The sequence below is a fragment of the Drosophila montana genome, unplaced genomic scaffold (assembly GCF_035044405.1).
Source record: "Drosophila montana isolate Dmon_TW-CO22-7 unplaced genomic scaffold, ASM3504440v1 contig_3733_1, whole genome shotgun sequence".
Classification (NCBI taxonomy): Eukaryota; Metazoa; Arthropoda; class Insecta; order Diptera; family Drosophilidae; genus Drosophila; species Drosophila montana.
In genome coordinates this window covers 1,429,938-1,487,684 of record NW_026998620.1, presented here as the reverse complement: position 1 = coordinate 1,487,684, position 57,747 = coordinate 1,429,938, and the positions used below count along the sequence as shown (strand labels likewise).

The 57,747-nt window shown below is 40.6% G+C and overlaps 10 protein-coding genes across 10 annotated transcripts; 9 read left to right on the top strand and 1 right to left on the bottom strand.

Annotated features, from left to right (window-relative positions):
• The first annotated feature begins 219 nt into the window (after positions 1-219).
• On the top strand, positions 220-16,701 carry Osi17 (DUF1676 domain-containing protein Osi17). The gene is made up of 8 exons (XM_064694797.1): positions 220-1,726; positions 3,052-3,285; positions 3,441-3,694; positions 7,571-7,758; positions 9,026-9,254; positions 11,528-11,638; positions 11,703-11,881; positions 16,057-16,701. Exons 1-8 carry the CDS (start codon positions 1,090-1,092, stop codon positions 16,196-16,198), a joined length of 1,974 nt encoding a protein of 657 aa, XP_064550867.1. The 5' UTR covers positions 220-1,089; the 3' UTR covers positions 16,199-16,701.
• Positions 16,702-20,468: 3,767 nt separating this feature from the next.
• Positions 20,469-21,457, top strand: Osi18 (DUF1676 domain-containing protein Osi18). Its single transcript, XM_064694678.1, has 2 exons — positions 20,469-20,931; positions 20,994-21,457. The coding sequence occupies exons 1-2, from the start codon at positions 20,469-20,471 to the stop codon at positions 21,455-21,457; spliced, it is 927 nt and encodes a 308-aa protein (XP_064550748.1).
• Positions 21,458-25,942: 4,485 nt separating this feature from the next.
• Positions 25,943-27,293, top strand: Osi19 (DUF1676 domain-containing protein Osi19). Its single transcript, XM_064694670.1, has 4 exons — positions 25,943-26,152; positions 26,222-26,492; positions 26,579-26,760; positions 27,150-27,293. Exons 1-4 carry the CDS (start codon positions 25,943-25,945, stop codon positions 27,285-27,287), a joined length of 801 nt encoding a protein of 266 aa, XP_064550740.1. The 3' UTR covers positions 27,288-27,293.
• Positions 27,294-31,613: 4,320 nt separating this feature from the next.
• Osi20 (DUF1676 domain-containing protein Osi20) lies at positions 31,614-32,818 on the top strand. The gene is made up of 2 exons (XM_064694401.1): positions 31,614-32,013; positions 32,084-32,818. Exons 1-2 carry the CDS (start codon positions 31,614-31,616, stop codon positions 32,524-32,526), a joined length of 843 nt encoding a protein of 280 aa, XP_064550471.1. The 3' UTR covers positions 32,527-32,818.
• Positions 32,819-36,481: 3,663 nt separating this feature from the next.
• On the top strand, positions 36,482-37,385 carry LOC135436501 (protein D3). The gene is made up of 2 exons (XM_064694118.1): positions 36,482-36,685; positions 36,746-37,385. Exons 1-2 carry the CDS (start codon positions 36,509-36,511, stop codon positions 37,241-37,243), a joined length of 675 nt encoding a protein of 224 aa, XP_064550188.1. The 5' UTR covers positions 36,482-36,508; the 3' UTR covers positions 37,244-37,385.
• LOC135436503 (protein D2) lies at positions 37,343-38,127 on the top strand. The gene is made up of 2 exons (XM_064694120.1): positions 37,343-37,499; positions 37,558-38,127. The coding sequence occupies exons 1-2, from the start codon at positions 37,419-37,421 to the stop codon at positions 38,035-38,037; spliced, it is 561 nt and encodes a 186-aa protein (XP_064550190.1). The 5' UTR covers positions 37,343-37,418; the 3' UTR covers positions 38,038-38,127.
• Positions 38,128-38,188: 61 nt separating this feature from the next.
• LOC135436502 (protein D2) lies at positions 38,189-39,550 on the top strand. Its single transcript, XM_064694119.1, has 3 exons — positions 38,189-38,270; positions 38,694-38,827; positions 38,894-39,550. The coding sequence occupies exons 2-3, from the start codon at positions 38,702-38,704 to the stop codon at positions 39,371-39,373; spliced, it is 606 nt and encodes a 201-aa protein (XP_064550189.1). The 5' UTR covers positions 38,189-38,270; positions 38,694-38,701; the 3' UTR covers positions 39,374-39,550.
• On the bottom strand, positions 39,391-40,113 carry SmD2 (small ribonucleoprotein particle protein SmD2). Its single transcript, XM_064694121.1, has 2 exons — positions 39,954-40,113; positions 39,391-39,842 (listed from the first exon to the last, which is right to left on the bottom strand). Coding segments are annotated over exons 1-2 (360 nt in total). The 5' UTR covers positions 39,956-40,113; the 3' UTR covers positions 39,391-39,484.
• A 230-nt stretch (positions 40,114-40,343) lies between these two features.
• On the top strand, positions 40,344-41,769 carry LOC135436183 (tRNA:m(4)X modification enzyme TRM13 homolog). Its single transcript, XM_064693687.1, has one exon. It carries the CDS (start codon positions 40,421-40,423, stop codon positions 41,729-41,731), a length of 1,311 nt encoding a protein of 436 aa, XP_064549757.1. The 5' UTR covers positions 40,344-40,420; the 3' UTR covers positions 41,732-41,769.
• Positions 41,770-42,068: 299 nt separating this feature from the next.
• Positions 42,069-44,802, top strand: LOC135436374 (vesicle-fusing ATPase 2). Its single transcript, XM_064693952.1, has 2 exons — positions 42,069-42,264; positions 42,409-44,802. Exons 1-2 carry the CDS (start codon positions 42,155-42,157, stop codon positions 44,549-44,551), a joined length of 2,253 nt encoding a protein of 750 aa, XP_064550022.1. The 5' UTR covers positions 42,069-42,154; the 3' UTR covers positions 44,552-44,802.
• The last annotated feature ends 12,945 nt before the right edge of the window (positions 44,803-57,747 follow it).

Sequence of the window (57,747 nt, the reverse complement as noted above, 5' to 3'; positions counted from 1 at the left end):
TGTTAAGTTAGTTCGAACACCCCCGTGACATACTGGCCTATTATATAGATGTATGTAATTTCCGAAAACCACTCACAAATTGTTTGGCTTTGTAGGAAAAACACGTTCCAGGCGAATCTGAAAAGGCCGTGAAAAGCGCGCTTGGACGTCAGCAACAGCGTCTAATAGGCGGACAAACTGAAACAATCACAACTAACTGGAAAATGTAAACAAAGCTGAAACAACTTTCAGACAACAACAGCAACAACAACGCACAACGAAGCAGGCAACAACAAAGAGCAGTGACTACAGTTAGCGCTGCGGAAGAATTTAAAGTAAGTAATTCCGCGTGCAAACGAAGAAGAAGCAGAAGCTGAAGAAGCAGCAACCGCTAGGAGCAGACGCAGTCAATGCAATGCAAAAACTGAACGAAGCTCGCAGCTGAACGAAAGTTGAGCACGAGAGAGAGAGTGCGAGAGAGAGAGAGAGTGAGTGCCAGCCGGCAGCTTAGCCGCGCCATGAACTTGACTGGCATTGCGAGCGACTGAGTCAGTTGTCGGTCAGACGCGCACGCATGCGCACGCGTTTAAAGTGAATTTTGAGGCATTGTTCGAATATTTGTGAGCCGTTAAATACGCGGCAACCGTTAGGCCGTAGGCGTGTCTAGCGCACAAATGAGGTAATTGCAGCTGGCCACTGTTGAAATTGAATTTGGCTTTCAATTTGGTAAAACAAATAGAAAATGTGCTAAATGCAGCAGCGAAATTGCAAACAACGCGACGAAAAACAACAACAACAGCAACTATAATACAGCAATACATAAGAAAAAAAGAAAGCAAGCCAAGTTGCGCGTGCCACGCACTGGCCAAAAGTATTTGTGAAAATCAATTCTACAATTTACCAATAATAATTGTGTTTGCGTGCTAATCGTGTTTTGTGCGGAACAACAAAATTGTCTGGCGGCAACAGTTGCTGATTGTTTGCCCCTTTTGGCCCAGTTAATTGGCCACAGTCAGCCGAGCGCAACCAACTATACAAATAGTTAAGTTCAGCGCCAATTGGCCCCGAATTAACCCCAAGCAAAGGTGTCAAATTGTTTGCAAATTGAAAATGCGCAACCCTGCAACAGACAGCAAAAACTGCGCCAGCCTTAATTGGCCAAGAAGTGAGAGCCAGTGCACATCCTCAACGCAGCGGCGGCGGCGGCGCAATAGAAATCGCCCCAACATGGCCAATATAAAGTCGAACAAATGCCGTCTGCATTGGCTGCTGCAGCTGGCCGCGCTCCTCCTCTGCCTAATCCAGTGCGCCAGCCTAGTCAATGCGGATGAAAGCCAGCTCTCCACAACACCTTTAACACCTGAAACGACCACAGAGACAGCAGCAGCAGCAGCAGAGACGACGACGACGACGACGACGACGACAGCTGCTGCGGAGGATTGGCGGCCCATTGTGAATGCGACAAGGTCGCCGTTGGGCGGGAAACAGCGGCTGGACGGAAGCGATTCGCTGCTGTTGCGCTTGGCGCGACGCTTCTCCAGCGGCAACGAGCTCTGGGATGGCCTCATACGCGACTGCTACCTGAAGCCGGACATGTCCTGCTTCCAGAAGAACGTCTACAGCTACCTGGATGGCGCCCTGGATACGCAGGATGTGAACATCACGCAGCGCGTGAAGTTCTACAGGAATCAAGTGCAATACGAGCCGGAACAGCAGCCGGAGGAGACGGCCAATGAGGCGCGTTCTGGTAAGTCTTGCATTAGCTTTGCATACACTTAGCGAAAAAATCAAGTAAATTCTACTCGAAGCAAGTAAAAGTTTTAACATTGAAGTTAAAAACTCTTAAATTAAGCAAAAAATGGTTTTATTAAAAAATGTTTAGTAACAAGCATACTTGACACAAGACTTAGAGGCAATGTTAGAACTTTCATAAGAATGCTTTTAAACTTATTTGAAGTGTAAAAATTCTTAAAGCATTGGCTTTAAACATGATTGAAACCTCGTTTGAGACGCTTGAAGACGTTATGATATTGAATGTTTTTTTAATACAAAATTCCTCAATCAAAGACGTGAAAAATCATTTCAAGCTATGCTTTAGAGTTTCAAAACTCTGCTAATAAGCTTTTTATGCATAATTCAAGCGGTTTTTTCTTCAACTTTAAATGTATGCCTTGGAAATTAAAGAAGTTAGATAAGTAATTCTTGAATATTTAATTATATTTTTGTGTATCCCAATGTGAGAGTATTCCAGCCCAGAAACTTCAAACGCGAGTATATATTTTGAGTATGAAAACTCTGCCAATAAGCATATTATGCTTAAGTTAAGCGTTTTTTTTTTTACTTTGGAAATTAAGTCTGCTTGATAATTAGTTCTTGAATATTCAAAGAGCAACACGTTATGAATTTAATATTTTTGCCTATCCCAAAGTAAGTGTATTCAAGCCCAGAAACTTTTAACGCTTATTTTGAGTAGGAAAACTCTTAAAATAAAACTTTTTTTTTTTAATTTTTATATTTTAATTGATATTCTTCAGTCAAGAAGCAAAGTAACTTATTTGAAATTCGAAGAGGAAGACACTTTGAAATTGATTTGATTTTCACCCGATTTTTCGCTGAGTGTGCCCCATTCTAAATTAATTGAATGCTCTATCTTATTTAAATATACGTGTGGATCTTATGTAAGAGCCCTTGGTTCATTTCGCTTTCGTTTGGCTGGTTTACTTTTTTCTCGGCTTTTCGGTTTTTTTGTGGAAACTTTTTCACATCTCGTTCGGCATTCGATTCTTTGCATGCGTTTTGTTTACCATTTTGCTTGGCACGTTCACACTCCCAACTTTCACTTGCCGCATTTTGATTTGATTTCAACGTATTTTGAGTGGAGAGATATATATAAAATGCGACGTGAGTCACAATGCCGAGCAGCTGATTTCTTTTGGCCAAGAAAACAGTTGATAGTCAATTGGTATTATGCAAGCATCAAGTATTTTCGATCTTAAGACAACTTTCATTAGCATAGAACTGTCAGTTAAGTTTTCGCACTCTGGCTTTTCTCTTTTCTCGGCACACCTGCAGCTAGTCCGGAAAGCCCCATCGAGGAAGTGTCCAATGCGCTGTACGGCAAAACAATCAAATTTGCCATGACACATGATGTGGAAGTCGATCTGCCCGAGATCGTTTTCAACGGAGCCACATTTCGCATCTCCCCGCGCTCCATCGAAGGCAACGGGGTCATTGCCAAGCTGGAGCTGATACCCAAGCAGCTGGTCCAGGCGCGTCTCGCCGGTGCCATGATCAAGAAGAAGATACGTAAGTAATGTGCTTATTTTATTTATTCCGACCAGCACGACATCAAGAAACTTGCCATACTGGACCAGAAATGGCAGAAAGTGCGCTTTCGGAAGGAAAAATACGAAAAAAAAAAACCATATTTTTTTAAACGATTGCAACTTTCGTTTCCTTAGACAAATTTCTACGCAACAAATTGCTGCTGTCATTTATTGCATTGGTGCTCATTATTAAGATCATCAAGATCAAGTTATTCTGGTTGCTGCCCATTGTGATTGGCGTTGGGGCCGCCAAGAAGCTGCTGCTCAAGTTCCTGCTCTTCCTCTTCCCGGCGTTAACGCATCTCTTCAAGCTGTGCTCCTACTACCAGCAATCCTATCACGGCACCAAATACCATCATCATCATCATCTGATCAATCATCATCACACGGTAGGTACTTAATGGAGAGAAATTCTCTTTCTCTCTCTCTCTCTCTATATATCTGATTGACTCTCCTTGTCTCACTTTCTTTTATCACTTGATTTTCTTATTAATCTTGCCGCCCACGATTTTTATTTTGTTTTGTTTTCGGTTTCCAACGTCTGGAATTTTATTATATTCTCAAAAAATGAAAATTGTAAAGAGATAAAAGGGGTATAATGCTTATATGCAATTGTGTGTAGTGGGCAGAGGGAGGTCTTAAGTTCGGGAACATCCGTCTGTCTGTCCGTTTCTGTAAACTCATTAATCTCAGAGACTTAAAGAGCTGGAGACTTGAAATGCTGAGTGTAGCTTCTGTTGCCAACGCAGAATAGGCTTGTTGAAAATTATCGATAACTTGCATGTTATCATGAAATCGATAAGAATCGTTATCGAAATCTTGTTATTGAGCAAATCTGCCTTTCTTTATATGATGAACCCATTGAAGAGTGATAAAAGGGGTTAAATGCGATTGTGTGTAGTAGGCATAAGAAGGTATTAAGTTGAGCTACAGCCTCTCCGTCTAAGAAATATGTGGGAAAACATCGATCTCAGAGAATATAAGAGCTGAGGACTTGCTTGATACACATTATCGATAACATGCATGTTTTTCAATGAAAGCTATAATCGTTATCGAATTCTTGTTAATGAGCATATCCACATTGCTTATACCAAAGTGGATATATAGACTTTCGTATACACATATCGAATACATTTCACGTCTTGGAAAAGACGTGAAAAAAATTAACAAAAGAATTGTTATAGGTAGAAGCTTGGTCTTTGGTATTTACACACAATCGGATGACATATTTATGCTCTCAAAATTTTAAACAGATCGAACAGTAAACAGCGAAGTTATTCGGGAGCACACTTCTTATAGAGTTGGTTCGAAGAAAGAAGAAGAACAGCAGCGGCATGAGTATCTTATTCTTGGATGTGCTTATGTACAGAGAAGACAGCTAAAATGATTGTAGCTGCAGCTCCTCTCTGTTGACAGGGTAGCTCCTAATCGCATATGCCCGCCTTAAGCATTATTGTTTTTTCTGTTTTGTTTTTCTGTCACTTATTTTATTTATGCCAGACGCGCCCATTTTGATTACTGTACACACCCGCCCCCGCTGAGCTCTTCAAAGGCAATTAAACAAGTACACGACATATGTCTAATGCATGGAAACCGAATTTTGGCTAATTGAATTTAGCAACCAAAAATGTCAAGGAACTCGAAACAGGCGCCGGGCTCAACTTAAAGATGTGCCACACACTCACACACTCACACCCTCACACACACACACGCACACACACTCGCAGAGCAAATTCCATAGAGATAGCTGCTTGACATTTCATCAAATGAAATCCTGTTATTCATTCATAGCTCAAATTAAATTCTGTCGCTGGCAAGGATTAGAGACCCACTCACGAACAGACACTCGAACGCACTCAAACGCAGTTCACATATCCGTCATATACGAATGCGGGGTACAAATTTGTCGCGCTGTAAATATGACAATAAGCCTAGATAATTGGAAGCTCTTCGCAAAGCACATTTCGCTTGAACTTTCAAGATAAACATGGCTCTGCGCCCGTTTGTTCACCCGTCTGCATTGAATTTAAGTCGACAATTGCTTTAGACTTTATTAACTGCCCATTTCTGTTGAGATCTGGCGGCTAACGAGTCTGTGTCTCATTCACAAACGATCCATAGCTTTAGGTGAAAGAGCTTAGACAGTCCGCATATCTGGTTTTTACAGGCAAAACTGGTCGTAATCATTCTAGGACTATTAAATGTTTATTGGAGTGCCATAATTTGAAAGGAAACTCGCACTTTCAGTGCTGCTGTCGGGAAAACTCTATCAGCCAAATGCTGCCTAACCTCAATCTGCAACATAGTCTCGATATTTCCCAGAATATGCAACTATTAAAACGCTTCTTAAGGCATTTTGTCTTAGCTTTAATATACTTAACTTTTATTTGCATAGTTAATGGGACTTTTTCAAGAGTTTTCATTCTGCAGCTTTAATACTTTTGCGAGCTTTAAGCTCATAGCCACATAAGTTCATACTCTCTTAAAACTCCTTTTATAATCTGTTATATAAACTCACATTTGCATGCATACAAAAACAATTTTCAGCAGCCTTCATGTCGCAGCTTCAATACTTTTGCGAGATTTAAGCTCATAGCCTCATTAGTTAATTCCACATAACCTACAAATTCCATTGAAGCATCGTCCCTTAAGACACTTCTTAATCTTAGCCTTTTATAATCTGTTATATAAAATCACATTTGCATTGTTAATTTAATTAAAAAACTTTTTAGAATAAAGCTCTTTTGTCGCAGCTTTAATACCTCTTCGAGCTTTAAGCCCATAGTCACATCAGCTTATTCTACATAACCTACAAGTTGCATAGAATAATCGTCCCTTAAAGCATTTCTTAAGTCATTTTCGTCAAACCTTTTATAATCTCTTATATAAACTCGCTTTTGCATTGTTCATTTAATTAAAAAAACAATTTTCATCAGCTTTCTTGGCGCTGCTTTAATATTTCGCTTTCGATTTAAGCTCATAGCCACGTGATTTGGGCTGCGTACGGAGAAAACTCTGGTATTCATAAATTAAATTATGCTATGACGCCTTCGCCATATTACAGTGCTCATATATAACTCAGCTTTTGCGCCCAAACTTTGCCTGTCGTAATTCGAGGCGCCTGTCATCTGTTAGTGATGTGCCAAAAATTGTCACCATTTTTCTTTTTTTTCTCTTTGGCTTCTGCCAAGAGTTGGCAAAAATCCTGTGTGTGTGTGTGTGTCCTTCGCACACACGTGAAGCAACTAAAAACTGAAATATATGACACAAATTATGGAGAAAACGAGCTGCGCATGTAAACAAGCGTGTGGGTAGACGAGGCTGCTCGACTACCAGATGCCCTTGACGCAGCTGTCTGTCTGACTGACTGACTGATTGGTGATTAACACGCAGGTCAAATAGTAAGAGCTACGAAAATGTAGAATACTTAAAAGAAGCTGCCTTTTGAGTGAATGAAAGCGGGAACTAAGTTTCGAGCTCCAAGTGGGGTAAAATATTGGTCAAAGTTTTTATAAGAAGGATGAATATCAAAAACGTAGCCATATCGATGTGCTTTGCAACGTGTTTGCGCGTCGGACCAGCACATGTAAAGTCGCCGGTTCAAACCTAGCAGCAAGTATTAATTTTTACACATATCAAATGTTTTCACAAAGAAAAAAAATATAAGAATAGATATTGTTATTATATCTCTGTCAGACCACAAAGAGTTGCTTGCTTAGGCTATAATGACCCCTATATAACCCCTCCGCGCCGCCTGTAAATTAAAGTTACAATTCGAATTCTTTCACTCCTATTCTTAAGAGCTTGACATGTCATTCCACAGCTGTCCGAACAGCCTTTGGAGCCATTTGTTTTGGGTGCAGGGTAAAAATCAGCCGAAACAGAGTTCAACAGGGCCAAAACAGAATGTATATTCAACTGTGTCTGGCAATGGTTGCTTTTGGTCACATATCTCGGCAACCGAGCGCGCGTATTTATTATTTACGACAATTTAAAAGTCATTGAACTGAACCGAAATCAAACTCGAGCACTCGTCGAACCAAAATAATGCGCATCTGTTGGAGTGCGAAGCTATAAATAGGTGGCAAGAACACAAAGGGCAGCCAAAAAAAAAAAGCCCCAATAAATATGTCCAAAAAAAAAGCGAGTAATGTACCTTAATGCTACTTAAGAAGGCAGCTCGTGCAATTTAAGTGCCGACTTTAATGCCATCTCTCTCCCCCTCTCTCCCTCCCTCTCTCTCCTCTCTCCACTCTCTCGAGCAGGTGGTGCCGCCTTGGCATAGCGGTGAGCAGCATCATTCGGTGCCGGAAATCATCTACACGCATCCGCCGAAGGGACATCCCTCGGCCTATCTGCATGGCGCGCCCGTCCACGAGAGCTACGGCCCCGGGCCAGGATTCGAGCACTTTGAGGGCGCCTGGGAGAACAGCGGTCCCGGTCTGGGCTCCGAGTAAGTTGCAGCATTTAAATCATATTCTGTGTAAAACTCTGTTAAATGTCTGTCTCTAAACACACACACGCACACACATCTACACGCACGCACACACACACACTCACATTACATTTGCAACCACAAATTCATCACGCTCAGATACATTGGCGATATAAATCGCGTTGCACAAGTCGGAGATAATGCGAATTACTTTAAGCCGCACACAACAAACGATGCAAATGAGCTGCATGCCTGGGGCTTGGCCACCACACAGACACACACCAAGCCGCCCACACAACAACAGCAACAACAACAACAGCAACGTTGGCCGCACAACCAGCAGCAGAGGCCGCCCACGCAACAGCAACAACTGCAGCTGCAACAACAACAACAACAACAACAACAACAACAGATCATTCATCAAAAAGCACAAGCCTCTAGTCAGAGTTTAAATAAATATCAAAACCTGGACAAACAAAGGTATCAACTGCCCGCACACACTCACGCACACACACACTCACACACACACACCCACGCTCACACAAATAATCCTCACTATAAACTGAATAAACACTGTAATTACCTAAAATTCGTAGCTAACACACTGCAAATGTAAATCGAAATTCAAATTTGTAAACACAACAACAACAAACAACAAATGAGGCTGCTCTGGACGGTTGTGCACGACTAGCAGATGCCCTTTACTCAGCTCCAAGCTGCTGTTAAACACATTCTTCCTTCTCTCTACACATACATACACAGAAACACACATAGCACACAAGCACGCACGCAGCAGAAACTATGCTTCTTCTCTCCTTAGCCTCGCACTGAGCCAAATACTATCCCAAGTAACTTGGGTATTCATTGCCCGATCTTTACGAAATTTTCAGTGCATGAATATGGCATCGAAATGGGCGTGCATACTAAGGCCCAAAAGTATAGCTTGAAAAATCTGTCTTTACTCTGCTATACTTAGTAAATTTGTCTCAAAACAGGAGATATCGAAAGAATATAGTAACTTGTTGTGCATCTGGTATAAGGGAATATATATTTATCTGCAGCTTTTGTAGTTTTCGAGACGGACGGACCTGGCTATAAATTTAACAGATATACATATATGTATGTATTTACTCTTTGGGCTTGGAGCTGCCTCATTTACACGCAATCCGTTTACCCCTTTTAACCATTTTCAATGTGGTCAGGGTAGCAAAAGCAAACAACAAACAATTAGAAATTTGTTAACTTGAATTAACATACGCATTTCCATATTGAATGCCATTTGCAGCTCAAGGCCGGCATTTGGACAGCACAGTCCGGTATATGTCGCAGCGCCAGGGCCAGGACAAGCAGCCGGACCTGGACCGGGACCAGGACCAGGACACGGACCAGGACATGGACCAGGACCAGGCCTAACAGCCGCTGCGAAATTTGCGGCGCAATACGAACCAGCGCGAAACAACAACCAGCAACAGATACAACAACTACAGCAACAACAACTGGAACAACAACTTTCGGTGCGTATAGCTGCCACAGCATGTGGCAACATAGTTAATTAATTCTTAAGCCGACTCTGATGGATATGCGCGAGAGAATGTTGCATAAAGTTTGGCACATGCCAATTGCACAGGAGCCGCATAATCAAGCCTTAAAACTCAAAACCGAACATTAAATATCCTTAAAAGAATAAAGTTGAGTTGCCTAATCGAAATAAATAGGAAATATTGAAATGCAGCTGAGAAAAGGCAATAATTCCCTTAACCCCAGACTATATGATAAATACAGTCTAGAATAACTTCGGTGCTTATAGTCCGATCGTTGTAAAATTTTCTAGGAATAATTATGGCATAAATAATTTTACTCATACCAAAGCGCAAAGTGCAAACTTTAAGAAAGGAATTCTTTACAATTTTAGTGGTAATATAAAATAGTAATATAAAATATGTTTATATTTACTAAGAACTTATATACCTATATACTGGGCTTAGCTCTTATAGTCTTCGGCTTAGGCCTAAAAACAAAAATCTCAAAATCGACTTAAAATACGACTGCTTTATCAATAAAGATAAAGACGTTTAATTAATGCCAATTTGAATTGGGATGTCCTCGAAACGAACACACAAGCTTGTATATATAAGAACGGCGCTAATTAGTCGCCAAATATGTGATGTACTTAAGCGCTTAAGTACCTTCATTTCGTAACCACCTGTAAGGGCATAATAATGACAGGTTTTAAATGCATAATTACTCTGGCAGGCATTGAGGATGATTGAGAGATGGCTTTTCTCCACAAGTCTGAAAGGCAGCGGAGGTGTGGCAGGTGGCAGGTGGCAGGTGGCAGCTGTGGGACAACATAATCAATCAGTCAATCAGTCAGTCAGCAGTTTCACTTCCAGACAAGTGCAACGTCTGGGCCTCAAGTGTTTATTGACACTTTTCTGAATGTGTAAACAGTTTTTCCTAGTTACAAACGTTTATTTTGTGCCCAGCTCGACCCTGTTTAGTGTCTCGTTGCAAATTGCATTGTCGTCTCTGGCTCTGTTAAGTGCTATGCACATATTTTGCTTAGCTGCACTGGGTCACTCTGGCAGTTTTCACTTTCGAGTGAGTCTTGGCAGACATGTGGGCCATGTGCGGCGCGAGAAACCTGGCCACGTTAACTAAGCCATAATTAAAATGCACTTTGACAGGGCCAACTGAATTGCAAAATCCGTTGCTGTTGGGCTTAATTAAATGAGTGCACATTTCACAAATATCCCACAATTTTGCCCGCTGGGCGACCCGGCCTGACAATCTTGCCGTTGTTAATGGATCTTTGGCGACAGTGCGTTGAGAAAGTATGCCAACAACTCTTGCCGACACCTGGCCGCCCATTTCGTGGGTCGCCAATGCAGTTAAGCATTTGCACATGCTATTAGCTGATATTTAAAGTGCATTTAGCGCAAAGATGAGCCTCAAAACATTTAAACAGTTGACGTCGCTTTAGATAAGTTAAGCATAAAACTCGAAATGTATATAATTAAGATATATTTATGTTCTGTTCAGGTCTGGGGCGACATACCTAGTACTGAACTCTATGAGCTGGTAGATAAGAATTTATATGTTTATATGAGCTGGAAATAATAGCTGCAATTAGTCTTCTTCAGCTTCTCTCTGATATTATCTTTCCTTCTCGTTTTCTCTTTTTATATAAAATAAGCAGTCTTTAGACAATTTATAGAACTTATTTTTACTGCTTTAAATTATAGAATAACGTACTTATTGGTCATATATACTTAACAGTATATATTGGTTATTTACGTGATAAGCTAAAGGGAATAGCAGAATAAGCTTCTCCCTTCTTTTATATGCAAATGAGTATAATAAGACGTGTTGGCTGCGGCGTAGTTTATATTTGAAAAGTATCGATCAGTTCTTAATTACTTTTCTACATTATTTATCAGAGACTGAATATAACAATTATTGCATTAACCTTTAACTAAAAAAAGGCTCTTTTGGTATGTCTATAACAAAGATCTGATCTGATCTTTACAAAAGTTTAATTTAGTAACACATTTTGTTCTATAACCAGCACAATCTATAAACTAGACTGGACTTCAAGCCGTGCTTATAGTTACATATGAAAGATATTATAAAATTATATCACAAGATCTAGATCTCAATACCACTTTTAATAATACCTGCTCCTAATATCCAGTTAATTGTTGAGTAACCCATGCTGTGGCTAAAAGCTGTAGTAATTTCTATGCTCATCAATTTGTCATGCCTTTTAACACTCTTTCCTTTACAGCCAGAGATGGCTGCTCAGCTGAAGGAGGCCATACGCATACAGGCGGAGCAGCGACTGATTCAACAGCAGCAGCAAATTCTGGAGCATCAGCCTTTCGTGCAGGATGGACAGGTTTGAAAGTGGACACGCGCAGCAGTCGAATGACTCTTAATTTTATAATAATTTTTATTTACAGCCGCTTTATCCGCTCAACTACGATCCGTTCTACAGTCCCATATTGCTGAAGATCGACAAAATCATCGAACAGCTGGGCGTTAAGAATGATCTGTGCAAGGAGCGCATCGTGTGCAGCATGTACAAGGATCCGGCCGCATACAGTCCGCACAGCAACTTCATCTCCGCCGAGCTCAGTCGGTATGTACCACGCAAAATCGGTTCACGACATGGCTTAGTTGCCCAAACCTGTCAGCTCCATTTGGGCGTCGAGTGTTATAGATGCACTTGGGCTCTTTTGGGCACACTTTGTGCTCTAATAGTTGCCAGACAAATTTGAAAGGCAGCCAGTCAAAGTGTCACGCCGTGTCACATTCTGGCGTTTGCCAAGTTTCGTGATGCCATTTTCCCTTGAGGTGAAAACTTTAAAACTCGAACCATAATGAACCGTCGCATAGCGAACGGGACGAGCAGTTGACAAGACTTTTCAATCAATGGGCATCAGCGTGAAGGCAAAGAAAGTGCGCCTACTCACATAAATCTGTGCAACATTTGTCACTGTTGTTTCAGCTTCAGCTTCTTCTTCTTCTTCTTCGTGCTGCACGTTGCACAGCACTGCACTCGGCCAGCCAAGCGGAAAGCTGCCAGCTTGCCGCGGCGTCAAAGAGCGCGTCAACTGACGCCACCCACACGCAACGTATTCTCATAATTGACTAACGACGGTCAACTGCCAACGGCGATGCACTCATGCGTGCCACAGGCCAGATATATTCATAACAGGTATACCCTGTAAACGTTATGGCAAAGGGTATGTGCACTTGGCGTTTATCTGAACACACTGATCAGCATATTTCAAAACTGAGTTGATATATATTCTGGCATCAACAGGCTCGACATTTTGGTCTCCTTACTATCCAGCTATCTTTTTATACCCTGTAAACGTTATGGCAAAGGGTATGTGCACCTGGCGTTTAGCTGTGCAGCAACAACTGATCAACATATGTCAAAGCTGAACTTATGTATATTCTATGCAACAACAGCCTCATCATTTCAGAGTCCTACCTATCCTGCTATCTTTTTCTAACCTCAGAAAACTCAAGAACTTTGCGAACTAGAGCATCAAAATTTTGTATGTAAGCCAGAAATGTCATAAAGAACAAGCTTTTCAATTTACCTCAAAATCAGCACAAGATTTTTCTAAATATGCGTATGCTGTAGCTGCCTCTACAAATTATCCTAATATATTCATTATCAAGGAGACAAATGAGAAAAGAGAACACCTGAATATATAAATAGCTTGGGTTTGACAAAAATAAAACACAATTTTTTGTTTATACTCCATAAGAATTTCTGCTACAATCCCGGACACTGTCAATCATCATATTCTGAGCTATTATCTTTCTGCATTTTATACCCCGCACACATATAAATGGAATATATTATATTTGCACAACTCTGCAAATGATACTCAAAGATCAGAGTATGTAAAATCTAGGGATAGCAAAATTGAAACGTGGCTACTCGGCGATAGACTTTCATTAAATTATCGATAACTTTCATCGAACTTTCCAAGATCGATCAATGAGGAATACCAGACCTAGTTTATCTAGGTCTTTATAGTAGATGCAATCTTAATGAAAAAGTCGACTGTTTCTAAATTGTGAAGCAGATAAAGTAAACTTACGAACACTCGATACGGATTACAGGGTATCTTTAAGTTGTACTCGCTTGACTTGCTATTATTGTGGCTTTTGTAGCTGGCCTTGTTTTGTTTAAATTTATGTCTAGGCGCAGACAATGAATGTGAATTGTCATCGTAAAATTTGTTGATACATTTGTTGACATTTAACAACAAATAAGAAATTGTGACAGTGACAGCGGCAAGATTGTTGCATACCTCCAGGGGCAGCTGCAAAATGGCAGGGGGAAAACGGGAAACGGGACGCATTGTGTGATTTATGAGTATTTATGTTAATGACACATCATTAATTAAATGCCCCAAGTGCGTTCAATAATCTTATCAGACGTACTGGAGGACTCAAACAACAGAAATAAAACAGACAACAAGAAACAACAGAAATTGAGCTAAAGACAAAAGCTAACCGCGAGCGGGGCCAGGACAGGCGAGGCTGAGGCCATTGCAGGCCAAGACAATGGCTTCGGAGGCTAGGAAATTAATTAAAATAGCTGCCAAAGACGAGAGAGACAGAGAGAAAAAGTTTTAAAGTGGCAATAGCTTTTACAAGCAACTCCAGAAATTGATTATCTATTACGAACAAAGCCCAAGCTTTAAGGCTTCAACTTGAGCGATTACCACAACTCAAATTGGCCAAGACAATGTTTTTGCTAATTTAATTTAATATCTCGCTAAGCTATTAGAAATATTCCAAGGCGAAAGACCTAAAGCAAGGCAACAGATTAATTGACTTTTTGCCGAGTCAACTTTAAATATATCTTTCTTTATGTAAATACTTTTATTTCAATTTGGGCATCCCTCATTTTTTTTTTCTCATTTCTTTTGTCCCTTATAAGTTTCCAAGAAAACCCTTTGAAAAGTATGCGAGCAGCGAGTCATGCAATTTTAACAAAATTGTGTTTTAGGCAAATTTCCATGTAATTAAATATATGTTAGTTAGTTTGTTAAAGTCGACCAAAGAAATCTTTGAAAACCTAATTATTAATTAACTTTATAAGTATATTCAAGCACTGAAAACAAGAAAAAATACACATTTGTGTCCTGTCGGAAATTGAATACCCTCTTCAAATGAATTCATTTAATTTCTTGATTGTCTTTAAAATCTATCGAGTAGCTAATGCGAAATATGCTCAAGTTTGTGTTAACTTAATGGCCAATAACTGTCGAATATAACAAATCTGATTATGTTGTCTCATTCCCACAAAAAGTTTGTTAAATATTTAATTTCTACATTTAAAATGAATCCCCGATGGGAGCCCAACCTATTTTTCCCATCTGAGAACTCAGATTCGGATTCGAGCCTTGGTTTTTCACTATTTAATTCGTATAAAATTAAATTAATTAAATATTTATATTAATCGAATTATTATTTAGGTTAAAAAAAGATATACTTTAAATTATATATTATTTTAATTTAATATAAATTGAATAGTTTAATATAATTGGAATATAATTAAATTGAATTTTTATACCCTGGACTCATTGAAAATGGGTAAAAAGGGTATAATGTATTTGTGCAAATGTATGCAACAGGCAGAAGGAAGCATCTCCGACACCATTAAGTATATATATTCTTGGTCAGCATCAATAGCGAAGTCGATCCAGCAATGTTGGTAGAAGTTACAGGGTATCTCCTAGTCGGGCACTGCCGACTAAAGCACTTTTACTTCTTTTTTTTTCAATTTAGTTGGTTTCTTGTTAATCTTCGGCTCTTCTTTATTCAACTAATTCGGTTTAAGGTTTGGTTCGTGGAAAATACAAATTATAATTTCGGCTACAAACCGTTTGAATTAATTTATATGCAATCAAACACATATTTACTAGCAAAAAAAGCTCGTCCAACTGTACAACTGTAGAGATTACAATCCATAAAAAAGAAAAGCGCGCAGGCAATACAGAAATCTTCCTTCAGCCATGGTCAAAAGAGGGACATGCCTCTTGTCAAATTGTTGCCAAAATTAGAATACGTTCCGCAATTGCTGGCAACTAAATAAAATGCTGCTTCACTTTGACATTGAAATGTGAGAATCTTCAGAATTGTTTTTAATGAAATTCAAAGTGAATTCCATGGAAAACATGAACTGACATTCATTTTATGGCAATGTCTGTAACAATTTGCCAAGCAGTGTGTGTGTGTGTGTGTGTCTGTCTGTCTGAGCACGTCTGCCGACTGAGCTCGTAATTTGGCCACAACTGGAAACATTTCAGTTACTTTTTCGGGCAGCATATGAACTCGAAGTTCGTTTCAATCATTAGCAGCAAAATCCATTAGCCAAAGCGGCAAAGCGTTGTCGACGCTTGCCGAGGATTCGAGCCAAGCTAAAAAGCCAAAACTACAATGCCCGATGGCATTTGGCGAGACCAAAAACCAACTTGAGTGTTGTGGAAACTGTGCTGGGTGGGAGGGGGTGGGGCTGGGGTGTGAAAATTGAGGCTGTTTAAGTTTGGTTAAGTTTGGCACGAGGACACGTGCCTGGGCCGGAGCCGAAAAGTAGGCGAAGGTTTCTTTCATCAGAATCGCCAGAGAAAGTTTACTTTCGATGCGGCAAAGTTAATTAGTCGAGTTCCTGACTGCTCTACCAAAATTAATTGAATTAACGCAATTTTCCATTTTCCTTTCATTCATATTGTGTTTTTTTTTTCCCCCGTTTCGGTTTCTATTTTCATTTGTGTGCCGCAGAGAGACGAGCGAATTGGAACCCGTGACGCATGCGAATGAGGCAGTGCGTCGCTTCTATCGACTCATACAGGCGGCCCGGGATGGGCAGGATCAAAAGGATTGCCACAGCCTCTATCCGCAGTGCAATATGCCGGCGAAGTGATAAATTGCTGGCAGCGGCAGCTGCATTGAGTACAATCAAATCTGTTGAGTCAACAATTCCTTGTTAAATCGAACTGTGAATATGCGAATTATTTAAACCTATTTAAGTCTAATTTAATTGTTAATCTCTTATTTATTTATTTATTGATTTATTTATTAATTGCGTATTGAATGTCATGTGCGCCCCTCGAATGCCGTCTCAATGTCTAATTAATATTCATTCTGATTTTGTTGCAACTATTTTTTTTACAATTTATACAATTTACACATTTTTTTACACCATTTTGGCCTTCAACTATTTGAGCTCTTGTTGCAATAACAATAAAAAAGAGCGTGCATAAATAACAATTGAAACATAAAATGAAATCAGGATTTGCATTAATTACAGACTGGCAATCGAGGCTGTAAATCAACGAAAAACATCCCATTCTGTAGTCCATAGAAATATTGTTGCTTACATTTTTTAAAACGAAAACAAAAATTATATTTAAATAAAACAAAACTACAATTCGAGGCGGAATTTTAATTTAAATGGTCGCTAGCAAAATTGTGTATAAATAAGAAATTTAAATAAAAACAATTAAAAATGTATTATTACTATTATTAACACGGATTTTCATGCAAAAACGAAGGTAAAATTTTCTATTTTAAACCCATTTTCTGTTTCGGAAAATTGCTTTACACTAAAAAAATGTTGTGAAGCACAATTTGTTGTGGCACGGGATAACCGCCTTGGGATTATTGAAAAAAAAATGTTTTTCTCCTCTTAAGTTAAGTTCTTGGCACAGAGCACTGGAGGCTACAGGTTCTCAGAATTGCTTTGGCTTATTTTAGGTCTTGATAAATTAAATTGCCTGCATTCGCAGCTCAAACTACCTTATTTCAACACCATGTTTGCAAATTCAGATGCGTGCTCACGCTGTGTCTAATACCCTGCACACAAATGTGGACGAAGGGTATAAAAAGCCCAAAAGCTTTTCATATAACTAAGAAAAGCAAAAGGCCTCTTAGGCATGTTTGTATTATCCAGCTCACAGTTGGTAGGTTCGTAGCTGATTTACAGGGTATTTGCGCGTCGTGCATTTACAAGCCATGCATTGTCTCATGTTTTTCACATATGAATTGAGTTAAGCTAATGCGCCTTAAGCGTGGCTGGTTCCATAGAATTAGGCATGCTGTGAAATCACTCATACGCAGCGTTGACGTTGCGTATACGTAATAAAAATAATTCCTTTTGCATAAATCAAGACGTCAAGGGCAGCCAGAACAGCGTGCTGCCAATTGTTGCAACAGCAACAGTCGAAATTAAAGGGAATTCATTTGCATAAATATATTTATTAGCCCAAGCTATTGAAATTTCTGGCCTGGCCTTTGATCTGCGAAAACAACTCAAGCGGAATGCGGCGAATATATGAGTTCTTGTCGCAATTAACACGCAAATGTCAACGCTTTTTCACTTTTTCACAACATAATTCTCGAATCCCAAAAAAGGAAACAAATTCAAAAAACAAACCGGAAACAAAGGCACAAGACAAATATTTTCATGCGACTGCATTGACATGAAAACACCAATTGCCAAACAGCTGGCTAATTAAATGCCGCAGCAGTAAAAGTATTTGGACACATTCCAGCTTAAAGCCAAAACCAGCCCCCTCCCCCCTCCCCCTCATTGGACCCAGCCCAACATAGGCTTGGCTTAATTTTTTGGGGCTACGATTATATTTCCGTTATACGAAACGCACATAACAAATTCATAGAAGAATGAAACAAGCAAAAGAAATCGTGCAGTCAACATATATGTTGGGGTAGCCTCGACCTGCTGATACCCTCGCGCCTGCACCTGAGACGATATTAGAAAAATAGTTAAGAGCTGCGGCTAAATGTGGCCATCGACCTGTTTGATTACATTTTATTAGTTCATGTGCGGCTGCTCTTCAAAGCACGAAAAGCACTCACTTTGGGCACTTATCCGGCAGTTTGCAGAATTTAATTTGAAATGTTCTTAAAGTCATTTTTACGGCTCAGCATTTAATATATATGTATGTACTAAATGTATTGCTCGTGTGGGTGTGCCTTACCTGGAAGCACATCAGAAATTCGATTCTTATTGAGTCTATAAATAGCAGATACATTTAAACGCTTTGCCTTAGCTCAGAGTTTAAGGAGAAATTGGCAGTGGTGACTGGCTTTGGTTTCCTTTGTGAAGGACAAACAAGGAATTGGCTTTAAGGTTCTATTAAAGCGCATCCATGCATATAAAACTGTTTGTCCTGACTGACTGACTGACTGACTGACTGATGATCAAGGCCAATTGTAAGAGCAGGAAAGCGTATCTTTTTACTAAAGCTACGGTTGGATCAAAAACGAGCACTAAGATGGGGCTAATAAATCTGGAAGGCAAGTAGAAATCTGTATGTAAACCATCAACAACAATGCAAATATTTATGTGCTTTGCTAATCCGAACTCATGAGCCTGTGTGACTTAACAAGTCCTAAAGTCGGACTAACAATCCGCAGGGCGCTGGTTCAAACTCATTAGCAATTTTTTTAATTTTTTGCTTTTATGTTTGCTTGAATAATTTGTTATTAAAAAACCTAATAATAATAATAATAATTATAATAATAATGATAATAATACAATTAATAATAATAATGACAATTAATAATAATAATAATGACAATTAATAATAAAAATAATGACAAAAAGGGTTTTTTGGGGTAGAGTCGAAACAATATATATGAAATCCGAAATTATATAAAAATGCAGTGCTAACAAGTTTCTTAGCCAAGCAATCACTTTGCTGTTAATTGTGTAAGGATATTTCATTTAAATAATATAAAGTTTTTCATACAAGAATCTGCTTTTCGAGCGATCGTTCCTATGGCAGCTATATGATATAGTCGTCCGATTCAGTGACATATTTACTGCGTGCGACAGACTGCAAAAAACTGAGAGACTAGTTTGCACAGAAACAGAAAGACGGCAACGCCAACACGTCTGTTGATACTGATCAAGAATATATATACTTTATGGGGTCGGAGATGTCTCCTTTAATGCGTTGCACATTTTAAGACAAAATTATAATACCCTCTGTAAGGGTATAACATTCTTATTAACACATGCACTTGAAGGCGCGGATTTTAAAACACCTTATTTATGGCTAAATTATTGAGCTTATAAAAGGCAGCCAAATCTGTCATAAAAACAGATTTGGCTAAAAATTTAATTTTAAAACAATTATATACTAAATATTTTGAGAAAAAAGAAAAAAACTAGTATTAATTTATAACATATAAATTAACAACAATAAATAATATTAATAAAAAGATTAAAAACTATATAAAAGTTTGTAAATATAATATATTTGTAAAGATTTATAAAATATAAATGAATAAAGATCTATAATATATCAATTTAATTTTTTTTGTAAATAAACCTGTTAATTTTGGACTGTTTTATCAATTTATACAATACATAGTTTTATAACTATTTTATTTATATTTTTTTTTTAAGCCTGCTATAGGTTAGATATGGCCACCTTTTGTAAGCGCAGTCAGTTAGCCATAATAAAGAAGAAGAAGTTTGAAAAGCCGCGCCTTCAAGTGCATTTGGTGGGCTTTACAGGTGGCCTTCTGCTAATGCATTGTGTCGGAGATACACACACACACAATTATTTCGTGGCGTATCGCATTCTAATTGAGTTGCCAGGCACGCGCATTGTGGATTGGGAAGTTGATTTAACGACAAACCCGAAGCGCAGAAGCCATAAAATAACTTTCAATTATGTGCGCCATGAAATGTTGTGTGTATTACGCTTAGAAGTATCCGATTAAGACGAGAGAGCGAGAGATCGGGGGACAGACTGAGTGCGGCATGCCCATAAGGCCCAGGCAGGTGACCCAATAGACCCATAAGGAGTCCGTAGAACCGGTCAAGAGCCCAGCCCCGGCAGTCGGCCGGTGTCGGCGTCACAGGTGAAACTACACAACTTGCGCTTTCCATGACTTTGACAAACGCGCACACACACAAAAGCGCAATGGCCAATAAAGCTGGAAGGCAAAGGCGAAGGCAGAGCTGGCAAAGAGCAGCGCGTCCGCCGCATACGCAATTCAATTAACAAAGTACCGACGTATAAAAACCAAGCGTTGCCCGGGCCACATTTGCATAACCCATTGAGTCGCCAGCGCGCGAGCAGCTAGCTTGGATTTCGCTACTCCACCGACTTCCATTTGGCCAGTAAAAAGGGCATAAACAAAAAAAAAAAAAAAGGATGCAGAGCTATAGTTGGCTAATTGGCGCTTTGACGGCGCTGGCCGCCGCCTCCGCGACTCGGGCCGCGCCCGCCCAGACGCAGCAACTGCAGCCGTCGGCCACGCAGCTGGCGCTGGACATGTACCATGGCTGTCTCAAGGATCTGAGCATCTCGTGTGTGCGTCCCAAGGCGCTGCAGTGGTTCAACGCAGCGCTGCAGCAGCCGGAGGTGAGGCTGACCGAGCGTCTGTCCCTGGTGCGTCTGGCCGAGTCCGAGGCGGAGCCGAGCAGACGCAGCTCAGGTCGCAGCGCCGAGCAGCAGCTGTTCGATGGCATTGACAACTATTTGGCGAGCCATGCGCTGAGAATTCAGGCGCCCGAGTATTTCCGCAGCTCCGAGGCACGCGCCCTGGTGCCCGATTTTCTACTGGAGAATCCGCTGACCCAGGGCGGCCTGGTGCCGCTCGCAGCTGCCAATGAGGGTGAGTAGCGGCATCTGATCTCGCCCAGCTTTAGCTAAATGACCCTTCCTCCTCTCATTCAGGACGCGGCATGATACGCAAGGCTGTGCTGCCCTTCCTGCTGGGCCTGAAGCTGAAGACCACCGTGCTGATGCCGCTGGTTCTGGGCCTGATCGCACTGAAGACCTGGAAGGCGATGACACTGGGCCTGCTCTCGCTGGTGCTGTCCGGCGCTCTGGTTATATTCAAAATAGCCAAGCCCAAGATTGTTAACTACGAGGTGGTGCACTATCCGCACCATGTGGATCATGTGGTGCCGCATCACATTGAGCACATTGTGCCGCATCACATCGATCATCATCATCTGGAGCATCATCTGGATCATCATCTGGACCATCATCTGGATCATCATGTGGATCTGCCGGTGGAGCATATTGAGCACTTGGAGCATCCGGCGCCCGCCTGGGATCCGCACGCCTGGGCACGTTCCTCCCAAGAGCCGCAAGACGCCCAGGACATGGCCTATGCGGGCCAGAAGAGGCGTTGAGATTGGAATCGAAACAAGCTGCGACTTTATTAATTTTGGCTCTATTTTAAGTAGTGCGTCGTATTGTTTTTAATTATTTATTTATTTATTTATTATTTATGAGAATTGTACAAAACAAAAAAAAAAGACAAGCATGTGGAAACCCACAAGAGAGAACCCATAAAAGGAAAGAGGAAGAAACGAAATATGTGTCTTTTGCAGACAGGTCGGGCAACTCGTGCAAATATTTATGCAATAAAAACTATGTAAAAGTCATTTGGCTAATTGAAGGGGATTGGACGCAAAGTTTCTCGGGGCAACACGAGAGCCGTGTAATTAGGAAATGTAACAAGCTCTTAATTAGGGCACTTGGCCCAACTTGCTAATGCAGGCATTAGCCGGGCGGGCTCCTTAACGCACTTAACCTTTGGCTGGTCGAATTGACCAAAAAACGGACGACTTGTTGAGCCAACTCCAGCTGGGGGTCATTAGCAGCCAGCAGCCAGCAGCTGGGACAAGTTGAAACAACCGTGGCATTAAAGTATTTGCAACAAATCTTGAGCGCAACGTGCCACCGAAACGTGAAAGCAGCAGGGTATTCAATTTGTTTGCTTGTTTTCGTTTCTTTTTTTTTTGGCACCAGTTAAACCACGGACATTTTTCTGTATGCTCTTCTCAGTTGTTTCAGCACCCACACGTGGCAGTTGGGAAAGTTGCAGCGTTGACAACGGCGACAACGGCGACAACTGCTGCGTGCAACAATGCAAAATGGCGCCAGCGCCAACAGCAGACGCCGCCGCAACCGCAGCAGAGACAGCAGCAGCAGCAGCAGCAGCGATGACAGCAACAAACAACTTTAAAGTATGACCATGCCGAAACTTAAATACCCTTGCACACATAGAAGTCTTTTTCAGAGCTGCAAGCCCGGCAAAGGAAAGTCGCTGGTTCAAGGTTTAGGTTTGTTTTGTTTCATGAAATTGCTTTTACTCATTTTCGTACACAGGTTTAAACTTTCCATTTGACATTTTTCTTAAAAGCCCCGCTGCAAACCCAGCTAAGGAAAGTCGCTGGTTCAACTGCCTGCTTTTATGTTAGTTTTGGTTCGTTAATTTGCTTCTAGACATTCTTTCACACAGGTTCAGGCTTTACATTTGACAGTTTTCCTAAAAGCCCAGCTGCAAGCCCTGAAAAGAAAGGTCGCCGGTTCAACTACCGTTTTTTTCGCATTTTCGCAGACAGGCTAAAACTTTAGCTTGACATTTTTATCGAACATTTAAACAAAATTAGTTTCAATTATTAGCCTATTCAACTGAAAATATTTCAAGCTATAAATAATTTTTTTTTTATAGGTAGTTGCGGGCTAACTACTCTCTCTTTCTCCCCCTTATATCTCTCTCTCTCTCTCTCTCTCTCTCTTTCTTACTCTCTCAAGGACAAAATTGGCATTTTCTATAAATACATGCAATATTTGGGGCACAATTTATTTTTATTTTCGACCTAAGCCCTTTAACATTTTTAAATTTAGCCTAACCGAACCTTAAATACCGTATATATCTGATAAAAACTGCGAGTTTCGGGTCGACTATTGTTGGGGAAATTTGCTTGGTTTCAAGTTTGGCTTATGAGTAAAAAACTATTGATTAGAGTTCTGTGTTCAAACCGGTTCGGCTTAAGATCAACATGAAATCTAAATAGAAGTCCAATTTAATGGACTTGTCCAGATAAAGAATAAGTAAATATGTAAAATATACATGCAATAATTAATTAATGAATAAGGATGTTCATAATTACTGAGATTAAAAAGCAGAAACACTTTTCACCCAAAAACGAACTTTTTATCTATTCGATATAGATAATTACATGGTAAAACTTTCCATCCAAAAACTATATTTTTTTTATGATATAGTAGTACGATGTGTATAGGATTATGCCCATATATATAAAACATGGAGAAGTTTGTAAATAACAAGTTTGGTCAGGCAAAAAAAACAACTTTTTTATGCCAGAAACTAAATTTCAACAGATTGCGGAACTATGCTCGCCCTTAACTGTTGATACTGATCAAGAATATCTATACTCAATGGGATCCGTCGCACATTTCATCACAAAACTATAATACCCTCTACAAGGGTTAGTTAGCAAATATAGTGTATATGGCTTCGCTGGCTGGCCAACACTTCATTGATATTTAACTTGGCTGCCATCGTATGGCCGTTTCTACGCAACAATTTGAAATGTGACAAACAAAAAAAAACAACAACTTTTCCAATTTCATTGGCAAATGTCGGAGGCTTCTGCGGCTGCCAAAATGCGCTCGGAATTGCAAATCAAGCGCCAAAGCGTGGAGAAACTTTGGCTTCAAACACACACGAAAAAAAAGGGTTTAAAATAAAAAACAAAACAAACAAATATACACGAATTGCTCTGATATCAATTCCATTTTCGTGGCAGCGCAATCAATATACGAAATTCATAATTTACATGTTGCAACGCGAAATATATCGAAATTCAGCGCATGTCTCTTGCAAGTTGGGCCTGTGGTCAGGTGAGGGTGAGGTATGAGGGGGGGGAGGTGCTGTATCTTTGGGGCATCTGCTGTCACTTTCGCTTTCGTTAGGGCAACGAAAAACACTTTCTATATCATTGGCATGGACTCAATGTCGCCGAGCTGTTGCTCAATTTGGGCTCTGAGCTAACTCAGCTTTAATTATTAATTATGATTTTTCAGTGCGTTAATTGCCCAACTGAATTTCTGCTTGCACAATTTGACGTATAAAATATGCGTTGCACTTGTTTTATGAATAGTTTTTTAGCGACCACTGAACGGTTTATGAGCTTGCGAGCAGCTTATCAAAAGTGTTGCCTATATTTCGGCTTGCCACACGATGTGGCATTTGTAAGGCATGTCGCATACCGATTGGTGGCATATGCCTCCAAGCTAAATAGTTCCTGATAAAGGCTTTCTTTGTCATTAATTAATCTTTAATCATTAAAAATATGCTATTCACCCTGGCAACAGTTTCTTTATACAAGTAAAGTCTTTAGAGTAGGCTGTGTGAGGAGCTATAGAATAGCTATAGAAAAACTCTAGTATAGCTAGAGAAGAGCTATAGAAAAGCCTTAAAATAGCTGTAGAAGAGCCTAATATGCTTCTAATCAAACGATCTATTAAACTCTTCCAAAACTCCATTAAAGGCTTTTACTTAACACTTATTAAGCCCTTCGATTTTTGATTATTTTTATCATCAATATTTCTCTATATTTATGTGCACATTATATTGTATGTTTTAAATATAGAGTAGCTATTTTTCTTTCATCAGCTATCAAATACTTTTCATTTTAAATTTATTCCAGCGAATATTGTTCTCTATTGCCCAGAAAGCCATAGAAAAGACTACGCTTTACCCTCAAGACCAACTTTAAGGCTTCTTTCATACTTTAAAATGTTTATCATTGTATTCATAAATATAGCCTTATTTAAATATATATTAGATTTCTAAATATAGACTGTATAAGATATTGCACACTATTTTGTATACCCTAGAAATTAATGCTATAAGATACTATGCCCGAAGTCCCCGAATTCAAAAGTTAACACTAAAAATCAAACAGTGATAGACTTTGATAGACTCTCAAATATAATAATAAATGTAAATAAAATAAACATAAAATGACATATAAAAGGAAATACTATTCCTTTATCAAATCAACTCTCGCCTAGACCTACAAAGCAAAGAGCTGATCAATTATGGACTCTATCAAGGTTAGTTAACTCAAAATGCATTTGCCTGCGCTCTTCTCTCTCTCCCCCTCACCACCTCTCACTCTCTCTCGCACACTTTGCAGACCTTTTTGGAGACATGAAAACGGGCAATTGAAAAACTAATTTAACCATACAAAAGTCAACTTAAATGGCGCCCTTAATAGCATTAGCAGCTCTTTTCGAGTTTTCGACAATTTCCTGCAGCTACAATTGGGCGTCTCGGACCTTATTTGATGAAATGGCAGCAGGAAAATGCATTTAATATCAAAGTAAAGTTAACCAAATGAAACGCAGCGCCCGGGACAGACAGAGCCGGCACGCGTTTAAAATAAAAGCGCATTAAGTATACGACACGTGGTGCCCAGGCACGCACACGCGCTGCCACAAAGCCGCAGCGGAGCCAGAGGCAGAGCCACAGGCAGAGGCAGAGGCAGCAACAACAATGCATTCTTGTTGTTGTTGTTGTTGGCGCTCTGCCTCTTTCGGCGTCTGCTTCATTTATGTCTTCTTCCGCCATGTTTCTTTCTTTTTTTTTCTTTTTTTGCGCACGACCACAGCCAGCCCGAGAGCCGAGCGTCGAGTCGTCGCAGTCGTCGCAGCGCCGCTTCAAAAAAAACATTGGGCAAGTATAAAAATCGTGAACAATAGAAAAACGATTATTAAACTCAATTGTGCCAGCATTGAGGCGAGTTGTGTGTGTGCCCAGCCAGTCGAGACAGCAAATCATTCACAAATACAACAAAATGGCCAAATTGCTCCTGCTGTTGGTTGTTGTGGGCATTATCGCAGCCCTGGCGGCCGATCAGGCGCAGGGCGCCAATGCTGCGCCGCAGCTGCAGCGCCTGATAGCCGAGGAGCAGAGCAAATGCGCCAGCGGCCAAGATTCGATGGCGTGCATCAAAGAGCGCGCCATGCGCTTCGTGGACAATGTGCTCAGCAAAGATAGCTACACGGTGAGTTGACACCTCCCCTCCCCCCCCCCTCTCTCTCACACAGTTTTTAACTGAACATCTCTGTTGCAGCTGGCCAATCTGGAGGTGAGCTCGAATGGCCAAAAAATGGGTGCCGTTAGCGAGGCACGGGCCAGCACCAGCGACGGCTTCCTGGATGCCATTGAGAACTATATGCGTGGACACGATGTGAGCATGAATCTGCCCGTGGCCGATGCCAAGATCACCGTCTCGGCCCGGAATCTGGCCAACGATGAGCTGAGCTTGAACCTGCAGCTGAACAATGTTGATGATGCGTCCGATATCGAAGCCAGGGGTAAGAAGGGCAACATCTTCAAGAAGGGTGGGTTTATTGTGCGCATATATCCAGTATACCAGAGAGCAGCATCTTTAATGCAATCCCCACATAAACATCAACTCTCCAATTAGGCAAGAAGCATCGTCTACGCAAGCTGGCCATGCCCATACTGGTGCTCATTCTGCTGAAGGCCATCACGGTCATACCCATGGCGATTGGCATACTGAAGATCAAGGCATTCAATGCGCTGGCCCTCGGCTTCTTCTCCTTCATTGTCTCGGTTGGTTTGGCCATTTTCCAATTGTGCAAAAAGGTAAGACCAATCAGCTATTAAAACCGCATCTCTATTGTCTTTTAGGCATTCGCGGGCTGTGGTAATTAGTGCGAGTTAGGGAGTTGTGAGTTGAAAGAGGGCGACGGGCGGCGGGTAAAATTCGAATAATTACATTTAAATAATTGCATTCACATAGCACGTATGTATAGTTTCTCCCCCCACCCTTCAAAAAGGGGCGCGTGCGCTGGGTAAGTGTCGAGTCCAAAGTCCAATGTCATCAAACCCGAGTCCAAAACCCACGCCCCATCACAACAACACACTCCAACCCCCTAAAAGCCAAACCCACAAAAATGTGCCAACCATTTAGCTTATTTAGCCAAGGCAGCTGCACTCTATTCATAAGCCATATTTTCTCTACCCCCGCACAGATTGCCCATGATCACCATCATACCGCCCACATTACCGCCCACGGGCCGTGGGATGGTCGCAACTTTGGAGGCGCCGCGCCCGTCATGGAGCAGCCGCAGCATTTGGCCCAGGAGCTGGCCTATCGGGCGTATGCCTAGGCCGGCGAGCGAATTCCCCAAAAACGCTGAAGCCACAAAACGGGCCACGAAAATTTGTTGTTGTTAATTTGTTAAAAATTTTCCCATTTGTTTTTGTGACTTGATTTTGGCGAAAACTGAGCGCGAGGCTGCGCCGCATCCTTAAGACCCTATTTATAATAACTATTTATTTATTTATTGAAAAACACAAATAGTAAGAAAAAAAAAACAAAAACAAAATGAAACCAAAACAAAATAAACCAGCTAAATAAATGCCTTAAAAAATTGAAGCAAATTAATTTTCTTATTTTCAGGAAAAAACTTTCTTAATTTAATAAAGAAAAATAGTTACAAATATTTTCATTTTCTTTCATTCATTTTCGAAATATAAGTAAATAATTTTATTAAATGCAAAACATTTTCTGATATTGAGGAAAATCTTCATTTAATGGCAATTTTCATGAAAATTATTTTTTCAAGTGTACCCACAGCTGGCCCTTAATTAAGTAGGTCGCTCGGTTAGGGCCAAGTGAATTTCCACGGGGCATTAAATTATGTATGGGCCAAACACATTGGGGGCATCCTAATTAGCCAACATTTAAGTGGGCTCAAATTCTTTGGCGCAACGCATCTAATTGAATATTCCAGTCAAATGCGCTGGCTCGATTCATTTGATGAACTGCCTTTCAATTTTAATTTTTAAGTTTCTGCTTTTCACTTGCCGCGATGAAAGTGGCCCGTTGCCCGTTTCTCTCGCCGAAAGTGAAAGTCTTTAAGTATTCTAATCGATAAGGAGCTGCTTAGCTGGCCAACGACGCGAACTGAAGCGAAAACGGAAAAAAGGCCTTAAAAAAAGCCCGCCCGAAATTCTTGAGCCTGGTCAATTTCTACACAATCGGCTGCATTTGAATTTGATTTAGAAAAAAAGAAGACAAAATCCACACGCATGTTGCGCCCATTTCGGGCCCATAAAGCGCAGCTGGGCCATATTGGCCGACCTTTAAGAACTCAAGCGAATATTTTCTTGCAGCTACCCCGCTGTGTATCAGGGGGGAGGGTCTGGGCGAGGGGGTTGGGATGGGTTTGCGGCAGCTGTTGGCCGCTTGCCTCAGTGCCTCGCATCGCTTCGCTTTCATAACAATTTGGCATTCAGGAGGACGTTGCACAGCCGCACGAGCATATGGAAATTGATTGCATGTTTACACTTTTTTGTTTTTTATTTTATTTATCTTGCCTTTGACTGTTTTTCGACAGTATTTTTTTTTAATTTTGGCACGCATCACGCCGACGCTTGAAGACGTTGAAAATTTCTTTTATTGGGTGATAACAGATCGTGTGACGATAACAACGTTGACACCTCTTGCATTATTCACGCTATCAGTTAGGTAATCTACGAGTGTTGTCCACAATTACCTCCCTGGCAGTGAATTGCTAGATGCGTTTCGATACCCTGAACACATTCAAAATGGGTAGAAAGGGTATATTGGTTTTGTGAAAAAGGTTTGAAAAGCAAGCAGGAGTCTTATCCGACCTCATAAAGTATATATACGCATGATCCAAATAAGTAGCTGGATCGATCTGCCCAAGTTCGTCTGTCTCCTCATCTTGGAGACTGCCATTATAATTAACATTATTTTATAGATATATAGAGGAATCTATAAACTATTAAAATCAGTATTTTTCTCAAATATCTTCCATTTTAATATATTTGATAAATACCGATTTTGAGAAGTAGTTATTATGCATAAATCGAATATTGTAAGAGCTAGCTACAGCAAACTTGAAGATAACCGTACGAAGAGCCCAGTCATTAGTCCATTTAAATCTAGAAAACTATCGTTATCATTACTTTTGCGATATCTCCTCCTATTATCCATAAAGTCGATACATATCAATATTGAGACACGTTTTCTTAAACATAACTCCAATATTAGAAGAGCTAGCTGAAACAAACTTGTAGATTCTCAAGGAAAGAGCCGAATCCATTTCATTCTGTGTGTTAATCTAGGAAACGGTCATTCTCATTATTTATGCGATATCTCCTCCTATTTTCAAAAAGTCGATAAATAACGATTTTGAGACGTTATTTTTTTGAGCATTTCTAGAATATTAAAAGAGCTATCTACAAAAAAACTTGCTATGTAGATTCTCATAGAGAACACACAGATTAGGAATATTTCACTTTTTAGACCCCTAAGCCCTTAAAAAAACACTCTTTTAAAGGTAGATCCTTGCTCTTTGGGATATAAATACATAGGCTCCATAGTTGGTCGCAGATTTCCTTGAATTTCAAAAGGATCGGACTGGAAGAACCGATTCTATTTAGTCAATACTGCGTTTCTAATAATGGGGAGCTGGGGTAGAAGAAGCACAGTCGAAAATATGTATATTTGTTTTTGTGTTCTTATGTACAGTAAAAGGTTCGAAAGCTTTTAACACTGGGTTCAAGCAAAGACAATATAAACAAAATTTAAGCACAATATAAAATCTATAATACAGTGTTCGTACTCTCTTTGATGCAGGGTACCTCCTAGTCGTGTACTCCCAACTAGAGCACTCTTATTTGTTTTGTTTTTTCGACAGACGTAAAATCTAATTTCAGAGATACTTAGATTACAATTTATGTTTACACTACAATTTCCAAAAAATGGGAGTTCATGTTGAACATAAGCAAATGTTTAGTGGAAGTTCAAGTCAATTAGTTTGCGGACAACAAATACAAAAAGTCTTTTTAGCTTAAGCCTCGATTCATATTTAATTTCACATTCCAATAGCTTCTCTTTTTATGACACACTTTTGAACACGCCCAATAAAATGTGTATGAAATAATTTATTTATTTATCAGTTATTAACAATATTTATCTATAGGAAACGAACGTGTTTGGCAACTAATTGTTTTAATAAAACAATAAATTATTGCATTACTATTAGGTTAATTTATAACAGACTGTTTATTTTGTATCGTTGTTTGCGCGTTGTTTTTATTTATTTTTTTTTTTTACAGTCGAATGGAAAGTTGTAAAGATAACTTTGCAGAAAACTAAATATCCTTTTCAACATGCCATCATCGTATTTTCTTATATTTATTAAGTTGTTAGTAAATAAAATTTAAATTTAATCTCTAAGCTGACTTTTGAAATGAATACTTTAATAAAAGAAAAACGGGTGTGAATAAGAAAAAGTTTTGTACCAACTAAAGAACTTAGTCCATTGAAAGTAAAAGTTATTTAAAAGAACTTTGCATGATAAGTGAACATTTTTATACGTTTTATTATTTTCTATTATTTTTTTAATTATTTTTATTATAATAGGGACTAGTGATAGGAAAATTCACTGTATCCCAGCACGAAATTATGAAAGGCATGGCAGAAGGGAAATTCAAAGAGTTATCATGTGTAATTATTTCTCAAAATTATGTTTAATTAACTAAGCAATAAAAAAGGTCAAGATTTCTTCACTTTTAGTGGCCCACATTTAAGGCTGGCTGAAAAGCATCGCCCCCAAAAGAAACGTGTCGGAAATATATATATATATATGTCGCAAGTATATTTCGTAATCCCCAGAAACAAGCAAAATAACAATAACTCAATTCGCAGTTCCGCATAGACGAAAAAAAAAAAAAAATGGCCTAATACAAAGCAAATGGTCAAATGGCCAATACCAAAGCGTAGACGAGTTCCGTACTGATTTCTTGTATCGAAATTTGACACAATACGCTGAAAAATGTACGTGCCCTGGACCTGGGCCTGGCTTGGGACTGACTGGCTTTCATGTGTTCGCGTAAGAGTTGAGGGCACGCATACTAATTGGGCGAAACAAAAAGTTATTTTCATCGGCCATCGATAATGCAACTTCGACCGCTGCGCAGCTGAGGGGGAGGGAGGGGGTTGGCTGCCAAAGGGGGGGCAGTGTGGCCGTTATGGAAAGCGAGAAAGCTTGCGAGCAGCCAGAGGAGTCAGCCGGTCAACCCACATATCAAAAAGCCGATCCAACAGTTTGGTGAAAAACTTTGGACACTACGAAGACTTTGGCCAAGGTTCGGCAACGGCTTTCGTCACTCGATACGTAGCTGTCCAAAAAATATTTGTGCGCTCCAAAAACGAACGAAAAAAAAAAAAAGCAACTTTTGAATGCACCAGTTGCGGGTGAAGTACGCGTCTCTTTTAACTAGCGCCCGAGGAGCGGCAGTATAAAATCGTCGGTACTGGCCAATTGTTCAACATTGTCGTCGCAACGGCAACGCAGTGAACACAACGCGCTCCGAAAGTGATTGATATATATAAAGATATAGATACATATATATAGCGCGTGGATATCTGTGACTGTATAGTTGAAAATCTTGAGGCAATGGCACAACGTTTCACATCCTTCGCCGCGTCCGGTTGTTTGCTGCTGCTGGCGGCGGTTTCTGTTCAGGGCGCTGCCATTGATAATGGGGTCACGCCGCGCATCCACAGCTCCGATGAGCTAATCTCGACGATTGTAGATAAGTGCTTCCATGCCAATGCGATGCATTGTCTGAAGGAGAAGGTGCTCACCTATCTGGACACGGTCGCCAATGTTGAGGAGGAGGTCAGCGGTCGTGCCTTCGATGATGATGTCATCGACAAGGTCATTGTGGATCGTGTGGCACGAATTCTGCGCACCAACGAGGTGCGCGTCCAGCTGCCGGAGACCTTCTTTGCCAGCTCCGTGATGACCTATCGTGCGGATCGTGGCTTCGATTTGGAGCTGCCCCAGGCGGAAGGTGCGTCAGCCTGCGACATAACCAGAATTTGCTAATTCTTAACCTAATTGTTTTCGTATTCATTCTCCAGGCCGTGCTGAGAAGAAGAACAAGGACAAGCTGTTCCTGCCTCTGTTGCTGCTCATGAAGTTCAAGTTGAAGGTTGTCATGCCCATTCTGCTGGCTCTGGTCAGTCTGAAGGCCACCAAGGCATTGATCTTGTCCAAGATCGCCATTAAGCTGGTGCTCGGCTTCCTCATCTACAATCTGATCCAGAAATTGGGCGGCATGAAAATGAACATGGTGCCCATGCCAGCTCCAATGCCGGCGGTTGAATACGGCGTGCCCAGCACCACGGCCTCCTCATACGATCCCAGCAGCTGGGAGCCGCAGAGTGGTGGCCCCTATGCGCGTTGGGACTCACAGAATCTGGCCTATAGCTCGTATCATCCCAGCAGCTCCTCCTCGTACGGCTCGGGCTCAACGTCGGGCTCCACGGCGGGCACCTCCTCCAGCTACAGCTCCTCATCTTAGATCTTAGCTCGCACTGCCGCTGTTAATGTACATACCAAGGAACTGAGTGCCACTGAGCCCCTCTGCCGCAGGGGCGTGGCACTTTGAGTAAGCAGACCAAATGGAACCGGAACATGCCTAGGCCATAAAATTAGTTTCTTAAGTTTAAGCGCTCGACTTTTAGCCATTCTATTTATTTCCCTACTCCGCATCGATTTTTCCCTATCGACTTCTCTTTACTGCTTTGCTTTCTCTCTCTATGCATTTTCCCCTTCTCGCTTTTCCCATTTTCCCCAACAGAAATCGACCAAAAATCAAGCAACTTTATTGAAAATATTATTTATTTAATTTATTAAAAATTGCAAAAATTCAAATTAAATTCATTTAAAAACTGTTTCTTTATTTTTTTTTATATTTCCAGCTGAACATTGTCCTCTTAATTAAACTGACTCAAACGGACGTTTTTACAAACTAGATCGGCTAGACTTTTAAAGACCCTGTCTGAAGATAGATAGAGGATTGATATCCTCAGTATGAATATCTTTTCCGAATAATTATTTGACTTCTTTAACTTTTACTAAACTGCTCAGAAATCTGAGTTGGTTTTGAATAGCCAAGTATTAGAAATTATTGTTGTTCCTATAGATCAATTTGGCATCTAAATCTGACAACATTATTCTTGGCCGAAATTCATGTGAAAATTGTACCCTCAAATATCCTATACAGACATATATCCTACTAGCGGGTATAACCCGGCCTTGCCCGTGGCACGTATGTTATAAAATCAAAAAAGCTTTGAAAATGATTTTAAAACTGATCGGACGGGAATCAAACAACTTTTATGCAAATCGGAAAACTCTTAAAATTCACCAAAAAAATCTTTGAAATGCATTTTCCACCGAAGGAGTTTAGATTTTGCAAAAAGTGTGAAACACGTCTCAAATGATTTTTCGTATAGATCTTTGGAAATAAATTTGAACACAAAACGTCATCCACCAAATCTTCGACCCCCATTTGCACCAAGGAGGACCGGATTTTTCGAAAAGTGTGAAACACCCCTTAAATGAATTTGAACAAAGATCTTTGAAAATAAGTTTGGGGCCGATCGGATGGTAAACAAAAAACTTTCATACAACCGTTTTCCGCCAATTTACCACTGTTGCGGGTGGAATTTCCCAAATCGCTGAAATACGTACTTATTAAGTTCTTATGAAGAGCTTTAAAAATAAGTTTGATGCAAATCGGACACAACTTAAAACGCCGCCCAAAAAATCTTTAAATCGCATTCCCCCCGACGAAGTTTGAATTCTGCGAAAAGTGAGAAACACGTCTCAAATGATTTTTCATATAGATCACTGGAAATGAATTTTAGCTCGAAACGTCACCCACCAAATCTTTGACCTCCATTTCCACCAAGGAGGAACGGATTTTTCGAAAAGTGTGAAACACCCCTCAAATGAATTTGAACAAAGATCTTTGAAAATAAGTTTGGGGCCGATGGGATGGTAAACAAAAAAGTTACATACAAACGTTTTTCGCGATTTTTCCACACTTGCGAGTGTAATTTCCCGAAACCCCGTCTTAACGTGCACCTACATCACATAAGGTATCTACAGTGAAAATTTCAGCTTCCTAGCTCTTACGGTTTGGGCTGTGCGTTGATCACCAATCAGTCAGTCAGTCAGTCAGTCAGTCAGTCAGTCAGTCAGTCAGTCAGTCAGTCAGTCAGGACAAACAGTTTTATATATATCCTATATACACATATACACACCCCCATAACTCGGTCAAAACTCAACCGATTTTCATAAGGCTTGGCTTTTTGTTCATGGTTTGACCTCTTTATCAACTTTGCATCAAAATCTGACAACATTATTTTTGGCCAAAATTCATATGAAAATGGTGCCCTTAAATATCCTACATAGACACATATCCTATATAGACATATAGGCCTAAATTTCCCACCCCCATAACTCGATCAAAACTCAACCGATTTTCATAAGGTTTGGCTTTTTGTTCATGGTTTGACCTCTTTATCAATTTGGCATCAAAATCTGACAACATTATTTTTGGCCAAAATTCATATGAAAATTGTACCCTTAAATATCCTACATAGACACATATTCTATATAGACATATACATAGGTCTAAATTTCCCACCCCCATAAATCGGTCAAAACTCAACCGATTTTCATTAGGTTTGGCTTTTTGTTTATGGTTTTGCCTCTTAATAAATTTGGCATCTAAGTCCGGCAACATTATTTTTGATCAAAAGTCATCTAAAAATTGTACCAAGTTGAGAGCCAAAATGACTTAGCCCAAGCGTCGAACTAACAAGCGGCATGTCGCTGGTTCGAATTCAGCTGAAGTTTTGGGTTTATCTATTTTATTACTCAATTTGGTACTATTCACAAACAAAAACATGAATAATTATTAAAAAAAAAAATAGACAATAAACATGTTTTCGTAAATGCCCGAAGTTGTCACCAATGACAAAAAAGAAATTTCGGAACCTCCCTTATATTTTCATTATTATTTATTTGATTATATATAATTAGTATATTTTCAGCAAACAATTCACAACTCAATTGAGCTGTATAATCAGAATAATGCCAACATTCTATTTTGAAAAAATTCATTTGCTCAAAGATAAAATAAGTTATGCGAAATGGAAAAGTGTATGCAACCAAATTATAGGTTAGCTATAGTTAGTTATTACTAGCCATATTTAGTTGGTAACTAACCTATGTTTAGCCCTGGCTAGTTATTCCACATGTTAAATAAAATAACTAGAATCAGTGCAGACGTATTGCCGGATTTGCATGTTCGGAATTTAGCGACAATTTCCTGCACACATATTTAACTAGAATTTAATGAGCTACTAACTGTTTTCGACATTCATAACATTCACGAATTTTTTTTTTTTTTGTTCGTCAGAGTCACGCAAATTCCGGAGCAACAATTGGGCTGAGGCACGTCAAGCTTTACAGGCTGTTAACTAATTGAAAAGAAGCAAGAGTGCGCGAGTCGAGAGTGCCCTATTTGGAGATACCCTGTACGCGCCGAGATGCTGCTCCAACTCTGTTCTTTATGTTTATCAGAAAGTCACACAAACACACAAGCAATCGCACTCACACAAACAACCACGCATGCTTCTTCTTTCCTGAAACCTCACACTATTTGATGAATGCCTTCTTGAATAACTTCGGCGCTTAGAGTCCGATCGTTATGAAATTTTCAACTTTTTAATATTTCATGCAAATGTGTGTAAATACCAAGGCCCAAGATCGTACCTCTATAAATACGTTGTTTTCTTATTCTTTAATTTTTGGGGAAAAAGTATCCAAAAAGTAAAATATTTGAAATATGTGTATGCAACACCTCCAGCTACAGCTATTAGAAAATTGTGTATTCTAGTTAGACTTTTGGTATTTCAATTTCATAATTTGTAGGTATTAATTAATTAGGCAGACACTCGTTTCTGTCGACCATTAATAAACGAATAAAGTTTAAGTGAAGATTTCGTGAAAAATGTTTGAAATATCAGTAAACATAACGATATAAATATACAAATATAAAAAAATGCCCATAAAACTAAAAGAAACTTGTTTAGTTGGATCTACGTGCCGAATTTTAAGTCTCTTATCATTTTATTAATTAATAATCAATGGGATAAGAGACGTCTCATTGCACTTACAAGAACCATAATGCCCACTTTAGGCCATTCTCAATGGGTGTAGGGTACAACGAAATGATGCAATTATACAATGGAAGGGTAACAGCAGTCTTCTTATCCAGTCAGACATATTAACCATGGCTTAAAAGAGCAACAGCTGTTTTAACAAAGCCCAAGTTGAGCGGGCGAGTTGGCAAACTGGCCACCAGACCTAGACCCAGACAGCCGGTTTTTTCAGCACAACAGCAATCTGGCTTGGTGTCTGGGTGTGAGCGCCTACTTAAGTGGCTTTCAAGACCAGAGCAACGCAGTCTTGATGCTGCAAGCGCCATGTGGACCAACTGCAGTCGTTTGCTGTGCCTCTACCTGAGCCTGAGCCTGTGCCTGTGCCCGGGCCAGTGCCTGTCGGTCAGCGGCAGTCCGCAGGAAACGATTGTGAGCAAGTTCCTGAGGCACCTGGACGTTATACCCGATCTTATAGATGTGGGCCCCCAGGATTTTCTCAATGTAAGATTACCCCCAAATTTAAATGAACTCTCACTAATCTCTCGCCCTTTTTGTAAGCAGGTCACCTACGCGGGCAACATACGTGCCGATCGTGGTGTCGAGCTGCAGCCGCTGCAGGTGCGGGATGAGCCGACGGTCCATTGGATCGCTGGCAAGGATGATTACTATACGCTGCTGATGACCGATCCGGATGTGCCAGAGAAAATGTATCCGCAGCTAAAGGAGTATCTGCACTGGCTGGTTGTCAATATACCCGGCGACCACAAGTCGCTGGGCGATGTCCGTGTTGGCTATGTGGGCGCCACGCCCGCCAAAGGCAGCGGCCTACATCGTTACGTGTTTCTGCTCTACAAGCAGCCGGATTATCTAAAGTTCGACTTCGATCATGTGCCCAAGCATAGCGATAGGAGCCGCATCAAATTCAGCACCCGCGAATTTGTCCAAAAATATAATCTAGGCTTTCCCCTGGCTGGCAATTTCTTTACCAGCGAATGGAGCAAAGAGGTGCCGGACTTGCACAAGGCCCTCCATCCTAAGGGGGAGACGTTGTCGTTTTAGGCAATCGACAAGCCGCAGCTGTTGGCCGGTTTTGTCGGATTGCCAAAGAAACGCATAAATTAAGCTAAAGCCAAGCTGCGATATCAGCTTATTGTCAAATCGTACACTGTAAATAAATTGTCACACAAAATATAGCCCGACAGATCTATCAAAATCGAATTTTTGACTTGGAACTATGACCGAGGCCGTCGAGTCCTTTGCCAAGCACAAGATTGTTCCCGATGTGGTACAGGTGGCGCCCATGAAGCTGCTCAAGGTAAGCTGACCCGGTTCGTGGCCACAAAAAATTGACTACCTGCTGCTGCTGCCTGTAGGTCACCTATGCGGGCGGCCTGGACGTCAACAATGGCAACGAGCTGACGCCCACCCAGGTGAAGGGCGCACCGCAGCTGGAGTGGTCGACAGAACCGGATGCACTCTATACGGTGCTGCTCACCGATCCGGATGCGCCCAGCCGCAAGGAGCCCAAGTTTCGGGAATGGCATCATTGGCTGGTAGTCAATGTGCCCGGCACACAGATCGACAAAGGCGATGTGCTCAGCGCCTATGTGGGCTCCGGGCCGCCACAGGGCACCGGGCTGCATCGCTATGTCTTTCTGATCTTCAAGCAGCCGCAGAAGCTGTCCTGCAATGAGCCGCGCATACCCAAGACGAGCGGCGACAAGCGCGGCAAATTTAACACCATCAAATTTGCGTCCAAATACCAGCTGGGCAATCCCATTGCTGGCAACTTCTACCAGGCACAGTGGGACAATTATGTGCCCAAGTTGTACAAACAGCTGTCGGGCAAATGATTTGCAAACATTATACGCACTTCTGTTTTTTTTTTGCTAAATTAGCAAGTGCATTCGTTAATTACCAATACAAATTTGCGTGCATTCAAACACATGTCATTAAATATATTTCCCGGAACGTTCAGCCTCAGCTGTCAGTCGCCAGCGCCAGCGATTTATAAGCCCAGCTTCAAGTCAAACGAGTTTCAGTTGTTCGCAGAGCGCGTCGCCGAGCAGATCATATTTTAGCTAGGGTATATTTTTTATACACGCTTACAAAGTGAAACGGGTATATTCGTTCTGTCCGTCTGTCCGTGAGAATACAACCTTTTGTTGTCGCTATTCAAGTTACAGTCAGACATTGTGTACAAATTATCTGACCACGCCCACTGACGCAATCGTGTGTACAGTTTTAGAGGAAACTGCGTATTAGCTGCTCTAAAGAGCAAGCTATACGTACGGGAAAAGATGTCTTTCAACTCATATGGAGAGATAAATGGCGAAAGTTTGCAGCTTCTACTACGGACTACAGCTGAACTTCCCCAAAGATCGGATATGGCCCGTTTTTAGTTGTTATTGAACATTGCGCAGTCGGTTTTGCTCGACTGCATCGTGCCCAGTTTTTAACTTTAATTAAATTGGTTTTGCATTTTTTGTTACGCTCTATTTTGGTTTAGCGTGAAAAATGTTGCTGCTTGCCGTGATAATTGCCAGCATTCTGGCCGTGCATAGCTCCGCGGTGAATGATGCATTCAATTGGCATCAAGTGGTGCCGGATGTGATCTCGGAACCACCGACCGATTTGCTAAGGGTGCGCCAACCAAACCTAACACATGGAGTAAAAACTTAACCAAACACTAAAACTTACCGTTCGCAGGTCAGCTACGATAATCGTCTGTTGGTTAAGGATGGGGACATTGTTACACCCACACAGGTTAAGAATAAGCCCGTGGTGGAATGGAAAGCCGAACCGGATGCATACTACACGCTGATGATGGTCGATCCGGATGCGCCCAGCCGTGCTGAACCCAAGCTGCGCGAATTCAAGCACTGGCTGGTTATCAATATACCCGGCAACGATGTGGCCAAGGGCGATGCGCTTGCCGATTATGTGGGCTCGGGTCCGCCCAAGGATACGGGACTGCATCGTTATGTATTTCTGCTCTACAGGCAGCCGAAAATGCTGGAGATCAGTGGATCGCGCGTTAGCAATACATCGCGTCGCAGCAGGACCAAATTCCATGCAGCCAAATTTGCGGAGCACCATCGTCTGGGCGAACCCGTGGCCGGGACCTTCTATCGGGCGGAATACGACGAATATGTGCCCATTGTGCACAAACAGCTGAAGAACAATTGAATGCCTTGACAGCAATGTTTGTTTAATATGAATTGAATTCGCATTTTATAGAGAATTCCATTTGGTTTTATTGATTGTTGTTGAATGTTAATTATGAGTTTTTGTTGCCGTCTATTTGCCCGCTGCGGTGGCAAGTGGATTGCGCAGCACCAATATAACAGAATCACCGCGCAGAAACATTTTCGATATGAAGCGATCTTTGTTAACGGGTTTCACCTTCTTTTTGCCCTTGCCCGTGCGCGGCAGCTCCGTCCACATCTCCTTCACATTCTCCAGGACCATGTTGCAATGGCGATCGAAGGCTTTGACGCGGCCGAGCAGCTTTTTGTTGTTGCGGCAATTGATCAGTACCTGTGTGTTGTTTTTAACCGACTGTGTTAGCACCGAGAGTGGTCCGGTGTTGAACTCCTCCTCCTCCTGGCGGGCCAGCTCCTCCGGCGTCAGTTCTGATTTCGGTTTTACGAGGGCCCTGCGAAAATTTTCAGTTCAACTTTTGTTTGGCACAACAACAACAACAACGGGACATGCCGGTCGCACATGTTGCTGCTGCTTTGCAGGCGCTTTGCGCAATGGTACTTACATGTTGGTGGGTTTATGGCAGCTTATTTGTTACAAATGTGTATCGTCTCTAAATAATTTATGCAGTAAATTAATATTATTGAACAAAACGTTTGCGCCTCGCGGCTTTTTTCCCGTGTTTAAGAAATGCTATATTAACTATCGATATTACCACTATCGATAATCTCACTCACGCTCATTAAAGCGTTGCCACCTCGAACAAAATGCAGCCATTTCAAATTCAGTTGTTCGATTAACACACGATGAAAGGTGCAGAAACACTTGTTATAATATACAAAGTCTATTGTAGCCCTACCTACCAATCTACAATGTTCACAAAACAAGTAATTCGCTGCAGTGTTCAATTGTCTTCGCATATATGTTCTGGTATTATAACGCTCATCAAATATGGTCACACTGCACTCACCATTTGTTATTGTCTACTTAAATCGAGGTAAAAGAATTAAGTTCTCCCCTTTGGCAAATGGCATGGCAGAGGCAAGCGCCGCTAAGAAACCCAAGATGACCGCAGATGAAGAGCCAGCCAACAACTGTGCCCACTGGGTGCAGCGCAAGAAACGTTACTGCAAAATGTCACCGAACAAGGGCAGTTTATTTTGTGGAGCACACGAGCCGCCAAGCGAGGCAACCTCGGAGAACGCGGACACGGAGCGCATACCCTGCCCACTAGATCCGAAGCATACAGTCTTCAAGCGGAAGCTAACCAAGCATTTAACCATATGCAATGCCCGCGAGCAAATCAGCACATTGCCCTATATACACAAAAATATCAATGCTGGCGAGGAACTGGAGCCTGGCAGGCAGCAGGAGCTGAGCGACTACGAGAAGCTAAAGCTGCATGAGCTGGAGGATGCAGAGTTCTATGGGGTTATAGAGAAAGTGAAGCAGCTGTACGACACACACATAGCCGGCCACATTGAGCAGCTGCAGCTGCAACATGAAACGCTGGAGGAGCCGCTCAGCCACAGCGAATTTGGTCCGGAGACGCGCAAGCACCTGGTGCAAACATCCGCCTTGCTGGGCATTCTGGAGCATGACAAGCAGCTGAACGACAACACCAGCTATATTGAGTTTGGAGCAGGCAAGGGCCAGCTGGCGTTCTATCTGGCCACGGCGCTCGATACGCAACACTTGGCCAACTCGCAGCTGGTGCTGGTGGATCGGCTCTCGCTGCGCCACAAGAAGGACAACAAGCTGGCCAACAAGCAGCTGGTGCAGCGCATACGCGCAGATATTGCGGACCTCAAGCTGTCGCAGCTGCCGGAACTGCAACGCACCCGGCGCAATGTTGCGCTATCGAAGCATCTGTGCGGCGCCGCAACGGATCTGACCCTGCGCTGCGTGCTGGGCGACGAAGCGTGCACCACGAACTACATACTGATTGCCCTGTGCTGCCATCATCGCTGCTCGTGGCGCTCCTACGTGGGCAAGAAGTGGCTGCAGGCGGCGGGCGTCACACCACGACAGTTTGTCATCATCACCAAGATGGTCAGCTGGGCTGTGTGTGGCAGCGGCATGAGTCGCGAGCGTCGCAAGGCCCTGGCGGAGGCCACTCGAGCAGAGCAGCCGCCGCAGGAGCCCACGCAAAGATTGGACCGCGAACAGCGCGAGCTGATTGGTTATCAGTGCAAGCGCATCCTGGACCACGGACGACTGGAGCACCTGCGGGCGAATGGCTACCAGGCGTCGCTCAAGTTCTACGTGCCGCGCGATGTTACCTTGGAGAATGTGGTTCTCCTGGCAAAACGCGACAACATTAAGTGCAATAAAGCTAAATGATAATCTATCACTTGATTTGAAATATCAAAAATCAACAATCGACTTGTTTATTCAATTAAAGTTTTTTATTATAAGAACCAAGCCCTGAATTGCTTAATCTAAAGCAAGCATGTATTAAGTACATTACCTTTTAAATAAGGCTGTATGTGCTTCGCATTGGCGTCAAACTAATTTTAGTTTAATTTTATTGCACTTATCTGCACAACGCCGGTTTATAACTATGCAGAAAAAAAATACAAATCAGCTGTTTTTGCTTCCAACGCAAACGCTCTTCCAGTGTATACACAAATATTGTTTTTTGTTTAACCAGGGCTGCAGAACAGTGCGAACAGCTGTTGGTGAGTCAGTATTTGGAAAACAATTTCGCCCCGTAAATATTGAATCGCGCTAGAAAATTAATTTTAAACAATTTGTGCTGCGAAAATGGCTACCGAAATAGCGCACAAAATGAAGGCCATCAAATGCCCCACAGACGAACTATCGAAGACCAACAAGGCAATCGTCAATATCGCCGATTTCACCGAGGAAGTAAAGTCAGTTTCTGTTTTTGTTTCTGTTTGTTCAGTTTTGCTTCATTTCTGTGCGAAGTAAAATGACGCCAGCTCAATGTGGGGGCGTCTCTTTTTTGGAGTGTGTAGTGTGAGTAATTCTTTTGTGTTTCGCTGATTCACTAACAGATATGTGGACATCTCGCCGGGACCTGGTCAGCATTATATATTTGCGCTGGAGAAGATTGTCGATCTGCCACGTGGACATGTGGGCTTCTCGCTGGTGCACCGCAAATGGGCCTCCCTCTCGATTAACCAGGAGATCGATGTGCGTCCCTATCGCTTCGATGCCAGCTCCGACATTGTTACGTCCGTTTCCTTTGAGACGGACTTTCTGCAAAAGAAGATCAACACCCAGGAGCCCTACGATTCCGATGAAATGGCCAAGGAGTTCATTATGAAGTTTGCGGGCATGGCCTTAACGGTGGGTCAAACACTGGTCTTTGAATTCAAGGACATGAAATTGCTTGGTCTGGCGGTCAAGACGCTGGAAGCCGTCGATCCCAGAACTGTTGGTGACGGCAAGGAGCCAAAGACGCGCAACGTCCGCTTTGGTCGTGTCCTGGGCAACACTGTGGTGCAATTCGAGAAGGCCGAGAACTCTGTGCTGAATCTGACGGGCAGATCCAAGGGCAAAATTGTGCGGCAGTCTATCATAAATCCTGACTGGGACTTTGGCAAAATGGGCATCGGTGGCCTGGACGACGAATTCAATGCCATCTTCAGACGTGCCTTCGCCTCGCGCGTCTTTCCGCCCGAGCTGGTCGAGCAGTTGGGCATCAAGCATGTGAAAGGCATATTGCTCTACGGACCGCCTGGCACGGGCAAAACTTTGATGGCCCGACAGATTGGCACCATGTTGAATGCCCGCGAGCCCAAGATTGTGAACGGGCCACAGATTCTGGACAAATATGTGGGCGAATCGGAGGCCAACATACGCCGCTTGTTCGCCGATGCCGAGGAGGAGGAAAAGCGTCTCGGGCCGAACAGCGGATTGCACATTGTCATCTTCGATGAGATCGACGCGATTTGCAAGGCGCGCGGCTCTGTGGCGGGCAACAGTGGCGTCCACGACACCGTGGTCAATCAGCTGCTGGCCAAGATCGATGGCGTGGAGCAACTGAACAACATACTGGTCATTGGCATGACCAATCGCAGGGATATGATCGATGAGGCGCTGCTGCGACCCGGTCGCCTTGAAGTGCAAATGGAAATCAGCCTGCCCAATGAGCAGGGACGCGTCCAGATTCTCGACATACACACGAAGCGAATGCGCGAATTCAATAAGATTGCCAGCGATGTGGATAACAAGGAGATTGCGTCATGCACAAAGAACTTTAGCGGTGCCGAGCTGGAGGGTCTGGTGCGTGCCGCCCAGTCCACGGCCATGAATCGTCTGATCAAGGCCGATGCCAAGGTTCACGTGGATCCCGAGGCCATGGAAAAGTTGAAGGTCACACGCTCCGACTTTATGCATGCCTTGGAAAATGATATAAAACCCGCATTCGGTGCCGCACAGGAAATGATCGAGAATATGCTCGCGCGTGGCGTCATCCACTGGGGCCAGCCGGTGACCAACGTGCTTGAGGATGGCATGCTCTATGTGCAGCAAGCCAAGGCCACGGAAAGCTCGGGTCTGGTCTCTGTGCTCATTGAGGGTGCGCCCAATTCCGGCAAATCGGCGTTGGCCGCCAAGCTGGCCAAGATGAGCAACTTTCCGTTTGTCAAGGTGTGCTCGCCCGAGGATATGGTGGGCTTCACCGAGTCCGCCAAGTGCTTGCACATACGCAAGATATTCGATGATGCCTACCGCTCGACACTCAGTTGCATTGTGGTGGACAATGTGGAGCGTCTGCTGGACTACGGACCCATTGGACCGCGCTACTCCAACCTGACGCTGCAGGCATTGCTTGTGCTGCTCAAGAAACAGCCGCCGAAGGGCCGCAAGCTGCTCGTCTTGTGCACCTCCAGCCGGCGTCAGGTGCTCGAGGAAATGGAAATGCTGTCGGCATTCACCTCCGTCCTGCATGTATCCAATCTGTCCAGTCCCGATCATGTACTTACCGTACTGGAAGATTCGGATCTGTTCAGCCCCGAAGAGTTGCAAGTAATAGCTAGAAAAATTAGCGGCAAGCGCGTCTGGATTGGCATCAAGAAGCTACTGGCATTAATTGACATGGTGCGGCAATCGGAGCCGGAATATCGGGTTATCAAGTTCCTTACCAAAATGGAGGAGGAGGGCGGCCTGGAGATGATAGCGAGACCGCAGTAGCTACCGCCCGTATTGGAACTGAAAATGTCCGTCGTGGAGCTCAACGATGCTTTCTGAAGCGTGTCCAAACTCAATAGCACCAACGAATTAGCTCGAATAGGGATTTGTAATACATTTTATACAAAACAAGAGCTAGCAACAAACACAGAGCCGACCAATTATGTGAATTAAACAAAACAAAAAGAATCGAAAACAAAGTTTATTAACATTCCGCACAGAACCCAACGACTAGTCCTCTTCCGCCTTGTCGAAATCCTTGGCATATTCCTGACTACCAGATAGTTAAATAGTTAATACGGATACCCTTCTATATGTATTTATATATACGATATTCGTTGGAAACCTCTATTGATGTCTATTTGTTTGTTAAATATTTACATTTCTTTTTCTATGTAAGCACAAAATAATAGTTCCATAAATCAAAAATGACGAAAGAATTAAACATAATTTGCCAATTTGTGAAATATGATTAGAGTATAAAAATAATTTAAATTTCTAATTTTAGCTATACATTGCCTAATACTAATTTTATTATACGAAAATTGTAATTAGAGATCTATATTTATTTGCATACTTTCGGTCCCTGCATAGAGCTAGGGATTGTTATCCCTATTTGCCTCGCTCGTTAAGTTCAAAGCAAAGGATTAATATATTATACAAAACTATTTGATAGAAACAACCATTTTTGAAAGACAACTTATAATCAATTTATATTAATCTTTGTCTATCTATACATGTATATTGAATGTATTTCGACCTCAATTTGGAGAGATTTCGCACATTTTATATAAGCATCGACTCCTTTGGTCGTCTTGATAAGGCGCCGCCACAACGTGCGGCGGCCATTTTGGGAACTAACCGTTTTGCACTGCACAAAAGTAGACTATATAAATATAAATCCCAATTGGAAATGGAGACATGCCAAATATGTTCCAGAGATTGTTGTTCCATATTGAAGCGTTAAATAGAGCGTAGAAAAAAGCAAATGTTTTTTTTTTTAATTTATTCTAAATGTGCTTGAGTACAGCGAAGACAAAAGCACGTATATTGCATACTTTTATGGGCTGAAAGGAAAGGCAAAAATGTATTGAATTAAACAAAAAAATATAACAAAATTGCATAAAAATAAAAAAATTACAGAAAAGAAGTATTGAATTTTTTTAAGTACAGTGAGAGCTCGATCCACAAACTGTTCCTTAGTTGAGCTTAAGTTGATAATATTAAGAATATTTTTCTTTACATCCTTCTACTTCCTGTTAAAAAAGAGATCTTTCACTGAATATAGTTTCCATAAGGAGTCTGTGTTCAAACATTGCATTTAAATGACGTAGCTTAGAAAATAATGTTACAGAAACAAAACTAAAAAAAAATATGCAAAATTTGTTTGTGTGTTAATGTATTTACATGTTATTATAAACCAAAGCATAATAAACAGCATGTATTATGTGTGAGAATATTTATATCTATGTACAAAATATGCCAACGAATTTTCCCTGACTAGCTGATTGATTGAGATCTAAAAGTATGGAATTTCTGCTAAAGGTACCTTTTGCTTTTAAAATGACCATAAAGATAAGGTTCTGGAAAATTCGAGATGTGCTATAAACGTGACGTCATGATAAACTTCGTAGCGTCGGACCAACAAGTGTAAGGTCGCCGATTCAACTGCCGCAGCACTTTTCAATTTGTTATTATGCAAACTTTTAGATAGATCATATTGTTTTACATAATTCATAAGAGCCAAAGAACGCCGGGTAATGCATTTAGTCTGCTTGTAAATGCATTAAAGAACGTCTTGACATTCTTGAACTTGACTCGGGCGCCAATCATGTGGAGCAACAAATCAGAGCCCAATTGCGCAGACCCAATTCCAGACATCGATCTCGCTCCGATCTCGAGCTCCATCTCGATCTCGATCAGCTGTTGTTGGGGAGACGCCATCGTGGGGCGACCAGCGACAAGCTGACCCGCCACTGACCAGACCGATCCGAGCCAGCTATGTAGTATGCAATTTGAATAAATGATTTATAATGTAAACATTTTAACGGGCCACCGCGCGTCGTATACGTAATATATGCAAATTTCTTATTTATGTATTGTAATTGATATATGTCGCTAATTGCGCGCGACGCCCATTTGACGCGCTCGCACATACATAGCTCCAATTGGCTCGGATTGGTTCGAGCTGGTCGAGCGCCAGCTTATCTAAGGAATCCTGTGCCGAACCACCGTGTTGTTCTTGTGGCACCGGCGCGACCGAAGTGCCAGCTGCAAGCTTATTAACTAATTAAAACTGCATATTTTCCGAGATGCAAAATTAATTCCTATAGAATGGCACAATTAGGCACTGGACGTGCATAAGAGCAGCTAATTGCTACCCCCCCCCCCCACTCCCCTCCCCTTCGACCGTGTCACGTTGACGCACGGCCAAAAGCTAAGGCTCCCAACTCCTCCCAACTCCCCCCCCCCAAAAATATCCGAAAGTCCGGCATTCATCAAGTGCGCCGCGTCATCGGGCAGCGCGCGCGCGCACGTATGCAAATCTTCGTGACGAAAGTCCAGTCGGACAAAGTTCAGTGACCGCAGATACCAGAGGGGGGAGGGCCCCTCCCACCACCCAAAAAATCAAAAAAAAAAAAATATAACGTCAAGTGATACGAAAATGAAATTTTCATTCAACCGCTGCGTCGCCTCTTTAAAAATAAAATGCGAAACTTTTACAAAAGTTGAAGTTGTGTTTTTGTTTTGTACCCATTGAAAAGGTGTCAGAACGGGTATGATGCTTTGCTCGCAAAAGTATGTAACAGACAAAAGTCAGCTTTAAATGGATATATATATATATATTCTTCTTTGGAATAACGAGCTAAGTCGATCTGCTTCATTGTCTCTTCTTAGAGCTGGGAAACTTTTAAAAGAAAGAGTTTACCTTTCTTTCGATATCTTTTTCCAATTTGATATCGATAAATATCGATATTAAGAAATGTTTCTTAAAGCGTAATTATAATACCAGAGCCATAGTGTGCTTAGATAAAAATAATTTTACATACCTTTACCCATTTCCATTCCAAAAAGAAGGCTCTAATATGTTTAACTTCCGCTTGTTGCTGCGTCCAGGGTATCTGCTAGTCGGTCACTCTCGACTAGAGCACTTTTACTTGTTTTTACTAATTGAAGGCGAGGGGGTGGTGCTCGCACTTGTCAGCTAAAGCTGCAGCCAAAGCCACCAAAGCCTAACCCCCCCCCCTACCCCACCCCCCTCGCAGTCGCGCCCCCTCGCAACACTCGGAAACCGGCTGCGCTTGTTGCTGCTGTTGTTGCTGTTGTTGCTGCTGTTGTTGTTGTTGTTGTTAAAAGCACAAACGCCGGCAGCAAAGGTTCGATTTCACTTTCGCACGCTGTCGCTGACGTCGCAAGCTGCTGGCGCTACAGCCGGGTGGCGGGGGGGCGGGTGGCGGGTGCTGACTGTTGGGGGGCATTGCAGTGTAACAGGGGCAAATGCGCTTGGGTCTGGGTCTGTCTGGGGTTCAGGTTTGTGCGCCGGCCTCCGTCTGCTCTCACTGCTTTCTTTCAAATGGAAATGGCAGCATCCGATGTATGGCTCTCTCTGTCTCTCTCTCTCTCTCTCTCTCTCTCTCTCTCTCTCTTTCTCTCTCCGTTGTCAGGAACCAGCCAAATTGCGCTACGGGCCAGAACTAAAGCTTAATACTTTTTACTCAAATCAAGCAAGAAATTGCTTAAACGGAGAACAAAGTTCTTATTTTTAAAGCCTTTTCCTGAGTCGAAAATTCTTAAATAGTCTAAGAAACTTTCTACTTAGTTTGAAAAGGTTTATAGTTTTTTCAAGTAGACTTTTAAGTTTTTCTAGCTTAAATGTAATATTTATTGTATTCGCATTAATCGTTATTATTAATTTTCGCCTGTCAAAATATTGACCTCCAGCCAAGTGCGAAAAGTTCTTATATTTAAAGCCTTTTCCTGGCTAAGTCTAAGCAACTTTTTACTTAGATTAAAAAGGTTTTTATTGTTTTTTCAAGTAGACTTTTAAGTTTTTCAAGCTTGTTTTTAATTTAAAATTTACTTTATTCGTATTAATTAACAATTATTAAATGTATTGAGAACTTTAGCACCTTTAAACCATAAAGTTCCACAAAAATTCAACACTCATTACGCTTATTTAAAGTATATAAATTCTCGAAATAAGCATTTTGTTCTTAATTTAAAATAATTAATAAAATATATATACGTATATTAGGTATTAATATATCCACTTCTCACATTTCGCTCTGACTTATTTTTGGACTCAAAACTCAAACTCTCCCATGAGTATATTTGTGTTCCCGTAAAGGCTATATTTAGAGTTATCTGGCTAAAATTACAGCTTTTTGGCTGGCGTGCACAGGTGTCTGTGTGTGTGTGTGCGTGTGTGTGTGCGCCTATATATAATGTCTAAATAAAAGCAAACATCATGCAAAATCTTCCTGCATTACACAAACGCGGAAGATTTTCTTGCTTTAATACTTGTACTCGCACATTTCATGGATTTTCCAGAGCTGACTGCATTTTCATGCCATTTCCATGTGTGTGTATCTGTGTATCTGTGTATCTGTGTCTCTATGTATCTGTGTATCTGTGTGTGCGCATGTGAAACTAACAGTTAAATTAGCAGTTGGATTTTTTTTTTTTGTATGGCGCTTCACGGCGTGGCCCGAAACTTTGTTTTGCCTGTGTTTCATTGTTGTTGTTGTTGTTGTTGTTTTTCTGCAATTTATAATTAAGTTGCAATTTGGCATGCGAGCCAAGAAGTTGACGGATCCCAAAACTATTCATTGTATGTCTGAAATTTTCTTGGAACTTGCATGCGTATTAGTCATCAAATTCATATGGATAAAGTATTAAAAATAATTGCATTATATTATTTCGTTTATAGAAGAACAAAAAATAGCCAGATTTAACCCTATATTGAACATAATTTAAGTTGAGCCCGAAAATAAACTTATTTTATATATAACCATGAATTAAAACCAAAAACAATTTAAACACAAATTTATATTAAATACTAAATTAGTTTTTCATATAATGCAGCTCTCATGGGTTAAACCTATTTTATGTGCATTTGTGGCCTAAACACGAGGCACAACCCACAAGATTACAAAAACTAAAAAATCACCAAATCGTCTCAGAATCGGGCAAAACAAATCAAAACTCTGCCAACTCAGATGAGGTAAAAAAAAATCATCGAATGCGGGAACTGCAAAGCGATCCGTGGAAATGTTTGCCGCACGCGATCGAGACATTCGCATTTCATTTCGATTCATTGATACACTCGCCACGGCAGCAGCAGCAGCAGCAGCAAAAACTCTCGGTGCCAAATTAAATAATACGAGCTCCCTGTTCCTTCTTATTATTATATTGTATTCCACCCTTTTAGTTTTTTGCGTGCGGTGCGTCGTATTTTTTTTTTCAGCTCTCATACCCTCAGTCCATTGAAGATAGCTAAAAAGGGTATACTGGCTTAGGGCAGGAGTATGTAACATAGAGTAGGGGCGTACAGGGATTTAATTAAGTATATGTACATATATATTCTTGATCAGGACAGTCTGTAAGAGATTGAGCTAAGAGAACTTTAATTTAAAATATATGTTATACTATACACAGTAAGAGTTTATCATTTACTTTCACACATATCCTTCAAAAAAAAAAAAAATGTAAATATCAATTTTGAGACATGATTTTAAAGGCTTAACTCAAAAACTTTCGAAGTTAAATACAGTAAACTTGGTATGTACATAGGTTTCCGGATAGTATATACAGGCAATACATATTTTATTTTTTGAAGAAATCACAACTATTCCCTGGAAATTGAAAAAAACGCATATTTAAAGTTGCAGTCTTGCACTTTGCTATACGTTCATTTTTGTTTGCCCTATTTAAGTACTGAAAATTTCATAAAGATCGGACTATAAATAGCTGAGTTACTATAGGTTAATCAATGTAATTTTCCAAATATAGAATGGGTTCAAGGAAAGAAGAAGAAAATCCGCAGCTTAAAGTGCGCAGTTTGCAAAGTAAGTAAATGATAAATTCTATAAAAATGATTGACAAAACATAAATTATAATAACAATTTATTTGCAGTTACAGCTAGGCGTTGAAAGTTAGGGTATCTGCTAGGCGACTAAATCAATCAAACTTCATTTTTTTGTGTGTGTGTGCCATATTCTTAGGAATTCCTTGGCACAATCCAAACCAGTCGCAAGATCAATCAGTGTGCCATCAGCGCTTGTGATCTTGATCTGCGACTGCGTCACTCGCTCTCTCTCTCCCTCCCTCTCTCTCTCTCTCACCCTCTCTCTCTCTCGCTCGCTCGTGACTTCTGGCAGCGCGTCGTAGTTCACTTTCTTTTGAATGCGAATCCTCGACAGCTGTGGGCCGGGGCGGCACGTGTCTAGCGCTTCGGCTTTCTTCACTTTCCCGGTCTACTCGGATTACCTAGCCGCAACCCTTTTTGCAAATGTTCACCTGGCCACGCCCACAAGCCATTAGGGCGCACACTTACAGCAGGCGGATATTGAATACGATGTCTTTCACTTCCTTTGACGCAATTTACGTCGTTTATGTTGTTGTTTTTTTTTTTTAAAATCGAATGTGACTCTCAACTTGGAACGGAGACGACATCTGTGTTCATTGCGTTTCACTTTTCGTCAAACTTATTAATTTGTTTGATCATAATTAAAGCGAATTTGATATTTCCGGTTGGTTCAATGAACCCAATTGCCAGAATCCTTGAACTTCTGGTCAGACAATATAAATATTTGTATACATATATGTTCGTATTGGCAATAATCTATTTGAGACAAAGAACGACGAGCGCCCTTCTTGGCGGCACCCTCACAAAATTATTGACCAGCCAAAAAAAGCGCCAGTCAAAAATAAAATGAGAAATGAAAAAAAAAACAACAACAACTTAAAAGCAGAAACAGTCCGATTTGTGAGTTGAGTCTGAGTCTGTCTCCTTAAATGCTACCTAAATATTTCTGTTAGAAAGAAAAAGGACTTCTTCATGTGGTTTTTTTTGCGACTGCTGCTGTTGCTGTTGGCCCGTTGGCCCAGCCACATATTTCAATCTAATCAACGTTCTGCCACAAACATATACTTAATTCCCTTATGATATTTCGGGCTGAACGCTTCGTTTTGCTACGAAAATTGCATTTAAACGCTTATTATGCGCTTTTTATTTGCAACCCATACTTAAGCAACGCCCCGCTTCGGGCCAAGTCATGCAAACATAATATATCATAGCGCAATATAGCGACATGTGCATTATATCTATCCAAAGCTAGGAAGCTGAAACTCTGTCAACTGTAAGTGGGTGAAGTTCCACCCGCAATTGTGAAATAAACGCGGAAGCACTTGCATGCAATTTCATTCATTTATTTGGTCTTTCCATGTATCCACATTTATATCTTTTCTGAAACAAAGTAAAATCTTTCACCTAATTTAAATACTGCCACCATAAAGAAAACATACTCACCTTTTACGTTCCAACTACACTTTTAACGATATACCAACCTTCCAAAGTTCACTCTAGACTAAAATATTGTCTTAATTATAAGAAATATACATCCAAATAAATAGATCATAATAGCCGAATGCCTCAGGCTAGCTATAAACTGTTCTACATGTAAATAAATAAATAAATAATAAGTCCTTCGCGTTTTTCATAAAATCCACCAGTGCTGAGTGGAAAGAAAGTTCCACCCGCGAGTGTGGAAACATCACAGAAAGCAGTTGCATATAATTTAGTTTATCAACGGATCGGCTTTTCATTTATTAAAATGGTGACTTTTTGCAAACTTTTCGCAAGGGCTACCTCTCCTGAGTGGAAAATAAAAATTCCACCCACAAGCGTGGAAAAGTCGCGGATAGTTGCATGCCTTTCTTCGCTTACCATCCCATTCGGCACCCAACTCATTTTAAAGACGTTTTATAGAAGTCATTTAAATGACATTTCACACTTTTCGCAAAATTCACCTCTGCTGAGCGGAAAATGGAACTTTCACCAGCTAGTGTAAAAAAAATATGTATGTAAATTGTTGTTAACATCTGATCATAATTTTCTTTATATAAAGATATTTGTACAAATTTAATTGTTACAAGTTTTAAAATATAATTTGAGATGTAAAGTTCCAGATAGTAGAGGTGTAATTAAATCACCCATGGAAGTGAAATGGGTTGGAAGAACGCCGCCAAAACTTTTAAGAAAAAACATTGTCCAAGCAAGGCCAGCGAATACACGCTAGGTTTTATATACATACGTATATATATTTTAAGTATATATTTATATACAAGTCTTATATGTATAGCTACGATAACTGTTTCTATGGCATAGCGGCTGGTCGTCTGGCTTCCTGCTTTAATTAAATTAAATCGTAATATCGTTAGCAAATAAAATAAATTGTTTTCAATTACATAAATGACATGACAAGGCGCTGGTGCTTGACCTCTTTCAATGTGACATTCTTCGCGTTGATTACGTTGAACTTCGGGCTGGAGCAGCAACGGCAACTGCAAAGGGCAACAACAGTTGCCAGATAATGCCAATAACATCTGTATATAAATACATACATACATACACACATATATATACAGTACATACATACATACATACATGCATGCAGGCATACTCATACCGGCTATGCGCCCATTGCACTTAATCAAAAAATACGACAAAATCAAAAGTAAACAAAACTGCAGCACAGCACTGACTTAATCGCAAGTCGACAACAACAACAACTACAGATACAACAACAACAGCAACAACAACAATAACAACAGCTACAACAACAACAGCAACAACTACAACAACAACATCGAAAATATCGGGTGCATTGAACACATGAGCTGGCAACAAAGCAGAAATGTAAATCCCATACATACACACACACTCACACATATACACATGCACACATGCATATGCATCTTTATATATGCACTCACACACATGCGCAAATGCACCGCAAAAATAGTTGCCAACAGCTGTAAATATTTTAAAATTACGACAACAACAACAAACATTAAGCCAGATAAACAAAAAAGAGGAAAGAAAATCAAAAAAAATAAAAAAATTATATTTTATATATAAATAAAATTTCCACAAGGCGCTGCTTAAATACTCTTCGTATACTTGATGAAATAATTTGCATGCATTTACTTAGCGGAAACAATTCTCATTGAATTACATTAATATCCATTTATTAATAATCATATTGAATGGGGTATTTACGATAGTTTGCTAGTTTGCTAGCTAGGCTTACAGTTATTCCAAGCTTTGCTAGCTTTGGCGTTGCCACCTATTTGAAAGCAAGTGCATTTGTTGCAAATTAAAATGCTGCTACACTGCCGCTGTTAACATAATCTGCTAAATAAAACTGTACAAAACATTTAGCATGGAAAAAGAAACAAAGTAACATTAGCTGAACAGACCTTTCTATGCAATTGTCACAGCAATATGAAAATGTTGCTCGTTAGCAGAGCTAGCCAGCTTTTTAAGCTGGAATGTTTATTGTTCGCCTAAATTTTGGTTATTTACTAATTATTACAGAAGATTATTATATGACAGTGAAGAAAAGAAATTGTATTTTAAATCTATCTTAAGACTTTGGGCGAAAATAGCCCAGCATCTGGTTATCCACGTAGCTGGTATAAGCTAAGAAAAAAGCATGTACAATCTGGATACGATTGCCTTATAGCATATTCTGGTAGTCTGGCAGAATTGTGATAAAGAGTCAACTTCCACTTAGTTAGGTAAAAAGCAGCTTAATTTAAAATTAGTCGCAAAATTTCTTCAAAATCGTAGTACGTAGGACTATCTTAGAATAAACAAAGTCTCATTAACATAAAAGCAGCAATTAACACATCATCAAAATATCTATCACATCCATTTATCTCTAGCTTTATTGACTTTTAAATCCATTAAAATATTGCTTTTCGAATTTAATATAGAACACTTTCACAGCTGTAATCACCTGCACACACCTGAAATCGGAGCTAAGAACACACAATTAACACAATTCAAAGGCATTTGCATAATACAATTTTAATTTTAAAACAAATTGAAGAATTAAATAATCGTCTACCAAAATGCGAGCACCCGCTGTCGCCGGCCCGTTGCCCCGACTCATCTAATGCGAGTGGTTGACCTTGATGTATTGTTCAAAGTTTATTGTCCTTTCAATAGAACACGCTAAATAAAGACACATTTAGCTGGCGAGTACATATGTGCTATATATATATATCCAATTTCTGTATATACATATATGTTTCATCATAAACGTGCATATTTAATTTGTTCAATACCCTGTGACCACGAAATTATTTCAACAGGGTATTTTCAAGTTGTGCATGCTTATGAAAAAGACAGGAGAGCAATAGCTGATATTTGTATGACAGGTATGTACCAGCTCATTAGAAAAAGGACATTCAATTTGGCCTCTTCTCTCTCGTTGTATGTCTCATATAACATGAAAAACAAGGCCTGCTTCTTTTGATCTATCATTTTTAGAGATATCGACAGGATATTCGGTATAGCTCACTATAACATCCGAATTTTATGAGGAATAGAAAAGTTAGTGGAAAACAAACACGCATTTAAAAAGTTTACTTCAGCGAGCCGCAGTTGCTGTGCTTTATATAACATATATCAGTTTAAGTTTATCTATTGGTTCTAGTAGTTTATCTTGCATCATCTTAAAATATATGATATACATATATATATTTAAAGTCAGGTCAAACATAAAAGGCAGGACTTCAACATTTCTATATCCATAGTACGACCTCTTATACCTTATATACGAATCAAGTTCTATTAGTTTTTTCCAGCATGTAGGATATTTATAACATATATTTATTATATCTGAGTGGAGCATTTTTCATGAGGAATAGCAAAGTTATGGGAAAAACAAAGACATATTTGAATAGTTTGTCATAGAGAGATGCAGTAGCTGTGATCTATATAACATATGGAAGTTCATATGGTATCTATATATTATGGTATATTTTTTTAAATGCAAGGTCAAACTTATCCCATACAAAGCAGGACAAACACATTTCTATATACTCGATACGATCTGCGTGAATCAAGTTCTGGGCGTATTTCTTTCATTATCTTTAGCTATATGATTTTTGGTACAGCTACTTATGATATTGATATCTCCAGGAGAATCAAATAAAAGATAGCAAAATTGTGGAGAAGCACGAAAAGCTTTAGTTCGGATCAGAGAAATGTAGCTAGTAGAGGGTAGCGGGCAGTTGTGCACTCCCCACTAACTAGATCATGCCTACTTGTTTTATTTACTGCACTAAATAACGCAGCGACGAACTAGTTTCGGAACAGATTCCCGATGCCGAAAAGAAAGTGCATATAAAATTAAGTTTATATATATAAGTTATATACTTATATATGCATATATATATATCGGCTATATACGGTCGGTTCCAGATGCTGCGGCTGCGGCTGCTGTTGGGCTGTTATCCCAGCATCCGCGTCAGCAGATGCTGACGTTGATTCGATACGATCTGCAACTGTTGCTTGACAGTGTAGTGGGGCGGGGCGGGGCGGGGGAGGGGGCGGGCATTGGCTTTATGCAAATTAAACAAGTTTATTGCCAATATAATAGCCGAGTGCCGCTGCTGCTGCTGCTGCTACCTCTGCCACCTCTGCTTAATTTGTTTTTAATTATTTATTTGCATTTATCCACAATCATTTGTCAGTTTACATGGGCTTCACTGTAGTCGTGCAGCAGACATTCTTATGGTTTACTTTCGTAAATATTGCAAACATGTTGCGGCTTTTGGGACCTTTCCGAGACCCCAAACAGTTTTGATTAGATAAATTGTTGCTAATTTGTTTGACTTTGAACTTGATTTCAAGCTTGTTTGTTGTCCGAAACGGCAATGCATAGACGGCGCCCATAAATCTATGGCGGTGTCTATTGCCCAGATAATGTCTGTAGCTCTATGCGATAAACTATATATGCATAGGTTGTGGAATCTGCGACTAAGCCAGCGGGGAAGCCCGCTGAAAATAATGTTCGATTCGAGTTGCAGAACAAATATGATTAACTAGAAGCAATACATAACAAACAAACTAAAAGAATTATTTAAAAAAAGAATATTATACAAATCAATTTAACTTCCTTTACTTTCTTTTTACGTAGGAATTGAATACTGGATTCGAACCGGCGACCTCTCGCGTGTTAGTCTGACGCGCAGACACCTAAGAAATACTTTAAATAATATTATTAACACTTATTTTATTATTAATTTATTTGTCTTTTAATATTAATATTTTTCTGGCAAAAGGAGCTAATTTAGGGATGGAAAATTACAAATTAGATTTGAACCGGCGATCTTTTGCTTGACAGTGCGATGTCAGAGACCTAAGAAATATTTTAAACAATATTTTTAACAGCCATTAAGTTTCCATTTCTTTTTTTAACAGAAAATTGAATAAACAAATTCAAGAATGGAAAATTGCTACTGCCTTTGAGCCGGCGATTTTTTGCTTGTAGGTCCGATGTGCATACACCAAAGAAATATTTTAAATAATTTTATTAACACCTATTTAATTTATATCATTTCAACATTTTTTGTTTTAGTTTTTTCCTGTGAATAACATAAAGTCATTGTTTATTTAAGGTTCGAACCGGCGACCTTAATAAATAGTCCGACGCTGACACATCTAAGAAATATTTTAAAACTGTATTTCTTATATATATTTTTTTTAATATTGATTTTGTTGTGAACAATTTAAATAAATACACATTAGAATTGAAATTGGCTTATGGATTCGAACTGGCGACCTTTCGCTTCTTAGTTCGACATTAAAACCCACGAAATAATATTATTAATGCGCATTAAATTTCCATTTATTTGTTTTGCTTTTATATTAGTTATCTTATAGAAAATATCTTCCGGCTCGCACCAGCAACCTTTCGCTTGTCGGTCCGACGCTAAAACACCTAAACTAGGCTCATGACGTCACGTTTGCAAGGTATATTTAAATGGTTCTGTTGTTGTTGATGTTTTTTATATAAAAATCGAGCCTTGTAGGTCGAAAGTGCCAAAGTCCTGTCTAAGTACTTGATTTCCACCCAAAAGGGAAACATTAGTCAAAATTTAAGCTTCCTGACTCTTACGG

What these genes read in the sequence shown, in the direction of transcription:
- LOC135436501 (XM_064694118.1), top strand. Translation starts at nt 36,509, where the DNA reads ATGTGGACCAACTGCAGTCGTTTGCTGTGCCTCTACCTGAGCCTGAGC. An exon ending in GCCCCCAGGATTTTCTCAAT is followed by an intron (nt 36,686 to 36,745) that starts GTAAGATTACCC and finishes TTTTGTAAGCAG; the next exon opens with GTCACCTACGCGGGCAACAT.
- LOC135436374 (XM_064693952.1), top strand. Translation starts at nt 42,155, where the DNA reads ATGGCTACCGAAATAGCGCACAAAATGAAGGCCATCAAATGCCCCACA. An exon ending in GATTTCACCGAGGAAGTAAA is followed by an intron (nt 42,265 to 42,408) that starts GTCAGTTTCTGT and finishes ATTCACTAACAG; the next exon opens with ATATGTGGACATCTCGCCGG.
- Osi18 (XM_064694678.1), top strand. Translation starts at nt 20,469, where the DNA reads ATGCAGAGCTATAGTTGGCTAATTGGCGCTTTGACGGCGCTGGCCGCC. An exon ending in GCTCGCAGCTGCCAATGAGG is followed by an intron (nt 20,932 to 20,993) that starts GTGAGTAGCGGC and finishes CCTCTCATTCAG; the next exon opens with GACGCGGCATGATACGCAAG.
- LOC135436502 (XM_064694119.1), top strand. Translation starts at nt 38,702, where the DNA reads ATGTTGCTGCTTGCCGTGATAATTGCCAGCATTCTGGCCGTGCATAGC. An exon ending in CACCGACCGATTTGCTAAGG is followed by an intron (nt 38,828 to 38,893) that starts GTGCGCCAACCA and finishes TACCGTTCGCAG; the next exon opens with GTCAGCTACGATAATCGTCT.
- Osi17 (XM_064694797.1), top strand. Translation starts at nt 1,090, where the DNA reads ATGCGCAACCCTGCAACAGACAGCAAAAACTGCGCCAGCCTTAATTGG. An exon ending in CATGATCAAGAAGAAGATAC is followed by an intron (nt 3,286 to 3,440) that starts GTAAGTAATGTG and finishes TCGTTTCCTTAG; the next exon opens with ACAAATTTCTACGCAACAAA. An exon ending in CTTTCGTGCAGGATGGACAG is followed by an intron (nt 11,639 to 11,702) that starts GTTTGAAAGTGG and finishes TTTTATTTACAG; the next exon opens with CCGCTTTATCCGCTCAACTA.
- Osi19 (XM_064694670.1), top strand. Translation starts at nt 25,943, where the DNA reads ATGGCCAAATTGCTCCTGCTGTTGGTTGTTGTGGGCATTATCGCAGCC. An exon ending in TCAGCAAAGATAGCTACACG is followed by an intron (nt 26,153 to 26,221) that starts GTGAGTTGACAC and finishes TCTCTGTTGCAG; the next exon opens with CTGGCCAATCTGGAGGTGAG. An exon ending in GGGCAACATCTTCAAGAAGG is followed by an intron (nt 26,493 to 26,578) that starts GTGGGTTTATTG and finishes CTCTCCAATTAG; the next exon opens with GCAAGAAGCATCGTCTACGC.
- Osi20 (XM_064694401.1), top strand. Translation starts at nt 31,614, where the DNA reads ATGGCACAACGTTTCACATCCTTCGCCGCGTCCGGTTGTTTGCTGCTG. An exon ending in GGAGCTGCCCCAGGCGGAAG is followed by an intron (nt 32,014 to 32,083) that starts GTGCGTCAGCCT and finishes TTCATTCTCCAG; the next exon opens with GCCGTGCTGAGAAGAAGAAC.
- LOC135436183 (XM_064693687.1), top strand. Translation starts at nt 40,421, where the DNA reads ATGGCAGAGGCAAGCGCCGCTAAGAAACCCAAGATGACCGCAGATGAA.
- LOC135436503 (XM_064694120.1), top strand. Translation starts at nt 37,419, where the DNA reads ATGACCGAGGCCGTCGAGTCCTTTGCCAAGCACAAGATTGTTCCCGAT. An exon ending in CGCCCATGAAGCTGCTCAAG is followed by an intron (nt 37,500 to 37,557) that starts GTAAGCTGACCC and finishes TGCTGCCTGTAG; the next exon opens with GTCACCTATGCGGGCGGCCT.